The sequence below is a fragment of the Alligator mississippiensis genome, chromosome 10 (genome assembly GCF_030867095.1).
Source record: "Alligator mississippiensis isolate rAllMis1 chromosome 10, rAllMis1, whole genome shotgun sequence".
Classification (NCBI taxonomy): Eukaryota; Metazoa; Chordata; order Crocodylia; family Alligatoridae; genus Alligator; species Alligator mississippiensis.
Window position 1 is genome coordinate 53,791,734 of NC_081833.1, and position 72,089 is coordinate 53,863,822.

The 72,089-nt window shown below is 42.8% G+C and overlaps 1 protein-coding gene across 2 annotated transcripts; it reads left to right on the plus strand.

Moving 5' to 3' along the window:
- The first annotated feature begins 24,622 nt into the window (after positions 1 to 24,622).
- N4BP1 (NEDD4 binding protein 1) lies at positions 24,623 to 49,781 on the plus strand. 2 transcript variants are annotated; one of them, XM_059713803.1, is made up of 8 exons: positions 24,633 to 24,993; positions 33,234 to 35,014; positions 41,825 to 41,955; positions 42,934 to 43,030; positions 44,276 to 44,383; positions 47,563 to 47,670; positions 48,029 to 48,084; positions 49,142 to 49,223. In XM_059713803.1, exons 1-7 carry the CDS (start codon positions 24,748 to 24,750, stop codon positions 48,048 to 48,050), a joined length of 2,493 nt encoding a protein of 830 aa, XP_059569786.1. In that variant the 5' UTR covers positions 24,633 to 24,747; the 3' UTR covers positions 48,051 to 48,084; positions 49,142 to 49,223. The 2 variants fall into 2 exon arrangements, with proteins under 2 accessions (XP_006277408.1, XP_059569786.1); XM_006277346.4 differs by lacking the exon at positions 48,029 to 48,084 and having other exon boundaries at positions 24,623 to 24,993; positions 49,142 to 49,781.
- The last annotated feature ends 22,308 nt before the right edge of the window (positions 49,782 to 72,089 follow it).

Sequence of the window (72,089 nt, forward strand, 5' to 3'; positions counted from 1 at the left end):
GTGCCAATCTCCAGGCATGCTCCACTTCAAGTTTCCCCATCCCCCAGCAAAGTCAGTTTAAAGCCCTGTCTAGTAGATCAACCATCCTGGCTGAAAGCAGGGACTTAAATTGGTTCCTTCTTAAACACTCTGCTCAGCCCATCTGTGAATTCTGAAAGTCTGAATGAGGATAGCCTCAAGTCTTCTAATTACTCCTTCATTACCAAAAAAAAGTGCAGACTTACAGAAAACTTCAAGGTATAGCTGTGCAATTCAGATTTAAGCAAGAGGGTGGCAAGGAGGAGACAGCCAGGAAAGAAACTGAGGCAGAAACCTGGTTGCTCAAGGGAAAAGGAAAAGGCAGTGGAGATAAGACAGTGGGAAAGAAACAGGGGGGTTGGAGGCAGAGAGGAGCTCAGGACAGGTGTTGGAGGTGGTAGTGAGCCAGAAGCAGGAGAGGGAGAAATGAGACAGAAGTTAGAGGGGTGAGGAGCAGAGATTGGAGCAGGGCCAAACCATAGTAAAGCAAAACCCAACTTAGGGGTCCAAATAACAGTTTTATTACACAGACAACACACTACGCAGCCCCATGAAGTTACTGGTACACACACACACACACACACACACACACACACTGGCAGCAGGAGAAAGAGACTCAGTGGAAGGGCTGGAGTCCAGGTAAGGAAGACAAGCAGAGCCCAAGTCCTTGGTTCAAGATGGGGTGGTGCATGATAGTTACCTATCCAGGCTGGAAAGGGGTCCTTGTCCAGTAGATGTTGTCCAGAGGGGGGTCACCGGCAGGGCCTCTGGATGGATAGGTGGTGTGGCATGGTGCTGGTCCAAATGGAGAGGGTGTCCCACTGGGTCTGTCTTCACTGCCCCTTTTTATAGGGGCAGACCTTGTGTGACCCTAGGGACAGGAGGTATGCCCAGGCAAGGGTCAGCCCCTGGCATACTGAGCATGTGTGCTCCATGCAGGGATGTACAGTTTCGGGTGTCTGTAATGTTGGGGTACAATGGTAGAGTTGCTGGTTCTGCAGGGTCTTTTGTCATTCAAATGCTGGATTCTTGTTTGTGTTCCTGGATGAGGTCCATGGTTCCTGGATGAATCAATGCAAGGTGATGGCCCAGTCGTTACAGGCCATTCAGTAGAGGACTGCTACCATTGTATTTCAATCCTTCCCAATCACTCTCATTCATCCGGGAACCAATTTACACGGGAGGGATACGTGACTCATACAGTTGCGACACAGGGGATGCCCAGGCAGAGGACACAAGTTGGAGACTTGACATACAAAATAGAAACTTGACATTACTTTGGTTCACTTACAAACACAGGCCTAAAACATACAATATCCATATGAAACAATAAAAATCAATATGAAAATTATAATAATACAATATACAACAGTAAGAATCAATACAAACCTAATAATAATACAATATAAAACATTGGATATCCAAAACCAAAAACTTGCTACCAAAATAAAAATGTTAAAGCTTATCCTAAGTCTGAGCTCGCTTATGCTTGTCTATAGGGAATAGAGAGGGAGAGAAAGAAAAGCCAGAAATAATTGGGGAAGGAAAGGGAATGCATATCTATCATATATCTATATATATTATTAAAAAAGAAAAATTGGGGGTTTTGCTACAGACTATATAAGTTAAGGACTGCCCAGGAGGAGGGTGCAGCAGCCATGAGGAAGACTCAGAGAGAGAGAAGAGCTGGACCATCTGAAACTTGCTCTCTATCTCAAAACTCATGATCAAGAAACTGCCTGCCTCCAGAGGGAATCTCCACCTGCCTCTGGATGACACTTGTGAGTAAGCTACATGAGATCTAACTAGATATATAGCTTGCAGTAACTCAGATGCATGATCAAAGGCTACCCAGCCATGCTAGTTTGCTCTATGGGATTTCTCTGATATTGCTCTACCCTGTACCCTATTGCAACCCTACCCCTTGTAACCAATAAAGTTCTCCTTTGTACCTAGCATGGGAGACTTATTGGGAGTGGATCTAGATTATGCCTTGGGGTCCCCTTGTTTCTGCTAACTACTTGTGCTTCCAACTGAGGGAAGCATCCCAAATTCTTGAAGTGAATCAAGTACCCTTGAGGGCTACTAGGCCTGTGTTTCCCAGGGTGCATGGAGCCAGAATCAAGCCCATCCCTGGGTGGTGGCAGTGTTACCCCCAGGCTAGTGGGTGTGCTCCAGGAAGCGGGGCGGCCAGACGTGAGGTGCCCCCAGGGAGGCACTCGGAACCTGGAAGGTAGTCGAGCACAGTGAGGTGGGTGGCTCAACGCAGGAGCAACCACTACTGGCCCGCCACACCTTCAATCTGCTGGCAACGCTCCTACAAATGCAGCCCAGTATGCTATTAGCCTTCTTCACAACAAGAGTGCACTGTTAGCTTATAGTTCATCTTATTGTCCACTGTAACCCCAGGTACCTTTCTGCAAAGCTGCTTCTTAGCCAGTCAGCCCCCAGCCTGTACTGGTACATGGGATTGTTCTGTTCTAAGTGCAGGACTTTGCACTTGTCCTTACTGAATCTCATGAGATTTCTTTTGATTTAATCCTCCTATTTGTCTGAGTCTCTGAATCCAAGCCCTACCCTCCAGTGTATCTAGTACTCCCCTCAGCTTGGTGTCATCTGCAAACTTGTTGAGGGTGCTCTCCATTGATGAAGGTCGTTGATGAAGATCCTGAACAATATTGAAGACTCAAGTGCAAACAATATAACTGTAAGCATTTATTTAGTTACCTAATAAAATTATATACAAATAAGTTGCATGGCTGAGACTACCAGCAAGTTGAAAGAGGAGCTTTTAAAACTATATACTTTGGGACCTCTTTCTGAAATGACCACTTGCTGCAGGAGCATACAGCTTAATTAGGCCTGTGCAAAGCAGTTAGTATTTGCTTCAGTTTTGGATTCAGCCAATTTGGGGGACAGTGATTCGATTTGGTGATTTGAATCACTGTCCCGAATCAATTCAGCCAAATCTGATTCAGAGATTCAGCCACCGCCGAATCACTGAATCAAACAGGCCCCATCCCCTGCCCACTCTCCCAGCCCCGTCAATCGATGCCTTGCCCAGCCCTAGCATCCTGACTCTTTAAAAAGAAAAGTCCTGCACTCACTGGCTGCTGCCAGGTGAGGGGGCATTCCCCACTGCAGCACACTATGTAGGGAACTCTGCAATGAGCCACCCCCCCCATGGCTTTTTTTTTTTTTTTTAAAGAGCTGGGAGCTGGGGCCAGGCAGGGGCTAGGAGAGTGGGCGGGGGTTGGAGGGGAGCTCAGGAGGGCTGGGGGAGCAGGCAGGGGATGGGGCCCCTCTTCCCTCCTCCAGCCCCCCTCCCCGTCCCCTACTTACTAGTACTGAGTCCGGGTCCAGCTCCCTGCAACGGTGAGTGGGGATTGCCTGAATCTCCAAACCTCTCCAAATCTTTTCTGAATTGATCTGGAGAGCTTTGAGTCGATTCAGACCTTTTTTTGGTTTCCTGATTTGATTCAGATTCGGAGATTTTGCCACCGAATCGGGCTGAATCTCCTCCAAATTGAATCAGCACCTGAAGCTTCACACAGCCCTAAGTTTAATGTGCATAAAATGTTGTGCATATTTGCATGTGCTGAGTTCCTACATTTGACAGTCTCCTTTCTACAAAAGACTCGATCCCTACAAGACACTCTCACCAATATTTTCCCCTCTAATTAATTTCACTTAACATAAATGTAAGTATTTTATTATTTCTCTTTTGTTTATTCACCTCCATGTACACTTAATAAATGATGGAGAGTATTTCTATAGTATGGTTACATATTAAAGGACTCTCTAGCAGAGCTGGGCAGGAACTGGTTTCAAGATTTCAAAAAGCTTCCTACTTGAGCTCAAGACAAAGCCAAAATTCTGAAGGTTTTGTGAAAAAGAGAGAGAGAAAGCTCCAACCCCAAATTGCAAATAGCCCTGTCTTCAGAACCTTTACATGGGATGTGGGAGACAAATGTGATTTCAAATATCTTATTACAACAGTAACTTGAACCTGGATGTCTCTCATCCTACCTGAGTGCCCTACCTACTACCTCTGTCCTATGTTTCTCTCAAAGTCTTCTTTTGGAGCTTATTCATTAGACAAAAAAAACCCAAGAGAAGCTGACAACCTGTGCCTGTGGATAAGGCACTCACCAGAAATAGAGAAGCTGAGGGTTAGGTCCCTGATCTAATTCAGACAGATCAGGGAGTTGAGCCTAGGTTTAGAAACCTTTCCCAATGAAATAAAATCAGTATATTCCCATACAAAAAGTTTCAGGTTTGATGACTGGCGTATTCTAACAAAAATATATTATCAAAAAGTTTACAACCAGTGATTGGTCAACTGCATACTTTAAAGTCATTACCTCTTGTGCATACTCTCAGGAAAAGAGTACTGTATTTTCAGCCCCGAGCCCAACTTGGGCATTTTTCTGCTGTCTCAGGAATATGAGTGAAATAAAAGGAGTTTTCTTCAGCAGCACATGCTGAGTTCTGGGGTTGAATCATTGTAGGAATACCAGTCAAAAATGGTATTATTTTTCCTGGCCATAGTAACAAACCTGTTACAATTAGTTAGAAACAAATCTGTCCTTTAAGTCTACAGTAAAACTGTAAGTTCAGAGAGAATTAAATAAAAATGAACAATTTCACAGTCTTCAAAGAAAACTAGCAAACTTTAAGACAAAGAATAAATTAAAGAGATTACATAAGAAAAGACAAGTTCTCTATAAGTGAATAACAAGTTACTGTAAAAACTCATTTATTTAATGACAATTGTCTTTACATTGTTAAATTGATCTTTTAAAATGAGTTTAAAAACACTTTTTCCTGTCACAATGATATAGCCAGTAAATAACTGCAAATGCATGGCTACTTCATGTGTTATGTATTGCTTCTATTGCCAGGAAGCTGTTAAGATTACCTTTCTAAATGAAAAAATGAATACCAAATTCCAGAAACTGTTTTTACCTATTGGAAAACTATCTGAAGGACAAGATTTTCTGCATACTATAAAGAACTGTCTAACACTTCAAGTGCTATTAAAAATACAGGGCTTTTTAAATATATATGTAGACAATAAAGAATTAAATTAAGAAAATAAGTAATTTGATTTATGTTGTGCATGTACAGATCACTGGTACCAAGTGCTCACTTGTCTCAATTTATCTTAAGCAGAAGTGAGGGTAATGGCACTTACAAAAGTCTAGAAATGATAAATTGCATCTTACTGTATGAAGTCAAAGGTTGAACTTATTATTGCTCACCACAGGTCAACCTTAACCTCAGGATTAATGCCATAAACAAAAAAAGAAAATTCATTTTGCACACGTAATGCACTGGGATAACGTCTCAAATGAATTACAAAAGTGAAATGATGCCCCCTACTGTCTTCTGAAAATGTTCCTACATAAAGACCCCTTAGATCTAAGAAAGGAAAGTATCATGTAAAACCAATGAACATGTATTTTCAAACTAACTAGTATTCATTAGGATGACATATGCCAAAGATGATACATTTCCTCTCCTCCTTTTAATTAAAATATATGGATAATATTACCTTGCAGGGGAAATCCCTTAAATGTAAACAATCAGCGTGAATGTGAAAACTTTACATTCCTGAAATATATATATGGGGAAGTGGGGAGGAAAAGCATAAGAAGTTGTAAACCAAATGTTTTTTTCCTTTAAGATGTAATACACCAAGTGTCAAATCAAAGCTTTAATATGGTAATAATGCTTTTCAAATAGTACCAATAACAGCACTGATTTTTTTTCTGTCAGGAACTAGGAAGGTGATTCAGGTCACTAATAGCTAGGAGAGGGTATCTAGTGCCTTGGAGGTCTGGAGATCCACAGTTCAATTCCCAGCTCAGTTGTTTAGGTCTGGAATCACAGCTACTGTTGTAATGAGTTTCCTGATGCACAGGTAAGGGGAGAGGGTTCCTGTTTGAAATACTTTTCAACAGAAAGGGACATTTAATACTGCTTACACCAGTGTAGTTTCACTGACATCAGTCCAATTAATTTATGATTTATTCCAACGTAGCCTCATTCATATTAGCAATGCTAATGCCCAGTTTGCACTACTATAAGCAAAAGAGTCTGAGACTGGTATCTTGCTTTAGTGGGACCAGCTGGAAGCCTCTATGACCCAGTGAAGTCCACCAACAGGCGTTCTACTCCTGGCAAGGTCACCCAGGCTTAGGCTGACATAAGGAAATCCAGGACATTCATCTGGGACATCAGGATACTGCCCCTCTCCCCCACCACGCTTAGTGGGGGCGGGGCAGCAAGCCAATGGTGCCTGCCTGCCTGTCCACCTGTAGGAGCTCCACCCCATGCCCCTGCATTTCTGGGAAGCCCATTATAATTCTCAACAGCCTTCCAGGACCAGCCTCTGAAATTCAGAACTGTTCTAGTTAAACCGGGATATGTGGTCACCCTACCCATGTGGACCAAGTCAAAAACTAGTCTCCCAGCTCTCCAGATTCGAGGCTGGGCGTGAAGCCAACAACCGCACTCTGGGAAAAAAAAAAAGTATTGTAATGGAACCAGAAGAAAGAGCTTATCAATCTCAGTCTCAGTTCCTTTGATAAGTGAGTAGAGCCCAAGGGAACTGCATGACAGGTGTCAGTTAGAGCTGTGCAAAGCTTCGGTCCCTGATTTGATTCAGAGGAGATTCAGCCTGAATCTGAATTGAATCAGAGGACCCTTTAATCTCTCCAAATTGATTCAGAAACCTCCAAATTGATTCAGAGAGATTTGGACAGATTTGGTGATTTGGACATAGATACAGCTTTAAATGTTTTTTCTACATACCTCTAGGTAGCAGGGGCTCTGAACACTGCAGTGCTGGGGCAGATGCAGCATCCCACAGAAGCATGGGGGGCTCCCCTACACACTTGGCAGCAGACCCGGAAGTGGACCAGAAGCACTTCCAGGTCCACAAGGCTTGGCACCTGGTACCTCCTAGGTCTCGAGGGGCACCTGGGGTCCCCCTGCGGCTGATTGCTGGGCCGGGGGGCAGCGGGGGGGGGGGGCCCTGTGCGCTCCCCAGCAGACCCAGAAGTACTTCTGGTCCATTTCTGGGTTCACTGCCAAGCATACTGGAGAGCCCCCCATGCTGCTGTGGGACGCTCCATGCACAACAGCATCACAGTGATCATGAGCCATGCAGCAACCTCGGGGTATGCAGAAAAAACTTTTAAAGCTGTGCCTGTGTCCGAATTGCTGATTCGCCAAATCAGCATCGAATCATCAGATTCAGCCAAATTGAATCGGGGACGGTAATCTGAATCAATGAATCGAATCACTGTTCCTGATTCAAGCCAAATAGAAATCTGAATCGAATAGGGCCCATTTCGCACATGCCTAGTGTCAGTGTCTTACCAGCCTTGATAAGAAGCCACTCATTCAAAATAAGTGAAGCAACTCCATAGACGAGCAACTTGAACAAATTAAAGGAACAGGCCCCAGATAGGATTGGTTGGAAATAATTTATCTCTGCCTTATGTACTTGGCAGCACAAGAAATGTAGATTGGAAGTGAAAAAAGAGCCCAGTCCCACATCTTTAGTGACTTGGGCACAGAATTTCATAGGGAATTAGGAGCCTAAATAGGCGCATGTCTATTCTTGCAGTGGCATTACATTTCTACATATCTTTAAGGAGTAAGATTTAACACTGTTAAACAGGTTGGAATAACAGTGTGGCAAGGCACTGCTGGTGCCTGCCACTTTAAGATCAAAGCTAAGCAGCCAGCAGGTGCTTGATTAAGGCAGCCATTTTAGATCTCTGGCTGCCTATATAAAGAGTGCAGTTCCCTACTGGCTGGGAAGGCAGTAACATGGTCTGGTTGTCAGGCTTTTGTGTATCTTTCTGGAGATAAGGGAGGAGCTGTAGGGGATGGATTGGAGGCTCCTGGTCCTGAGCATGATCTAAAACTGCACTGTGCTGGGAGTGTGTGGCCTGGTGGGACTCTCAGTGTTGTGGGAGCCCCCAGAAAATGCCAAGCCAGTTACCACCCCGGTGAAAGGTGGGTTAGGGGTGCCTTAACCCTAGCTCTCACCTTTGGGTAGGTCCCCTAACACTGGAGACAGTTGGGGCCAAGCATGGCTGGGGCCACCTGCACCCTATGGGGTGCAAGACCCCAAGGAGAAGAGTAGGGGTCAGGCATGGTTGTGGTCACCTGAGCCCTGTGGGGGTGCAAGACCCTGTGAAGGAAAGCTGGGGTCAGGCATGACTATGGCCACCTGAGCCCACTGGGGAGTGAAGTCCCATGGCTCTGAGTGAAGGGGGTGGTGTGGAGCCCTGAGTGAGGGGAATAGACCCAGGTAGGTCTTTGGATGCCTGAGGCTGAATTTTGGGCCAGAGGCTGAGTAAAGGGGGCTCAGCCCAAGAGAGAGAGGGGCAAGTCCTGACCCCGGTAAGTCTTCCACTGCTGGGAGGCTGAGCATGGGTCAAAGTAGCACCATGACCTGCTGCTCTGGGGGGGGAGTGAGAGTCCCCTGTGAGACCCTGGAGCACCAGTCATAGTGTGAGGTACCTCAGCTCCCACATCCAGGAAGGTGAACCCAAGAGAGTGTGGGGCTAGTGAGGCCAGAAGTAGAGTACTCCCTTGACTGGTCCGTGCTGGGGCCGGGACCAGGAAGGTCAAAAGAGCCAGGGGCCCACCATGAGGGATGCCCCAGAGCCTAGGGCCTGGGGGTCCTGCCTGGCCTTGGAGGTGAGGCCAGGGCCTGTGTGGCCAAAGGTCCCAGGGGGGGACCATGCCCAAGAGGAGAGATGGCTATAGGGAGCTTGGCAGCCCAAATGATGGTGGAGTAGGCTGCCTGAGTGAAGGGTTCAAAAGGGGGGTCCTGATAGGAGGATTCTGGAGCCCATTGTGGGGCTGGTGTGACTAACAGCTGGATGCCATCTGCGAGGCATGGGCTGCAGTGTAGGAGAGGTTCAGAGCTGCAGATAGCGACCCCTGGCACCAGGGCATGAATGGGCAGCCTCCTGCCTCAATTAATAACTATTAATTAATTAAGAACAAGGTATACCAGATGAGTCTGGTGGGTGGTGTGCCCAAAGGCAAGTGGGGAACCTAGCACTGTGGCTAGGCAGGGAGTCGCAGCTCGCCACAAACAGTTAAAAAGATAAAACTGAAAGTTGCCCCTGCTTTGAGGAGGTAAAAAAAGTTGCAGCAGAAGGAGTCAAAATTAAAACACTATTTTTGCTTAGCTACCTGTTGCCTAGCTAACTGTTACTTGTTTGCTAAGCACGTTGAGTTGGACGTTACTTGATTGTAAGTGAACATTAACTTGAGAAAAGCCAGAGGTGCTGCAAGAATTTAAGCAGCTGAGGATCTGGCTAAATATTACTGATTTAAAAAAAATAAAAAATAAGATTAACAAAAAATATCACAGAATACTTTCAGAGCCACTAAAACACTGGTCACTGAGTGTGTAGATATTTCTCATTTTCCATATTGGAGGGCCATTCCTAAATTGTGTAATAGTCTCAAACGTTAACAGATAACTATCATTGTAGATATCACTTATGATTTTTTTGCATTTCTACATTCCATAATGATCAAAGTTTACTAACATTTTAGGAAGCTTCATATTGTATCAATTGAATAGATTTGAAATAATTGCTAGAATGAACATCCATTAGTATGAGAAAATAGATTTAAAAATGGTTGGAAGTAAAATTGCCATCTTGTGCGTAATTCATTTTATAATGTTTTACCTCTAAGTTATCCCTTTTGAATCTGATCCAAGAATACTTCAATACCAGCATACAGAATTTAGTACAAATTGTCTTTTCATTAATCCTGTTGGAAAAGATTGAAATGGGATCAAACCATCCTTACAGTATTTTCTTATCATGTTTTTTACCATTGTGAATGCAAGCACACAGAGTAAGGCATTCTACTTCTATAAATATGCTTCTCTAAATGTTAAAGGGTTAGAGCAATTTCCAGAGGTCTCTGCCTAGAAGGAGGCCTCAGCTGATATTTAATTGAACTATTTTTGCTTTGAGACTTGAAGGAAAATACACTGTAGTCAGTGCAACTGCCTCTTCAGTTTTATGTAAAAACACAAAGCTTAATTGGCTTCTTGCTAACACTAGTATTGTAACAGCGTAGCTTGAACCAGAGCCTCTGCTGTAGCAAATTACCAAAATACATTGGAGGTCAATAGAGAGATGATGATTTATACCAGCTAAGGATCTAACCCATTGACTTCAGTAGAGTTTTTCCAGACAGGGTCTTCTGTCTACTTGACTGAAAGTCTGTGAGCTTGATTTTTCCACTGCCTTGCTCCAGGTGAGGTCAAGCATGTGTGTACAAAGTAAGCATAGACCACCACTAAATCTACACTTTGTGTAGATGTAAAGGCCTGTACAAAGTAAAAGACAGTAGGAAATCAAGCCTGGAGAACTTACAGCGGTCAAAATAAAGCAAGCATCCATACCAGTTAAGGAAAACATAGGGGTCTTTAGAACATGCAACACTACCTGCCTTAAATTTAAGAAAATATCTACCTGTTTCTGAACTGGAGAATTGAAATGGAATAGAATCCCTCCCTTTTAGATGCTAAAATAAATTGCAAATTCAGAACCAGATTCCACAAAATCTTATTCACAAATGAATTTGGACCTATGCAAAAATCCAATTGGCAGCAATGGCATTTCTCATGTGAATAAGATTTTGTATATCTGGTCCTTATTTCTTTTAAACTTTTAATGTTGACCAATGATCTAATGTCATGGACTAAGAACTTCTTCATTTATTTGTGTCTCGCTTTGTTACTGTTCAGGCTTCTGCTTGAAATTACAGCAAAACCTTTTATAATTGCATCAAGCCCTTTAGGGGGCTGCTTAATTATGGGTCATAAAAATATTTTCACATACCAAAAAATACTGGGCCAAGTTCTGCCAACCTTTACTCATCCAAATTAAATTGATCCACTCATGTCAGTTCTTCTATTGAAGCCAGCAAGACCAAATGTTCAATCACCATTGTCTTGAGCTTTGCACAGTAATTTTTTTCTGGTCAAAGTTGAGTGCATATGATTAGTGTTCTGATCTGCTAACATTTACATCCATAGTGTGCTTGCTTTGGGCACATGTAAAAGATTACATGAGGTGCAAAGCAGCGGTAAATCAGGTTTAACCTTAAAAAGGGCAGAATCTTGTCATTGATTAGTCAAGGCCTTGTTGAACTTCTGTTGTTTGTGATCAGGTCAGATACTTTTTAAACTTGGGAACCATTTTGACTATTTATCATATTTACTCAAATAAAAAACAAGGGTTTTTTTGCCCCCCAGTCGGCATGGTGGGGAAAGGGGGGATCCCCTCATCTTACATTCTCATACAAGTAAACTGCATTAAATACATTGTCTATCATTAAACTGCTGCCAAAAGTAGCATGCGCTCAGTAATGGAAACCAACCATGAAGTTCATTAAATATAGGCAACACTGAGCATAGTTAGGAAGTACATAGCCCATATATGGCTAACATACTGATGAGAACTGTTTTGTGGGGGGAAGGTGAAGGGGGATTAAAAAATGGGCAGTTGTTCCCCTAGGAGAAAATGAGCACCGAGCTTGGAGGCACTTGCAATATGAGGCCAGCACTTGGAGAGGCCAGAGTAAGCTCTGACGCCCTTCCTCTCCAGTGCCAAAAATGCTGAGGGGAACCTTTTTTTTCTTTAGTGGGGCCCTTAAAAATGGTCAGTCACTCCTCCAGGAGGGAACAAGAGCTGGGCGTGGAGGTACTACAATACCAGGTTGGCATTCAAAGAGGCCAGAGCAAGCTCTGACATCCTCCCTTGGTGCCAAAAATGCTGAAGGGAATTTTTGCATGTGTACACCTCAAAAACACAGGCAAGTTCTTCCTCTGCAGAGAACTGGTACTAGGCCTGGAGACTAGAGCTGTGCGAAACAGCACAGTTCCATTTTGCCTTGAGTTTTGAGGTTTCAATGGAACAGCGTTCCATTTCGAATTTAATTCCATTCCAGTTCAAACAGCTGTTCCATTTTGCTTCATTGAAACAGTGAGGCTGTTTTGATGATATTTCGATGTTTCACAAGATCAGGCAGGGGAGCAGGGAGTCAGCTGGGCTGACTCCCTCCCCGCCCGATCTAGCGCTGGAGACGGGAACTGAGCAATCGGGCTCAGTTCCTTTCCACAGCCCGATTGCAGCACTAGGGAGGGGAACTGAGCCTGGGCTCAGTTCCCTTCCTCTGCGCTATTATTGGCTTCCCGCAGCCCAGCAGCAGGAGATGGGGAGAGAGCCAGTGCTGTGCTCCCAGCTGCTGCTGGGAGTGCAGCCCTGGTTCTCCCCTGTCTCTCATCACCTCACTGCTGGCTGCTTCAAAACTTGAGACATTTTGAAACTTTTGAAACTTTTGAAACATTTCAACTAGCCTTGTTTTGTTTCGAGGTTGTTTCAAAGCCCTTCATTTCAATTTGATTTCACTGTTTCGAGCTCAAAATGAGTCAAAATGGTGTCGAATTGAAACAGCTGGAGAAATTTTGCACAGCCCTACTGGAGATGCTCCAATAGCAGACTGGCACCAGGAGAGCCAGAACCAGCCCTGACACCTTCCTCTTGGTGCCACAATTGCTACATCTAATATGCTAAGGGATTTTTTTTTTTTTTTGCTGTGACCCTTTAAAGACCAAGCAGATTCAAAGCAAACTACAATAATTAGATTGTATACCAGGGAATTTACAGCAAATTTATAAATTTTTCATATATAGAATCTAATTATTGCAGGATTGTCTTATAATCAGAGTCATCTTATATTACAGTAAATATGGTATTTATTTATATGCCACCCTTCCCAACAAAGGCTCAAGAGCAGCTTACAGTAAAAGAATAGAGCAACTTGTAAGACAGGAGAACAAGCAAGAGAACACAACAACTTAAAAGGCAAATTGAATATCAACATAAAACAGAGACCTCCTAAGCAATACTCCAGCCTAGCTTTGTTTGTAAAATGCCTGCCCAGATAGAAAGTCCTTAATAGTACTATAGAGAGACATCCAGGATTGGGCTCTAGTGGGCCTCAAGGAAGAGGGATTTCCAGAGTTGAGGAGGGACAGCTGAGAACAACCTATGTGTCGTTGCCAAGTGGACCTGGCAAGTTGACGGTAAATGCAGGGTGTTGCTCTTGACTGACCTTAGTGATTGTAATGGCACTTCAGGGAGAAAGAGGTCCCTCTGTTTGGTGCCTAATAGGTCAAAACCAGCACCTTAGAAATCACATCTCTATTTTTAATTGGTTGAAAATGGTTGAAGTAGTATCTCAGTTCTGTCTAGACAACTGAACTTTATTTGAAGGCTTTGATTTCCTTCCCAGTTCTGCCAGAAGTTACTCACCCTTCTTTCCCCTATTGGACATTATATTTAACTCAGTTTAAAATTTTATATACTTAAATCAAATTCCAAATTGCAGTTGTGTCAACACAGTACTTCAACATAAGGATAATGAGATCCAGCTGCACTGTATACATTACCAATTAAAGGTATGAAGTAAAGCACCTCTTTACACTCTCAGACCCTGGGCCTGCCCAAATTGCTGTTCATAGCCAAAACATGCCAAAATTAGATAGTGATCACTGCAGCATGCAGTCTTCTTGACCATGGTGCCTTTCCCCTCTCAATGTCCCAATTTGTTCATATTGGAGTGGTTCACCCAGGCAGATATAACAGCAGATTCTCTCAATGGTGTAACACTAAGCAGCTACGGTACACCCAAGAATATGGCCCAAAAACTGAATCCCATAATTGATGCCTATGCTTTCCAAATAGGAATTTAACCCCTGATTTCAGCCAGGAGCAAAATGTTGATGTATAAAATCAGGGATAAAAATTCCATTTGAGTTGTGAAAATGGGAAAATCATACTGCTTAGGATTCTTAATCTAGATTTTGATAAACTATTAGCAAAATATCTTAAAGAGCCTTAAAACTGCCACATTACAACTTTGGCAAGAATATCTCCTTCATTGGCAGAGCTTCTGAAACTGCAACAAAGTGCAGCTCTTAAACTCCTTCATAGTGGAGTAATTAAGCTCATAGCATTTGCATGCAACATTTCAGCTAAACTTGGGACAGCTATTCCTAAAAGACAAGACAGCTGTATTACAGTGACAACCCAAGAAAACCACTTGTCATTCCTGCAAAGTAATTTAATAGTCTTTAACTCTCTCTCATAATGAAGATTACACTCTTCCATTATCATTTATTTTGTCAACCATTCAAGCGAAGCCAGAATATATTAAAACACAACTGCACACAGACCAAATAGTGCTGAGAACTTTAAAATGACTCATAATCATACAGCTAAATATTTACATTAAAAAACTCTCTTCTGGAACACTTCCCGGCCTCACTAATGGTCTTTGCCAGTACACCTGCAGCTTTTTGTAACTAATTAAGAAACTTGAGCAAACACATTCAAAATGCCTCAAAAACAGATGCAGACTCCATTAATTAAGAAAACTAACACCCAGCTTCAGCAATTGCTGAATTTGTAATTGCAAAATGTTTTTCTTTCTTCGCTTTCTAAAAATTAATTGTTATTTGCAAAGGGGCTTTTGATAGCTTTGGTGCAGGGAAGGAGGGTAACAAGTAAACGACCTTTGCATTTGCAACTAAAGGGACAGACTCAGTCTAGTCAAATGACCTGACCTAATTGTTAAATCTGCACTACTGGTAATTTATCTAAATCTGTACTTTTGAAATTAAAGAAGTAATGTCAATGGTTAAAACTGAGCATAGCATATACTAAGATCTCAATCCTGTAAAAAATTCCATCACGGTATCACTGTCTTATCCACGCATAGGAACATCAGCGAGCAGAAAGGTGCATTCACAATGACCCTGTTTTAGGCCTGGAGCCTTGAACAACCAAGAGCTCTTCATACATGTTTGTGGACTCACCTCAGGCCTTTTCTTCTTTATTTTGAATTGCTTTGGTTTTTAGCTTTTTTATCTTCTATAAAGAAGAGATCTTTAAACATAAGGACTTACAGCCTCCCAAGGCTCCGAGGAGGGTTTGATAAAACCCTTGGAAGTTTGAGTACCTTGGGGAGAAGCAGCAGCTATTCCAAGCTGGAGAATTTTAGAAAAGTGTCTTTTTTCCCTCCTTTCTGGACCACATAGGCTATATCTACAGTAAAATTCTAAGAAAGAATTAGACTTCAATAATATTTACTGAATAAGTGCAGATTTAAATTTAGTTTCTTCTTTTTTTCAATTACGTCAGGTAATCATGTGTGTCTTGGGCCATGATTGTGTATATTTACCTCTAAGTATGCAAGTAATCATATCAAAGTCAGTATGACTACTGACATGTAGTTATGTGTAGGGTCAGAACACTACTGTTGAATGTTGTGACTGGTTTGTTAAACTCTCACTCAGAGCTCATAAAAGGGCTTTTGGGGCTCAGTTTCCATGCTGTTTCAAGTATGCCATATAATGTAGGTGTAAGTATACTTCTGGGGGAAAAACATTTCAGGATTACAGTACAATAAAAAAGCTCAATTATTGGAACCTTTATGAAAAGCAGACAGAGATGTGAGTAGGATAGAAACCAGTTAATTTGTAAGCTGGAACAAATACGGGCTGAAAACGTCCTGTGGTATTTCTCTGGCTCTAATATAGGGGTGGGCAAACTACGGCCAGATCCAGCCCATGGAGGGGCATTGTCCGGCACATGACAGGTCCTCCAGTCCAACCTGACCCAGGCATCATCGTGCCGTGAAGCATCCTGTTGCCCCCTGGGCATGCAGCGGGGCTGGGGCAGCTCCGCAGTTGAACTGCCTTTCTAGGCAGCCCAGGCAGCGGCAGCTCTTTCTGGCTGCCACTGCCACTGGCCCCAGCCCCACAGTAATGGCAGGGACCTATGCACAGCCCCAATCGGCCCCACACCTGCTACAGATTTGCCTGCTGACACTGAACAGCTGCAGTAACAGCAACGCCGGCAGGGTAGAAGTGTGCTCAGTGTGGGGAAAAAGCAGCCCTTCCCCCTTGCCACTGCTCTGCGCTTCCTGCAGCAGCCACCCAGACCCCACACTGGGCTGCCCCATGTCTCCTCTGCACTACCCTCACTGCCCCGCTGGGCAGCCCAGAGGCGGTGGTGACAGTGATGGAGACGCAGGGCAGCCCAGTGTAGGCTTCGGGTGGCCGCTGCAGGAAGCGCCGGGCAGCGGCAAGGGGTAGGGGCTACTTTTCCCCTGTGCCAAGCACACTTCTGCCAGGTCAGTGCTGCTGCTGTTACAGCTGTTCATTGTGAGCAGGCAAGTCTGCAGTAGACACAGGGTGGGTCCGGGCTGCACGCGGGTCCCCGCCCACACTGAAGAGCTGGAGCCAGTGGCTGCTGCCACCTGGGCTGCCTAGAAAGGCAATCCAGGTATGCAGCCACCCCAAACTCGCTGCATGCCCAGGCAGCAGCAGGATATGTAGCAGGCAGGAAGGGGCGGGTTGAGGCTGTACACACGTCTGGCTGATCTGCTCCTGCCGGGGTCAGTCCGGAGCAGATGTGGGGTGTGCTGGAGCTGTGAGCTGTTGGCAGTGGCAGGGAGGTGCCGCAGGGTATGTGGGCACTAGGCTGTTGCAGGGTGGGAGTGGGTGCTGACTGGCACAGGGAAGCATGCATGGGGGGCTCCCATGCACACCCTACCATAACCACACCCTCCACCACACACAATCACACACCCCCACAAACACTGAGCCCACCCACACCTTCCACACCCCTCTCCACACCCCCCCCATACACACACATTTGCATGCCTCTGGGGGAAGCCCCACTCACTACTACCCACACAGGCATCCCCCCCACACACAGACCCCACAAGCACCCATACCCAACCACTGACATCCACGCACACCCCCACACCCTTCCGCACACCCCATATACACATCCACACACACTGCCACAGCCCCCACAAACCCCATACTCCCCACCACTCCACACCCCCACAATATACAAGAGTAAGACTTCGTTTTGAGCTTTTATGCAATCACCTCTATATACATGATGCAAACACACACAAATCAGGACAAAAATATTTTTAAAAATAAATTAAAAGAGGTTATTGTGGATGTTTGATTTTTAGTATATAATTTGGGAGGGAGGTGGGGAAAACCCCCTTCCCAAAAGAAGTACTTCTGGGGCAAAGGGAGGGACTTCTGGTGGCAAAGGTTAGGGGACAGGATTTCTGGTCCCAATGTTGGCTACAAAGGACCAACTCACAGGATCATAATACATTCTAATTTATTGTATGGGATGTGAAGTTACCAATAAAGTATTAAATGCAAACTTTGAGTTATGAGGGGTACTGGTCACCTTAGTGTGTACACACACACACACACACACACACACACACACACACTCATTCAAACCCATGTCATTTTAACCCATGTAGTATAGTGTATAGTAATTGCTGTAGTGATTGTGAGAGCACTGGTGTCAGCATATCTACCTATCCAAGGCCCTGGAGTTTGCTGTCAATGGTCAGCTTCCTTCAAGGCAATGTCTTCTCCAGAAGGAGTTGTCCTTCTGTCTCGGTAGGTCAGCTGCTAGATGAGAGGGTGCCCCGAGGGTCACGCTTCACTGCCTTTTATCCCTTTCTGGCAGACTTGTGTGATCCCCAGCATTATTTTGGCTGCCCAATCTGGAGGCCGCTGTCACATGTGGGTCTTGAGTAGTGCCTGACAGCTGTTAGTCACAGGGGTCTTGCCTATCTGGTAATGCAGTTTTGGGAGTCAGTTTGATTTTGATTAATTAACAATGGTATTGTTAAGGGTTACAGGATAGTCAGTACGGTGGAAGCAGTTCCTTGGCTTGATTAGCCTAAAATGGCTTGTAGAATAGAGTTTTGTAATGGTAAGTTCCTTTCACTAGGCTATTGTCATTTAATTACCTACTAATCACCATATACTCTCATTCACTTAAGGGGGACCAGTCCAATATATCACACCAAATGGACCCAGACCATGCTATGACAAGAAATGCGAAACCTGCCAAGACATCTCCACCACCCCCACAGTTTACTATACCCTATAACAGCCATCAGCATTCCTGGATCTTACAGCTGCACCTCCAGAAATGTAATATATTTCATCCAATGTACCAAATGCCCTGATGGAAAATATGTAGGAGAGACCAAACAACAACTACATACCAGAATGAGCGCACACCGGAAATATATCAAACACAAGAATACCCAATTACTTGTAGGGGCACATTTCTCACAAGAAAACCACTCTCTCGCTAATCTCTCAATTCTAATCCTTTAAGAAAACTTACAAAATACTTCTCAGGGATGAGCCTATGAACTTCACTTCATTAACCTCCTGGATACTAAAAATGATGGACTAAATATAGACACTGGATTTATGACACATTATAACCTGCCTGACATCTGACTCCCCAGGTACCTCTCCACTCTTCATCCCCCTTCTCTCCCCCACCCAGCCTCTTTCACCCACAGACTCTTCAATTTACATCTTCACTGACTTGCATGCAGCCCAGCCTCTCGCTTCTTTACTATTCATTCCGTCCAGGAAGAGCACACACCAAGTGCAGAGGCTTCATCAGCCTGACGAAGGGTTTCTAAACCCGAAAGCTTGCCTAAATATTTTTTTTCCAACTATTTAAGTTGGTCTAATAAAGATATCAGATTCACCCAAAGAACCTTGTCTGCCATGGTAAAGATGAGCCAGATGAAATATAAAAATGCACTGTGAAAAATATATAAACATGCAATGTGAGGTAGTGAGGATCAAAGGTTACTGGGGACAGTGAGTTAGGTTAGCACCAGGAGATATTCACAGTCTTTGAAGTGGATATTTTAGTTCTTTTGTTTTCTTTAATGACACTGAGCTTAACTGATATGTACATGTAGTTTCTAGGTTTCTCCTACAGAAAGCAGTTCAGCTTTCTGGCTTGCTCTGGGCCTCACCACACCCATGCAATGAGTGTGCTAAGTCTCTATCAATACTTAGAAGGAAAAAGAAATGCACAAAATTGGGTGTGGAGGGGAGCAGGCAAGAAGGGGCTTCTGCTATATATCAGTGTCCAGAAGGGAAATGTATAAAGGGGGCTTTCTGTTACACCAAGATGGCAACCAGGGTGCAGGGCACTTATTAAAGGCTGGGGCTACCCTTGTGGCCCTCGACAGCTCACCAAAACTTGTTAAGCGGCCCTCCAGCCAAAATAATTGTCTGCCCCTGCTTTAACATAAGTTATTAATAATGGGATATTCAGTTCCCATATATACCTGCTTTAGGATAATTCCCAAAATATCTTGGCCGTATTCTATGTGAAAATCCAGGAATAGGACTCAAGTATGGGTGATCCACTTTACTACATGTTGGCTGAAGCTGATGATCATAATAGTCCCAGTTGCCCCTTCAATAAATAAATCTGTAAATCTGTAGGATGCAGACATCAAGACAGGGAAACTATGTAAAGCTTCCCTCATGCATACAGCCCCTCCTTGTGTGCATGTCCTCTGTACTTCATTCCTTTTTTCCAATGTTCACTGTTGATAGGCAGCATGAAACAGAGGTGAGAGAACTTACTGAAATTCTGATATGGTTCAAATTTAGTTCTAGTACACTTAGAAATGGGCCTACAACAAGAAATTCAGGTCCCAATTTGGATGTCTCCAAAATACAAATAAGATCAGTTTTGAGCTGTAGTTCCAAGGGTTAGTCTGATTCTGAGTCACAATCATGTGAACAAGAAGTTTCTTTTGGTTCCATCTGAAACCATAAATTCACCCACGTTTGCTTGAGGATCAGCCTATTTTTGCAAACATCAGCAGACCTTCTGACAAACCTAGTCTTTGGCCCCGTTTGTGACAAACACCAAAACCAAATCTCAGATCTAACAGACACTTACACAATTACATAAAAACTTAACATTTGCAGGACTGGGGCCTAGCATTTTAAATAGCGCTGGTCTTTCTCACTTTCAACTTACATTTTTAGATAGAATTTTTAAAATAAATAAATAAATAAATACATGTTCTTCCATTTACTCTGTTACATTTCATGCACGATGTAATTTTAATGGGCTGGATCACCTCCCCAGAGACAAGTTTACAGTGCCTTAAGTGAGAGCACACTTAGACCACTGTATGCTACAAACCACCTTTTGTTTTTCATGTTTATTATTTTAAATGCATAATGACACCAAAACATATAGATCTGTAGTCCTGAGAAAACATGCAATAAGAAACTAAAACCATGGACATTATGATTACGAAACCAGTAAGCTTTCAGCTGTGCTGAGACCACTGTAAAAACATCACATCCTGCTCAGCTAAAACCCCAAATGTTTTATTTTAGATTTATAATCCTATTGTCTTATCTCATTGTGCTTGTAAGTGATGTTCCCTCCTCTCCATTCTGTTGATGACTTTGAGAGGCTGCGCCCGCAGCCTTTCAACAGCCGATGGCACCAATCGCTTCAAGAAGCTGACTTTGACAAACTCAGGAGGCTCATTGTCGAGGCCCTAAGGGACCATGACTCGACAGGAAGAGGAGTCCAAGAGGAGTGGTTGCTCCTGAAGGGAGTGATCCTGACAACACAAGAGTTGCCCATCCCATCTTGGAGGAAGGGTAGCAAAAGGGCACAGCAACATCCTTGGCTCAGCAGGGAACTTGAGCACCTCCTTCACCTAAGAAGGGAGACTTAAAGGATGGAAGGCTGGAGTCACCACCAAGGAGGAGTACTCAGCACTGGTCCGTGTGTGCAGGGAGCAGATCAGGATAGCCAAGGCTGCAACCAAACTCCATCTGGCTTCACATATCAAGGATAATAAAAAGTCCTTTTTCAGATGTATAGGGAGTCGGGGGAAAAAAGCAAGGGTAACATTGGACCCCTGCTGAACCAAAAGGGACAACTGATAACCGACACCCAGGAAAAAGCCAACCTGCTTAATGGGTACTTCACGTTGGTCTTTCATCAGCCCAGAGGGACGGCCCTACCTAGCATGATGCAGGACAGCCATGGTCTTTATACCCAGCATCGGTGTAGACCTTGTAAAGAAACACCTTGCGAGGCTGAACATCTTCAAGTCAGCTGGTCCTGACAGACTACACCCTAGAGTACTCAAGTAGCTGGCAGGTGTCATAGCCCAACCATTGGAAAAACATTCAAAAACTCATGGCGCTCAGGTGAAGTACCTGAAGACTAGAAGAAGGCCAATGTGGTACCCATCTTCAAGAAAGGGCGGAAAGTAGATCCCGGGAATTACAGGCCAATTAGCTTGACCTCAATCCCCAGTAAGATTCTGGAGAAAATTATCAAAGAGACCCTTCTTGATAAGCTGGCTGATGGCAACATCCTGAGGGACAGCCAGCATGGGTTTGTTGCAAGTATGTCTTGCCCGATCAATCTCATCTCCTTCTATGACTAGGTGACATATCACCTGGACAAGGGAGAATCGATTGACATCATATATCTGGACTTTTTAAAAAGCCTTTGATCTGGTGTCCCATGATCTCCTCATGGAAAAATCGGCCAACTGTGGCCTCGGCTACACCACAGTTCAGTGGCTGGGAAATTGGCTCCGAGGTCAGACCCAGAGAGTAGTAGTCTATGGAAGCGAATCATTATGGCGTTCCATGATCAGTGGTATTCCCCAAGGCTCTGTCCTTGGACTGGTTCTCTTTAATATCTTTATCAACGATGTGGACATTGGTGCCAGAAGTGCACTGGCCAAGTTCGCCGATGACACTAAACTTTGGGGCATAGCGTCCACACCTGAGGATAGACTAGTGATCCAGGCTGACTTGGATAAACTTAGTAAGTGGGCAGATATAAACCTGATGATGTTCAATACCAAAAAATGCAAGGTACTCCACTTTGGGTGGGGAAAAAAACCTGCAGCACACTTATAGGCTAGGCAGTGTTACACTCGCTAGCACCACGGCTGAAAGAGACTTGGGGGTCATGATTGACCGCAAGATGAACATGAGCCACCCATGTGATGTCGCAGCTGGTAAAGCAAATAAAACTCTGGTTTGCATCATAGATGCGTCTCATGTAAATCTCAGGATGTCATCCTCCCGCTGTACTCAGCCTTGGTGAGACCATAGCTGGAGTACTGCATCCAATTCTGGGCTCCAAAATTCAAGAAGGATGTTGAGAAGCTTGGGAGAGTCCAGAGGAGAGCCACGCGTATGATCAGAGAGCAAGAGAACAGGCCTTATGATGAGAGGCTGAGAGCCATGGAACTCTTCAGCCTGGAAAAGTGCAGGCTCAAGGGTGACCTGGTGGCTGCCTTAAGTACTTAAGAGGTGTTCATCAGGATCTGGGGGAACATCTGTTCACCACAGCACCCCAAGGAATAACAAGGACCAACAGTCATAAACTCCACCATGACCATTTTAGTCCAGACAGAAAGAAAAACTTCTTTACTGTCTGAGCCCCCAAGACCTGGAATAAACTCCCTCCAGAAGTGGTGCAGGCATGTACTCTGGACTCATTCAAGAAACGATTGGATGCTTATCTTGCTGGGATCCTTTTACCCTAGCTGACTTCCTGCCCTTGGGGCAGGGGGCTGGACTTGATGGTCTTCAAGGTCCCTTCCAGCCCTAATGTCTATGAATCTATGAATCTATAAAGTCAACCTAAGAAAGGTGGCCTTCTGTGTTTAGAGGTGACAGAATGATTCTGGGGAGTTACAAGAAAAGACATGGAGATAAATGAGGGCAAGGAGAGCCTGCTTGGAAACGGTCTGTCTTCGAAGTTTGTCTTGACCAGCAGATCATCCGTACTGGGGTCCATCTCTGCTGGAGAGCGGCCATTTTTCTCTGGATCCCACTTGAATCCAGAATCCATCCCCTGGGACAAGTGCACCAGGCCCCATCCTACTACAATGAGGGATGAGGGGATCAGGCTGGCCCCAACGCGGCCTGTAGGAAGCTTGACCTATTGGGGCGGTTGTGGCCCAGCCCTAACCCAGCCCTGCAGGGGCAAACAAGGCGTGGCCCAGCCCCAATCCTGAAGCAGGGGGAAGGGGTGTAGACTGGTCTGGCAGGGGAACGAAGTGCATGTTCTGCTTAGGGATTTGCCATGTTAGTGGCCACTGCTCCCCTGCCAACAAATCTCCAGCCCCGTGTGGAGCCTGCGGGCCAGGTGAGCTGATCCATGGGCCGAGGTTAAGCACCCCTGGAATCAAAGCAAAACAAAGGTGCTGGTCCCTAACCAGCCTCATGTTGGGCTGCCTGTGGCACTGCACTCTGCAGGCCCCAGTGAGATCCTGGGGCCCTGAGGCACCGCAGGCGACAGGATGTGAACTGTTAATAGGGTTACCATATTTCCAGTTTCAAAAACAGGGACAACAGTTGAGGAAGGGTGCGGGGGATAATATGATTGTGGAGGGGCAATGATATATCTGTGCCCTGCCCCCACCCCCCAGGCCATGCTGGTGCCCCTAATTCCTGACCTGCAGCCCCCCAACACTGCCTGTGCCCCATGCTCCTGACCCACAGTCCCTGGCCCCTCTCAGTGCCCCTCACTCCCAACCCATGGCCCCCACAGCCTTGCCAGTGACCCTCACTCCTGACCCGCAACCCCTTGCCCCCCCACCTGGCAGCACTGGACCGTGCTGCCAGCCTGGCCACACAGCTCCCTGCTTCCCCCAGAGGGTCCCCCAGCACGGTTCCTCCGCTGGAGGGGCAGGCGCCTCCCTCAGCACGCTGGCCATGTAAGTGTGCATGTGCATCTGCAGCCACGTAAGTGTGCATGGGCAGGTGCACATGATGCCCCCCGTCTCCAAACGCTCTCCCTTCACTCCCCCCAACCCTAAACAGCCCCTTATAGGGCAACCTGGGAAAAACTTCGATGCTGAGCAGAGCAAAATCCCAGACGTTTGTTAATATTTTTAAAAATCAGCTGGCCAGAGATGGGAGGGCCCAAAAAGAGGGCATGTCCAGGAAAACCCAGACTTATGGTAACCCTAAACCTGCACCTTTCTCCATCTAACGCCACGGTGGACTGAAACGGGCAGCTGGGCACAGGTGGCTCCAGCTGTTCCCCGTGGTGCCTGAGGGGTGGCAGCTAGGGGGGCCTTCATGGAGGACAGTCCAGTTATCTTCTGCCCTTTATTGATATAAAACCGGGCAACTCAGTGTCCTCTATTCAAGAGAAAAATAGAGGACGTAAAGGCGTTGGGTTTCGTATCAAGAGGACAGAGCAGCAGAAAACCAGAACGTCCTCTATGATGGCCACTCTTGTGGTAGTGCCCCCGCCCCGGTGCAGCGACAGGTCCCTGGCACACACGTGGCCGCCCCACAACCGCTGTGTCCGGCAGGTGAAGAGCTACGTTTTTCACAGTCTCAAAGCGTAGACTTGAACAAGGCCCCAAATCCCGAGAGTTGTCAGCGCTCCCCCACTTTACCAGGGCGGGCAGGCGCACTGAGAGGGGGAGGGCGGGGAAGAAATCTTTGCCCTCATCAAATATGTCGCATAGCGCAACGGGATCCGTCCGCCCACAGCAAACATGGCAACTGAGCACAGGGCGCCGGAGGCCCCAGACTAAATACGGCGGCGGCTGCGCAGACGGCGCTGACTCCTGCGTGAGGGCGCGTCGCGCGTGGATGACGCGGCGTCGCACAGTGATGAGGCCGGCGGGGTTTTCCCCCGCGTTGTTGTGGGCCCGGCCCGTAGCGATGGGAGGCGGCGGCGGCGGCCGCGGGCGGCTCTGATGGCGGCTCCCGAGGCGGGCGGCAGCGGCTCCGGGCCGGTGCTGGACGAGTTCACGGCGCCGGCGGAGAAGAGCGGCTTCCTGGAGCGGAGCCGGGGCCGCATCGCCAGCCTCTTCGGGGCGCGGCTCGCGGTGCTGGGGGCGCCGGACGGCTGGAGCCCCGCGGGCCCGTCTGGGCCCTGCCCTCGCAGCGACCGCATCTGGCTGCAGCTGGCCGGGGGCCGCCGCGCCGTGCTCAGCGCCAAGGTAACCGCCCGGGGCTGGGGGCGCCGGTGCTCCCGGGGTGAAGTGCTTCCCTCAGGCGGGAGAGCTGGGCGCTGAGTCCCGGCCAGATGCGGGTGTGTGGAGGGAGGAGGAGGAGGAAGAGACCAGGTGAACTTGCTTGCTATCTGGCTTGGCCCCGTCCGCCTGACCTGACCTGCAGGTTGCCAGCACCTCCGTCCCCTGGGTGGGAAATGAGCGTCTGGCCCCGCACGTCCTGGCTAGGTTGTAGCCTGAGGCCCACGTGAAGCCTGGTTGCAATCTGACTGTAACCGCTTGGTTTGTTTTCAGTAGCTGGGTGAATAGTTTAAAAAAAAAACAAAAAAGAAAACGCGATGGTTTAAAAAAAGAAAAATTGTTAAAGTGACTGGATTGTTTTTTCCCCGGCAGCGCTGCTTAAAAGGAGCTTCGATAATGTGCCGTGTCGCAGCAGTTCTGACCATTGTTTTCATGGCCTTTCTGTGTCCTGCGCTCCTGTTTTTGCATTTGCCTGCAACTATGTTAACATGGTTTTTCCTACCCGTGGTGTCAGTTGGGACATTAGTCCCGAAGTGTGAGCAGGCAGAGCCGAAGCTATTTGACCTGTTTGGTTCGTGGAGTAGAAAGCAGTGTCTGGCTACCTGAAAGAGTTGGGGTACAGGGAGCTAAGCCACGCAAGAGCTAACTAGTCTTGTTTCTACATCCCGATGCTTTATAGTAGTAGTGCCCAACTGTTTTGCTTCTTGAGCTGGATGGCTCGTGCGGGCTGGGTCCACGAGCTGGATCCGTTCCATGGGCCCAATCCACAAGCCCTATGGTGGTTGCAGCCCTGCATGGAATTGGTCCTGGCCCATGTGCTGGATTGGGCCCCCCTGTTACCCCAGTCCTGCTGCAAGATCTCTGGCCTCATACAGGCCTAGCTACTGCCCATGAGCACAGGATCAGGCCTTGCTGTCCACCCAAAGCCCTGCATGCTCCAGGTTGGGCCGAGCCTCCCCACATGCACAGGATAGGGACCTGCTGCCCACCATGAGTCCCACACATGTGTTGTGCTGCCCACCACCCTGCCTAGCACATGCAGGGTCAGGCCCCACTGCCTTGGTCCCATGCGTGCCTGGGGGGGGCCCCATCACCTACCCTTGTGCATGTAGGTGGGATCCCCTGTGCAGGGCCGTGTCATCTGGCTCATGGTGCTTGGAAATTTGTCAGTAAAGGAGCAGTGACAGCATTAATTGCCACCCTTTCCTGCCAGATTTCCAGACCTTGGAGGAGCCCAATAGGCTGGATCACACCGCTCCATGGTCTAGATCTGTCCCACGGGCCAGGGGTTGAGAACCCTTGTTTTATAGCACCCTAATCTACTGATTAGGGTGCTAATTTGCTGTGCTTAGGAATGGCTTAGTTACTAAAATTTCATCTATAGCTAACTTTTTTTTTTTTGAGGTGCAGTACAGTGTTGCAGTTGGCATTATTCAGTTGTTTATGACAGCAGGAGCCAATCTTTATTTTTATTTTTTTTGGCAGACATGCCATGTTTTAGCCAATTGGCATTCTGATCCCTTTTCTCTGCCCAATCTGCTGCTCTGCTTTCATCTGCATGTGCATTCGGTGTTGTGCTGCCTGTCCCTACCCTGGTCTGCAGCATGCCACACACCTAGCCATGCTACTTGTAGCAAATTTTCAATAGGTTGGTCACCCCCTGTTTATAATATGATCATGGCAATGTTGGGCCATTTGAATTTTGGGAGCATGTTAAATGAGCCTTTTACTCTGTTTTGAAACCATTTCACAACAAAAATTTCCTTAATGGGTATTTCTGGGCCTGACTTTAATTAGTTTTAGCTTTGCATTTTGCTCTGTAAAGTCTTTATGTGTGGAGATGTATAAGAACTTCTCAGTAAAATGCTGTGGATGATTTGGATTGAAAAAAGTTGAATCTCCCAAACTTAAGTTTTACGGTAGTATAGGTGTGCCCAGAGTCCCCATCTGATAAAGTTGTATAAAGAAATACAAAATCCCATTCTTCCCCAGACAGCTTAAAATGCAGTCTATTAAGAATGTCTTTTCCTAATGTCAAGGTCTGATGAAAGTAGCAAATAACTAGAAAAATTCAGAAATAACAGTGTAGACCGTACATTTTTCAGAACAGTGTAAATGAGCTGCTCAAGATACCTTTCTTGAAAGTCACTTTATTTTTTCAAAGAATTCATGAAACTTGTAAAAGGTGCAGGGCTGAAACTGCTGTTCTAATTAGTTATATGAGGAAGAACAGTACAAGACATGCAATAGGAAAGCCTAATGTGCCATCATCCTGGGTTAGAGAAATAATGTAGGTGATAAAGGAGCTTTTGCCATGCACTGACCTCTTTCCCAAGACCACCAAAGAGTGTTTTCTGTCTTGGCAGACAAGGTTCTTTGGGTGAATCTGATATTTTTTTATTAGACCAATTTAAATAGTTGGAGAACAATTTTTAAGCAAGGTTTCGGGTTCAAAAACCCTTTGTCAGGCTAAGGAAGTTTCAGCAGTTGATGACTTCTGTCTTGGGGCATTTATACACATACGTTTGTCTGCTCCAACATGCTGAATTTCCGGCACACTGGAGCAGACTTGATTTATCAAGTCTGTGGATCATGCAAGCTGACGCACCTGGTGCTGCGTTGCATTCATTTGTATAAATGGTGACATGCGTGTCAGTGCTAGGTGGTATGCTTTGAAACTAAAACACCTTTGATGTGTTTTAGTTCAAAAGTGCACCGCCACCATTTTCTCAGCACTGATGAACATTTCACCACTTATACAAATGTATGGGATGTATTGCAGCACTGGGTGCCTTTAAAAGTGCCTGACCTGGCATCACATGCATGTGTGCATGTGCTCTTAGTTTTTAGCTTGGCTGAAACAGTTGTAGGTGGGGCCCAACCTTTTAAGAAGGCCTCCCACAGATTAGCCCCATTCCTTCCCCCAGGGCCACTCCTATCCCTTTCTCTTGCCTGATCTGCTGCTCTGTTCCCTGAGCAATTACCTGCTCTGCTTTTGGCTTCCTGCCCTATTTGCTATCAGGATGGATTTGAGTTAAATGGTGATTTAAATCACTGGTCAGGAAGCCTTGATTTAACCATTGTTTTCTACAAAAAAATTATTCTTGTTGTTTGATTTTGATATCCTTTATTCATTTACCTTCTTGAAACTTTGCACTTGTAAAGAAAGGTAAGGGCTTAGCTCTGTGTACACAAACTTGCAGAGATAAGAGGCCTGATCAGGTCTGTTGTCTCTCATCTCCATATAATGCTGTTAACAAGGATGTTATCTCTGGAGAGGACAAACTCTTTTTATGCCTGAAGACCGGCATGCCCGAAAACTTGCAGAGAACAATTTTTTCAACTATTTAGTTGGTCTAATAAAAGATATCACATCTACCCGAAGAACCTAGTCTACCTATGATCTCTGACAAAAACCATAGTTTGAGAATTGAAACTAAGCATCACAGAGATGCTTAATAGGCTCTTCTAGACTGAGCACGGAGTACCATTGGGTAGAATGGTTTTCTTCAATCTTTACTAATCTATAGAGGAGCCCCTAATCTAGTCCATGGCCTGTTGTGACCTATTTATAAAACTTCTAAAACAGATTGCATGAATATATTGTCTCAAATAGTATATAATTAGAAGACATAATCCCTATTCCATGATGATATCTTTGAGCTTTAACATATCTTAAATTAAAGTAACTTTTACAAGTTTTTATTTTTTTAAGTATCTTAAAAAATAAAGATTGCATCAAAAAATCTGATATTTAAATAAAAAATCCAATTTTTTTAATAGTTGATTTTTATCCACCCTGTTTGCTATTGTGTTTCCCTGCTTCCTCGTGGATCTATCATGTGCCACACATGGAAACTGTCTGTGCCACTTGTGGTATGTGTTGAAGGTTGGCTACCCCTGCAGAAGCAGATCCAGGAACAAGGCAAGGGGTGCTCTCTTCCTCCCCACTCCCTCACAGCTTGGCTATGCCATACATGTGCAGTGAGCTCTGGGTCCTTGCTTGAGCTCTGCATGTGCAGTGAGCTGATCAGCTGATCAGGACATTGTCTGAGGAGAGCCCCTGCTGTCATGCAGTTCCAGAGCCCAGGGGGTGAACACTGTTGCTGTTCATGTTTCTCTCCCTACTAAATTCAGCAGCAAGGCGAAGTAGATGAATGGCTATAGCAGCACTCAGCCCCCTCTTTCCTTCCCTCCTTCCCCTTACACTCAGTTCTTGGGTGGGATCTCCAGCCAGGCCTTGCACCAAAAACTAACGTGGCATAGTCAAGGGGTAGTGAGACCAGGCACCGCATCCCTTCTGGATCCACTCCAGACTGAGACATCAGTTTGTCAGTATTTTAATTTTGATGAGCAGGGTTAGAGGATATGATGGTTAAAGCACTTAGCACTATTACAGACCAGCTAATGTGACCAGTAGAGTTTCTTTGTTAATAGCATAGCATCTTTGCTGCAAGAGACCTAGGGGGTATGATGTTGTAAATACAGAGGCATGGTAGAAATTTCCACTTACTGTGCAATAGAAGGAAGAAAATAAATTTAGTTGATATTATCTCATTAGGAAAATGCTGCTGTTTCTTTGTTTGTTTAAAAAAATAAACTAGAGAACTAAATAAAACCAAAACTAGAGAACTTGCTCCCTATGACCAGCTCTTATTGGAGTGGGTATCTGGAATGTGCACATTAGGAACTATATAACTGATCAACTTGTTGCTGGATTTTTTTAGGTGCAATAATAGCAATGTCCCTAATGAAAGAAAGCTGAGCTGCCATGGAATCCAGAAAGCATCTTGCTCAATTCTGAGAAGCTGATTCATTACCAAAAAATAACAGAGGAAGGACTCTTTCAAACAAATGATGAATTTACCCACTGAACACGAAATTTATAAGCTGGACACCTGTACCTGAAGTGCAAATATAAAAATTTTATGCAGACTCTTTATCTAGATTAGTGATGGACTTTAGCTTTTAGGACTTGCCTTAACTGCTTAAAGTACATTTTATTCTAGGGTAACTAATATATGTATGTTATCCAAAGGCAAAAATTCAGTGAAAGCCAGTCACTGTAGATTATAAAAAAAGATAAACTTGTTGCTTTTTGCTGAAAGTGAAGTGCATACTGGTTGGTTGGTTGGTTGGTTTGTTTGTTTGTTTGTGTGTGTGGGTTTTTTAATAGCTCATAACTGTTAATTACTTTTCCATTAGCTGTTTACAAAGTAAGTCCATGAGCACTCTCACTATAGGCAATATGTTTATAGGTTCAGGTTATGATAAGTAAAGGAACAAAATATTACCAATTCCCACAAGGTAAATAATCTATGACAACTTGAATAATTGCCCCAAGTGTTCAATAAAGTAGCTCAGTGAAAGAAAACACAGACAACAAATTAAAGTATTACTAATAATTCACAAACCTTGTGTAAAGAGGAGAGCTAACATTTTTGCCTATCAACATCCTCTACAATATCCTTAAAATAACTTATCTGGAAACTGCTATTTGTCTTTTGGAAGACCTAAAAGACAGGAAATGGACACTAGAACCTTTCATTTTTAAGTCACTAATTTAGATCCAGTCCAGAGGGGTAACAAAGTTTATTGCTGATGACCTGCATGGCATTTAATATTTGACAGCACTGTTGGCTGTCACAGTAGGGAGTCCAAGCATTTGAATGCCTGATATAATAGGGATGGAAGCCTGTGCTGGTCATGGCTTGTAGAATATTCACTAACCATTGCCATTGACTTAGTCTGCAAGTCCTGTAATGGAGAACTTCAGGTTTCTCATTCACAAGCAATAAACTTGTATCAGAAATCTTTTGTGGTGGTTGATAAAAGAAAGTTCCCACATTCTGAATATTTGTTTCCCATGTTCTTGCTGTTCTTGTAGAACCTTATTTTCATGCCCCAGAAAAGAGTGATTTCAGATATTGTTACTGTACTGGTTCATACTCTTGCAATAGCCAATCCTTAAAGCTACATTGATGTAAATCAAATATGGTATCAGGTCTTGTTGCATTGTCTATTCATAACATTTAATTTTAGTTCAGTTTAAAAAAGAAACATATATATAATCCAAGCAGAGCAGCAAAAAGAGCACATTTAGTTGAATATTTACTTCATTTAGAACATTTCAGATCGAAATTACAAAATATTTTGTAAAATTATCAGTACTGGTAAAGCTGCAGAATGCTAATCCAATACTTTTGGGAACAGCCAAGTGATCTAACCTGGAAGTTTTGATGTTGGTGCAGGTAATGTCTAGAAATGTAACAACAGAAATGCATTTAGAGAAATAAATATATTTTCCGTGTTTACCCTGTTTTGACATGGAGGGAAAAGGTTGGTTCTGGAGTTTTGTTGATCAGTTTAATTTCCTGCTAATGCCCATGTCTTCAGAATCATATTTCTGCAGAATTTGTTTTCAGTGGGCACTATTGGGGCCAAGGTTCCCTCTAAGGTACACGCATGCATGGCTGAGCACAGCTAAAAGTGTGGCTGTGCACAGCCTTTTTCAAGGCCGCGCACCAAGAGAGGCTGGGGCGGGGGGCTGGTGCGGGCTCCGCCGGCTCTGGGGAAGTACTCCACTGCCTTCCCCAAGTGAGGCTCTGCTGGCTCTGGGACACTGCTCTGCTCCCCTGTATGGCCTCGGGGGGCGTGTCCTGCAGTGTTCTGGAGCCAGCGGAGCCTCACTTGGGGAAGGCAGCAGCTCCTCCTCGATGTGCGGCAAGGCAGGGATGGAAGCTGGGGCGGGGGGCTGGTGTGGGCTCCAGGGAAGTGCTCCACTCCCCGGCCTTGATGCAGGAGAGCGGAGCACTTCCCTGGAGCTGGCGGAGCCCCCAGCTCCAGCCTCTGGCCCTCAGCCTCTTGGCCCGAGTCCAGCCTCTGGCCCCCAGCTTCCAGCCTCTCAGCTCCAGCCCCCGGCCTCCAGCCCCCTTTGATAAGCGTCCCACATGGACCAAGGCAGCGTGCTCACAGACCAAGGTGGCACGCTAACGGACTACTACTACTCGGAGAAAACATTGGTTGGGGCACAGTTATATTAGACCAGTGCAACACTATGTTTCCCAGAAGTACCTAATTTGGTATTAAGAATTATATGTAGTATTAGAATGATGTTATAGCCATGATGGTCCAGGGATTATACAAGGTTTTCTTAGAGTGTTATCTTTCACAGTATTGGACCAACTGCATAGTTGGGATAGGCAAGTTCTCGAATTCAAGACATACAGAGCTAACCTTATTAAAAATAGCCTGCATTTGAAGGTTTGTCTAACTATCCCAATTAAGCAGTTGCTCCAGTAAAAGGTATCCTAAGAAATTCTTGCCAAGCACTATAGGGAAATTGCCTTCATGAATTTGACAACTTCTTTATGCAAACTAGTTTATACAACATTACCTTATGACACCGTGAATTCATTAGCAGGGCATGGCTTCTCTAACCAGAATATAAGACTAGTAACATTTTTCCTACTTGTATTTATGGTAATGCCTCTTTAAGGCTAGTAAACACTGCCAACTTTAACAATACTGAAAACATAAGAAATAGCTGTACCGCAGCAAAGCATAATAAAAACAAAGGTGTTTCTAGTCCAGGAGATCAGGTTCTCTTTCAAACCTGATCCAAATGGATGTTTTCTGTATCCCAAGAGAAAATGACTTAATTACATTTTTAGATTCATATATACATTTTTAGCATGGTGTAGATTTCAGGGTCTGACCCTAAAGACTTGGGGATTTTGACCCTACAGAAATTATGAAACTGTCCTGAGGCAGGTCTAGAAACCTTCATATCCGTACCTTACATCTGTGTAACTGTAAAAGCTTGCTTTGCCATCCAGTATGGTATTCCACTTTTATGAAATGCAAAATAAATTACAACTTTTGCTGTTGGAGCAAAACTACCTTTGACTTTAAAACTAGGCTATTGCCTTCAAATGTAAACAAAATTCTTTGAAACTCTCTTTATACTTTTAGGCTATTTTCCTGTGAAATCATTAATGGCTATTTGAAATGTATCTTGATTATGGTATCTAGAATATTGTTAAAGTTTACATCTTCATATGTTTTTCACTGTAAACTGAGTTTTTCTGTTGTTGAACACATTTATCATAGTTTCAAACAAGAACAAATATATTCACATTGTATATACACTTGATTTGTAGCAAGTTCATTATATTATCTTCCTTTCTCTTTCTCTCTCATCATAGGAGTATATTAAGGGACTCTGTGAACCTGAACTAGAAGAAAAGGAACATTATCCAAAGGACATGCATTGTATTTTTGTTGGTGCACATAGCCTGTTTCTTAACTATCTTATTCAGGATACCTGTGCTGATATAACAGTGCTGGAAATAGGATTACTTAGTGTTAAGGGTAGTGCAGAAGCTGTTGTTATGGCTAGAAGTCACGTTCAGCAATTTGTGAAGCTTTTTGAAACCAACGAAAGCTTATTAAATGACAGAGAATCGGAGATAAAAAAGCAATTTAAACAATTTGTGGAAGCACATGCAGATAAGTATACGATTGACTTGTTAATCTTGCCTAGCTCATTAAAAAGAGATCTTTTGAGTCTTACACAAAGCAAACATTGTGAAGAGGGCAATATGATAGACCTTACAGATTCTGAAACCACAGAAGAGGTTTTACAGAACAAAGCCCCTAAAATAACTGTAAAAAGTAGAGATGGAAAAACAGTTCAGGAGGAAGCAAGAAATAATGCTGGAACACCGGTAACAGAGCTGACGAAGCAAATGGACACAGTGCTTTCTGATGCACAAGGAAGGTGTTTTGTTCCTATAAATGGTGTGACTGCGTTGGAGACATCTGTTTCCAAAGAGAGACAGTCATGTAAGAGGAGGTCTTCAGATGCTGAGGAAAGGCTTCCTAAGAAACAGTTTTCATTAGAAAGTAATCAGGAGGGCAAGCCTATACCATGCAGTGATCCTCCTGATGAGGATGTAGTTATTGATCTGATTTCTGATAGCTGCACTGAATCAGATGATCCAAGCTGCAAAGAAGGTGATGAGGAAATGGAATATAAGATTCTTGTAAACTTTTTCAAAACCATGGGCTATTCCCAAAAAATTGTAGAGCGAGTTATTGATGAACTGGGACAATTAACGGAACCATTAATACTCCTCCAAGAAATTGAAAAGGAAAATGAAAAGTTTCAGAAGGAAATGGAAAAGTCACCTCAAATATCAAGATGCACAAGTGTGCGCCTAGGAGCTAGTACAAATCGTTTACACACTGCGAAAGAGGGAGCAATTTCCAGCAGTAAAAATCGTCTTAAACCCAGTCATATTTTGAAGGAGCCAAAAAATGTACAGCAGAAAGTAGCGGACTTGCCACATGTACAGGTCAATGCAGAAGCCAAATGGTGCATGTCAGACTGTAAAAACAAAACTGCAGTTCCTTCCAGTAAAACTTCAACAGAATGTTGTAAACAGAAGGGGTTTAATTCTGATCAGCGTCATGGCTCAAGGACAAGTGATATAGAAACTGATGGTTTACTACCTTTGAACACTGTAGCGTCTAACACTGTAGAGTTGATGAAAGATGGGGTGCTAAAAGATGGTGACTTCATAGCAAGAGGGAGCTCAAGCCAGCAGCAGACACCAATGCAGACTGAATTTGCAGGTTGTCAGCAAAAATCTGTAGGGTCTGCACAGAATAATCAACCTGTTCTTGAAAATCAGCCAGCACCTTACAGCACTTCTCAGTTCACACTCATTAACCAACACCCTTCTCAAAACCCAAGGCTGCTTGAACTTCCTCACCCAACTTCTGGTTGTCCACCCCAAGTACATCATCCAATTCCAGACTGGAAGGCAGTGGGAGCATGTAGTCGTCACACTGATCCCTCAGTTACTGGGGTTCAAAGATTTTTGGAGTCTCTAAAAAAGCCATATAGACTGGAGCTGAAAAATGAACCTGGAAGACCATATTTAAAACACATCATTATAGATGGAAGCAACGTTGCAATTTCGTAAGTATAGCTAGTTTGCACTTTTTCCCTTTATAAAAACTTGGTAATTTTTTTTTTAAAGAGAAATGGGGAAGAGGAGAACGCTAACTTGCATCATTCTTTTTCTTATTTTCAATTGTATTTATAAGCTTTTGTTAACTAGCCGTCAGGTAACCAGGAGTAGGGGTGCACTGATATATCAGTTGGCTATCGGATCATTACCGATTAAAAGGAGAAACGACATTATCGGCTATTGGCTTTTTTTGGTCATTGTAGCTGATAGCTATTGCTGCATGCCTGGGGCACCTTGACAAATGTAATCTGGTCCCCATGCCGTGCCGGTGGCCCAAGCCCACGGCAGACTACAGGTCCCAGCGAGGCAGCGGAGAGCGTGCTGGGTCACGGGGCACTGTGCTCCGCAACAAAGGAACTGTTACCAGCTCCTCCTCCTGCTGCTGCCATAGCAACACTGCATATGCAGCAGGGGCCTGAGCGCCAGGGCTGTCGCGGCGATGTTGGGCTGCTTGTGGGCAGGGCAAGGTCCCCTGCAAGGGACGTTCCGCTTTGCCAGGCACCAGGCTCCTTTGCAAAAGTGGCTTCTCCCTGTTGCCATGGGAGCTCGGCTGCGCGGAGCCCACTGGCACTGAGTCAGCAGCATGTTCTAGGGCTCCAAACGTTCCCAGCGCCGCTGTCCACATGAGGGTCCACGCCATCCATCCGAGATGGCAGCACAGGGAGCAGGGCTGCAGGTAAGAGCCATGGCAAAGGGGGCTACCAGCTTGGGAATAAGACGGTCACCGCCTTCCTCATTATCAGTGCACCCTTATTATCTACTATTCCCACAGCTTTCTAGCAAGTCTTCTTGTAGGTGGATTATTTTGATCAAGGGATAAAGAGGTCTGTCACTTGGAAGTTAGGTGGCTATTTACTATCTATTTTCCATGGTCTGCCTTATGTTTTGGTTTTGACTTCTTTAAAATATGCTGTTCCACTTACAGTTCACAAGGTGGTTTGTGCTATAAAAGTTCTCTTCAGGACCCTAAATATTGTGCTGATTTGGGTAGCGTAAGGATCCATACAGGATAAAATAGTAGCTTTTCTTATGATTGTAGCAGTTTACAGAAGATACGCATATGTTTTATAAGTTACTTCATCTGCTAAATAATTCTCTCTTGTATGTGGTGGTGACACTTTTTTTTAGGAATTTGATTAAAATAGGTATTCTAGTTACTTACTTTTGTAAGTCAAAAACTCTTTATCTAGTTATTTTTGATAAGTTTTAAATGCTGTTCTGTGATTATTTTTAATTTGGATTTTATACCCTACAGAAAAGTGGGTCTTGAGTCTTGCATGTATTCAGCAGATTGGCTTTGAATTTCTCCAATTTTAGATACATTTATAGAAACATTAATAAAAGCAACTGTAAATGACCAGAGAAATAGTTCACTTCATATTTTCATAAGAATATATCTCCTTTTAAGAAAAAAAATATGACTTTTCATAGTGTATAAAACAAAAACTTTTTTAGGGTGTTGGGAAATGTAAAATTCTTTATGAAGATAAGGTGCAAAGTTAAAATGGAATTTAAGTCCTACAACAACATCTTTATCAAGTAGCTTTAAAAAATGAAGTCTGGCTAAGCTCGGGCAATGTCTCATATCCCCAAAATTCAGAAACGGAACCCTGCAATCATCATGTATCATAGCCTGGTTTTATACCTTAATAAAACTGCATGCTTGAAATTACAAAGAAGTTATGGCAGGCAGCTAATGAACATGTTCTATGGAGACTGCATTATCTACTATTTTATTTTAATGCCTGAACTATGAAAATATTTTTATAAAGTACCTTTGTAGTTAAAGATCACCCGCAACTGTAGAATAAAATGTTCAGTTTCTTACACCTGCTCTTAAGTTGCCAGGCCAATATTTATGCTTCCTAGGTCATACTATCATATATTAAAAAAAGAAATAAAATAAAAATGGGGGTATAATCAGTTTGCCTGGAGCCCTGTTAGTCTAGGCAAATGCAGACCTACAATACGTCTCCCCTTTCTGGTTGTTCTTCAAAAGAAGACACAAAGATAAGTGAAAGTAGCAAAACTTGAAGTGCACAAAATGTACAAAAAAGTTTTTCCTTTATTCTAGTTAACATTAGGTTTTTCTGTTTTTACGCATTCTTATGGATAAAGCTGAATTTGGGCTTTTGACACCTGCTTTAATTACATGACTTCATATTGCATGGGCTGATATTAGAACATGTATGAAAGTAAGAGCCAAATTCTGTTAGTTAAATGGACAGGCTAAAAAACGTGTTTTATTGACTTTAGTTTAGTTTACTGCTCAAGTTAAAATGTCTCTTCCCTTTGTTTCCCATTGGAACTCATAAGGCCCCAACAAAGTTCTAACGTCTGTGGCTTTTTGTAGCAAAAACAATTGACCCAGGCTTCCAAGAAATATTCTATACTTAAAAGGCAAAAAGTAACCACTTCACTTCGTTTTCTGCAGCTTTACTTCTAATCATCAAAACTCTGAATTGATAGCTGTGGGTGATCAAGCCAAGGGAATATCTGTTTTACTTGCAAACTCAACAGCTGAAAGGAAAATGTGTTAGAGGTAGAGGGGTTATTTGTTTTGGAGTTGTTTACAACCTTGGAATATGAAAATGTGATCCTGCAAGAGCAATAGCAAACTGACAACTTTAAAAAAAACCCCAATCTTTATCTGTGTAATACAGTCTCCCAGGAGTAGATTAGTTGATCTTCCTGCTGCTCTGCTTGCTGATACTAAGAACAGTGGGAATAACATATCAGGGCTGCTACCAAGAATTTTATTTTCTGCAGTGCTTGTAAAGTTTCTTTGCAGTGACAGTAAAGAAACCTCTTAATATTGTTAAACTTCAGAGTAGGCTTTTGGGAATAACTTACACCCAGTGGCTTTGGCAGGAGTAAGTCCTGCCTCAAGTCCTCTAAAACCAGACCAGGCATTTTTTAAATGCTGCCTGAATTCAAAAGCAGGAAGTATTGTCTGAAATGAAATCGAGTCTAATTGCCTTTATGTGGCAATTTAGACAGTTTCACGAATGTCTCATTCAAACAAGTAGTATTACAATATCAACAAGTAATGCATCTGTAGGATAAGCCAGGGATGTCAAACATGGTCCTCAAGCCAGGTCCAGCCTGTGGGTGTCTGGACCAGCCCCATGTGGTAGTCCTGGCCCCACATACTGCATGTGACGTATGAGCTGGACCCGGTGCCATGCTGCCTGTACAAAGCTTAGGTGCTCGGTTCGGGCATGCACAGTGGCTCTGGGACTAGTCTGGACCAGGCTATGCCATATCCAATGTCCTGGCCTAGGCCAGCATGGTGCCACATGGAGCGTACACCCTGTGCTGTATGCAGCATGCACAGCCAGTCCACTCTGTCCAGGTGCCACCAGAACCTTTCTGCAGTGCTTGCAAAGTTTCTTTGCAGTGACAGGAGATGAACAGATAAGTGCAAGTTCAGGCTTGACACCCTGCCTTGGCAAATCCCTCACCCCTACTGCCCAATTCCTCTGCAGAGAAATTAGCACTATAAGTCATCAATGAGGGTGCCACTCAGTTCACAAAAGTTAAGGAAGGATGCCTCAAGTCCAAAAGAGGTTGAGAGCCACACCTCTAAGCTAAAGTTTTAATCTTTTCCTCCATCTACTTGATTGATTCTCACCTCCCCTCCCCCCCGCCCTGTGTATTGGCTGATGTCTCAACCGACATGGAAGTGATTGCAATTTTGACTGCCATTTTCATATTTCATCTGCTGTTACATTACCAGATCAAAAGACACTCTGCTTTCAGAGTTATTTCTAAAAAAGCTGCTTCCTCAGTATAATTCAGCTTTATATAGGCACTTGTAGCCTGTATCTATTTCACTGGGAGCCTTTAACTTACTTTTTGCAGATAATGATGCTGGAAGTGCCTGTGTGCTTCTTTGGGCAGAACAACCTTTTCTTCTGGTGGCTGTTTGAAAGCAAAGATTTAATAATACTCTCATGAAATTGCTTGAAGCAATGGAGGCTGAGCCCAAAACCAGCTTGAATGGCCTCAAATAAATAAATATCCCAGGAAATCAGTTTTTCTTTGTTTATTGAGTATTCCCAAGTGGCTCATGAATTGTCAATAAAATGCCATGCTCATTTGATTTATGACCTTCTCTTTTATAAAAATAGTCTAAGAATCCTTCAGATATTTTGTATAACCGTCTCTCAGGGGTGACTATTATTAAGTAAAAATGAAAATTTGTTGACCATTGTTCTAACTTTCTGAGGGTTGAAAACTTTAGTCCTGTACTTCTGAAGCATGAATTTAGGTGCTAAGCTTTGCATTTCAGGATTGAAGTACTCCTGTCATTTGACTGTTGTGATCCTGGTTGTTTTTTATGGGGCAAACCTTAAATGATCCATAACTGTGACAGTACTTGACTAAAAATACAGTGCTGCTTTGTTACAGTAAATAGTTTTTAAAATGAACTTATTTCGGATTGTGTTGTTTAAAAATAGTGATGTAAAAATGCATGTCACAATTATGAGTCATAATTTATTCTGAGCTTTTTCAACTGATTTCCCAAACTTGTATAAAGGGAAAAGAAATGCAAATTGCTGGGGTTATGTAGAAACTAACAAATGCACCACATCCTCTTTACTACTAACTTTTTTTTATTAATATAGAAGTTGTAGACGGAAGAGAATGGACTTTTACACAATTGAGCTCAATTCTGTCCAAATACATTGCATTGCAGCAGGCATAAATATATTGAACACTTCAGGGGGGAAAAAAAGCTGTGTACACTGTGCTGGGTTTAAAAACTTTGAAAAAACACTCAAAACAGATTGGTAAAATATTTCCTCATTTATACAATCTGAGAAATTAGGTAAAATTTTACTTCCATATAGCACCATAACCTTGGTATGTTCTCCGCATGCTTGTTCAGTGATACTTGCCGTCTCCTGTTCAGTCAGCTGCAAACTCTTGTTTACAAAAAAGAGAAAATTGTAATTGAAAATAACTTTCTGACCAAGATACTTTAAATATGTTACTAAGCCAGCATGTAACCTTTTTCCAAGGGTGTGCCCTCATTTTTACTGCAATTTCATCTTATGAGAGATTTTATATATTGGAAATGTGGTTTTTAGAGGCACACCCACCTCTGCTCCCTTCTTTTTGCTTGTATTTCCAACAACCCTTTCCCATCCCCATCCTGATCCCCACTCCATTTCTTCACCCCTCGTGTTCCTCTGGCTCCTACCCTCATTTACAGTGTGCTGAGAAAACACCCAGTCCTTGCTTAGGCTCTTGACTTGCCTTGTGCCATCTTTAACCCTCCTAGGAGAGTGAGGGTCTCTGCTTTTTGGACATGTCTACTTTAGAGAGAAGATGTAATATTTAACACACTAATCATACTGTAGGCCAATCAGTTATACTTCTAAAATGCGAATTCCAGAATATCTCAAACATACCTTCTTTACTATTTCTGAAAAGCAAGCCTTTAAGTTTGCACTGAATTAAATATTTGTGCAGTGCTCACTCCCATTATTACAGGATTGAGTAAATATGATTAATTCCATATGTAAATATGGACTTAATCACAAGGTATTATTTCATCTGGTATTTAGCTTAGTTTGTATCTGCTTCTCTCCCTCTTCTGCAGAAGGGCACATTGTGCCTGAAAACCTGTTTAACATCTCTCTCAACCATACGATTGGTCGCATAAAAGTTACCATCAGAAAAACCTTACATCTTGCAACTTTTTTCTCATTTTTTATCAGGAAATGTGCTGCGCAAACACATTCTTTTTCTATACTAGCTAAATGTTTGTCTTTTTTCTGTAAATCTGGTTTTTAATATATAGAAATGCATTTGAAATAATGAATTATTTTTTAATTAACACCAGCTATAGTCCTCCTTAATCAACTTTTTAAGATTTTATTTTAGGTAGAAAAGTGTCAGACTTTCCCCCTCCCCCACTTTCTTCCCCAAAGTCTCTTTTGCCCTGTCTTGTGACATTTGGTTTTTGGCATCTGGGTACAGTGTTTACTACAGCACAGCAAAACTTCAGTCTTTGGTATGTCTAACACAGGCTACAAATGAATTAGTTCCTGACTGTCTTGATTTGTTTTCATTTTTATTAATGCCATTTGGCTAAATCACAAAATTAAGAAGTTAACATTTTTATTCTATGTTTTGAGAAGATGGCCTAGATTCAGAGGCATTACGCTATCCAGCTACTTCCCAGAAAGTATTGGCCCCAAGACTATGGTGAGAGAAGCGATTGGGGACCATGTCCCAAACTTGGTACCCTCACTTTCAGTACCCTGCAATGCACCCTACCAAGACAACTGATTTTTGTACCAATTGGCGAGAAGGGACTGTTTCCTTACAGCACAAAACTTCAAAATTCATTATAGTTGAATCTTTAATTGCTCATTTTAACCTGCATTTAATAAGTTGTGTTTCAACTTGAGAAGTTTTTATGGTGGACTCTTTAGAAGGAGAAAAAGTCCCTATTTCCAAGTAACAGGTAGTTCTGCCTACAGAACTTCATGCAGGCTAGGTAGGCACTGTTCACCTGCCTTGCTGGGGAGAGGGGAAGGTAGCAATATATCTACTTTCTACTAAAATACTGGTTATGGAATGCATCCTGTGCAACTAGAGCAATAAGCATCTACTCCTTTTGGTGTAATATGTGAAATGAAGTTGCTGTATCTTATACCTTGGTACTGTAAATCACTTCTGTGTCCTTATTTGCCCTACTGTACTTGAACCCATTTCAACTTCTTTTTTTTATTTTTTAATAGTCATGGTCTAAATAAATTCTTCTCCTGTCGAGGAATTGCTATTGCTGTTGATTACTTTTGGAAACGTGGTCACCGAAGCATTACTGTGTTTGTTCCACAGTGGAGAACAAGACGTGATCCTTCTGTTACAGGTGAGGCAAAGTCTCCTATTTTCTTGCCTTTTGACTTCAGTTTAATGAACCACTTCCAAGTTCAGCTCTAAATATCTGGGACCTTGGTAATGAAAGTTATATTGGTAAATAAATAGCTTTGAAATAACTATTTTTACATTTCTCTGAATTCAATCAAATTGCTTGACAAAGTCTAATTGGACATTACAGGAAAAGGCAGCTAAGTATCATTTTGGATTGGAATAATTCATCATGACTACTCACCTTACAGAAAAGTTTGGGTGTCCTTTCATTTTAAGAAACTCCTCTAGGTTTGAACACTGTTTAAAGATCCACTGTTTAAAGACCTGATATTTAAGATGCATCTTCCATAAGAAAAATATTTTTAACTTGAATGAGTTAGTCAAGGGGGAGAAAATCCTTGTAAGTGCAAGGCACTTTCTAGTTCGTTTTTTGTTTTTTGTTTTTTTTTTTTCCCCCATGTGATGTAGCAAGTCAGTTAGACTACTGGGATACCTTGTGTTTCCAGCATGATCTGTAAACTCGTGGGAAAACTAAAATATGCCATGTCTTCCCTAGGATTTTACCCTGTTAACTCCCATTTAAGGCAAGGCCTTAAATATTTTAGGTCTTCTAAACAATTGCTTTTTCTCTTCTACTATTTTCCAACCTCTCAAACCTTTTTTAATTGTTTCCTTTCCATAGTTTTAAACTTAATTTTTTTCTGTTGGGCTGAGCTCAGTTGTCCTGTTAACCAATCTTGCAGTTCAAAATGGGTAAGAGGAGGGTGGGCACTAGGATGCCAGTGCACATCTCTGTACCCATCGCTGAAGCCCTCCTGTCAGCTGAAGCCTCACATCCACAAGCTAGATCCAAAGGTTACCCACTTCTGCCCTAGAAGATAAGCAATATTCTCACTTTACGGTTGAGGAAATGGAAACAGTAAAATTAAGAGAATCTTGTCTTTTAAAACTAAATGTTCATTTAATTTTTTAACAGAGCAGCATTTCTTAACTGAGCTTCAGGATATTGGAATATTGTCTTTAACTCCTGCAAGGGTGGTATTGGGAGCAAGAATTGCTGCTCACGATGACAGGTATGGAAGATACAGGTTAAAAGTCTAACAGTGAATATTGCTAGGTCAAATATCATGAATCTTATTATGAGGTAAATTTTAACTTGCCTAGAGAGAGCCAGGCACCCACTTAATAGATATTGGATGTGCTCCATATTTGTAGAAATTGGATGCTAAAAATGTGCATCTGATATCAGAGATTCTCATTTGTACAGCTGTCTCTGTCATTTCCTTATGTAGTCTGCTTTCAGACTGTCAGGAAAATGAAAGGTTTTTGTTGTATACCTTTTTTGGTAACCTTCTAATATAGTATAATTTAAGTCATTGTTCATCCTTGTGTAGACATGGTTGGTTTGTTTTATGTTCGTAACTTTTTTATAACATGGACATAGTCAGTTTTCAGAAGGATCTCTCTAAACCGTAAAAATAATATTTGCTTAAATCACATACTGTTACCTTACTAACTTAACTCATTGAGTCATAGAGCTTTGATGCATATGTCTAGAGCTTTGCTGATAGCTCTGTTCATTTTTATATTAATAAAAACAGCATAGTTATTTCAAGTACAAATCTCCAGTTGTAACACTTGAGAATAACTTTCAAGTGTTTTCCCCGTTGCAAGCAGGGAGTATACTATATTTAAAAGAATAGTATATATTATTGCTGAATTCTCCCAGTCTTAAATTTCCCAGTGAAAAAAGCATGCTAGAAAAAGTGCTTTTAGGAGGGCAGCTATTGCTAAATTTGGCAAAGGTAAAGCAGCTGCCACTCTGAAGTTGTTATTTACCAGCTGGCTGCTATTTGCATCCCTCTCCCTTTAAACTAGTAAGCATTCCCATTCTTGGGAGAAAAGAGATGTTCTTGCACTTAATGTGCCTTACTTTTTTGATTGATTATTAGTTGATACAGCCATATGTCCAACTAGAAGTAAACGTGTGAACGTGAGAATGCATTACATTTTTAGTTTTTTCTTTAAACCCCGAATCTCTCTATTTAAGAATGCTAGGGCAGAAGATATTAGAGTTCTGTAGACTGGAGATTGAATTGTTTCCATGGTGGTTCTTGGGTACTGCTTGAATAAGCAGTGCAGTTGCAAAATGCATATGGTATTTGAGTATCACTTTTAGTCGGGGGTAGTCAGCTGGCTTCTCTGAGTATCCTTGCTAATGGAGTTCTTCTTAAGGCTGTAGTGCTGGTTTTCTAGGTGATGTAAATGTCTTCAACTGAGGCAAAAGATTTTAACTGTCTTTGAAACAAATGTTGTAGATTTTTGCTGCATCTTGCTGATAAAACTGGAGGGATTATTGTTACTAATGATAACTTCAGAGAATTTGTGACGGAATCACTTTCCTGGAGAGAGATTATTCAAAGAAGGTAATTACTTGGATTTGCACACATATAGCAAAGATGCCTATCCATCCATACATGCCAAGTGCCACTAGCATAATGTTGAAGCATTTTTTTTTTTTTAAAGAGAACTTTTGACCCTTCTGACATACTTCCTGGGTGTAGACTATTAGGTAGCCCTTCCTGGAAATAGGGCCTTGTAGCCCAGTTGCCTTAGACTCTGAACCCAGTGCTGTAACTCTGGGCCTCCAAGTAGATTAAGCACAATGGCTATCAGAGATGAGATCTTTTGGTACTCTGAAAAGGTCAACCATAAACTCAGGGGCACATGACAGCTGAAGGAAATCTATAGCAGCTTTGTAATGGTACCAAAACTATTATCACTTTTAATAATTATTGCTTTACCTAGCATGACAAATACGTCGCTTCACAAATTTTAATTAATGATTGTATTTTCTTGACTTTTTTCCCTTACTGCTTTTGAATATTCTCTTAGGTTTAGGGTAGAAATGGTTAAGAGTGAAGAAATCCTCTCCCACCTACACATGACTATTTCCCAACCCCCTTCCACTCCCTCCGTTTCCCAAATTACAGCATCTGTCTATACCATGCAGCCTGTTTCTCTTTTTCAGGACTCTTAAATTGGATCTGTCTCTGATGAAATTGTACTTCTTTGCTCTTCTCCCTTGCCAAGCTTCCTTGTAGTCCCTCAAGGGTTTTCTGTTTGTTTGTTTGTTTTCTGCTCCCTCTGGATATGACTGAATGTCATAGACACATCTGAGCCTGCTTTAAACTAGTGAGGGGCATGCTGAGGGCAGTATATTTGTGGCAGCATGGATGATTAGACCATGTTGGGCTCCAAAGAGTTAGTTACCCAGTTTATTCAGTAGATCTTGTAGTCTGCACAGACCTTCATGCTCCTATTGCCACTTTGCTCTCAGTAGCCAAACAAAGTAATTTAAAGCTAGCTTAAGTATATGTGTATGAGTTGCAGTTCCTATGTTAGAGGTGTCCTGAATCTTATAGCTTCTAGTCTTTGGAATTTCCATTCAAGCAAAATACCATGCCAAAAACCATCTTTGGAGATGAGCTTGCCTTGTGCCGTCCATTGCGTCAAGGAGCTCCTGCTTGAATAGGACAGAACAATTTAATGATACAGCAATTCCGTCAGATGAACCAGAATTAATAAGCTGTGGAGATTCCCCAAATCATCAGTGTGGCAGTGCCATATAGTGTAACCCCCTCACCTATTGTACAAAGAGCCCTGAATATTATGCTGACTTGGTTGGAAATGATAAGGGTGCAAATTATAAAGCTGCATAGACCATCCCACCAGTAGACCACTCTTACTGAAGCCTTAATAAGTATATGACTCAAATATTTCTATTAATCTCGGCTTCATGGCACAGAGTGAAGTAGTCTGTCTGGTAGATAACTAGATCCTTTGCTACTTTGAGGCTTTAGAAAGCAACAAGTTTTGAATTCCATACAGAGACAAGCAGCAAGGGTCCCAGAGCCCTGATCTTATGCTTGCTGTAAGAAACTTAGGGCCCTTCTAGATATTCAGGTAAAGGCATAATAAGATCTGATGTTCAATCCATACAATCATGCCTCCTGCCATGTCACACGTGCGTGGCAGGAGGCATGATTGTGGGTTCGAGTATCAGATCCACTTGTGCCATATTGCCAGTGCAAGGGGAGCCTGGGATTTGTGATGCTGGTCTCCCCTTTCACCAGCTCCCGCTGCTGCGAGCTCTGCAGCTGATGAGGCTCACAGTGGGGACAGTGTATGGAACCCAGGCCCTGCTATGAGCCCCATCAGCTGTAGGGCTTGTAGGGAAGCACCTGGCCAATGGTGTGATAAGAAAAAAACACAAAGTTATTCTACAAAAAATATGGACTAACTTTGTGGCTTATTGCTTGCTTTTATCATGCCATTAACATGTGTGTCTGGGTCACAACTTAAAGCGTGATTAACTGGTTAATCACACCTTAAGTGTAACGTGTAGGTGGGACCTTACTTCCCAAGCAAGCAGCCACTGCCACAGTAACCTTGGTTTATGGATATTTGAGACATAGTCCTTAGAATCCACTGTAGCTGTCTAATCTTATAGTGACAAAAACTTATTGTAAATAACCATTTTAGTAGTTTCAGTTACCTGACTCCGTTTTCATAAAGAAAAATAGAGAAAGCTAGATGATCACGTATTAAGTCCAACATTTTAATGCACAGTGTTTTCTCAGGCTTTACAGTAGTATGCTCTTTGAATATGTAATGTGGTTGTCGGGTGTTTTTTCTATTTAACTGGCTGAATTGTTCCAATTACTAATACGTATACAAGAGGGAAAATGCACTATTATGGGTGCAGTATACTTCCACATTTTATATGAAGAAACAATGTTTACCTAACTTCAGAAACAAAATTTTAAAATTTCAGTATTTAAAATCGGATGGCTTGCTTTTAACTTAAAGTAAAAAAGCAGTTCCTTTCCTTTTGCTTAGGGTCTGATCTCAAGCCCACAGAAGTTAATGGAAAGACCACAGCTGGCTTCCAATACAGTTTGAACCACCCCTATATCATCTTCAAAGAACAAAAGACTGAAATAATTACAGCATATAAATAATGGAGATGCTTCTGTTGCTGCTGCAGTAGTTGTTTCTTCCATGACTGTGTTTTCCAGGCTTGTGTGAATGGGTAGACAAATGTATTCATGCAGCAGAAGCTACTGCCTCTCTTTGATGTGCAAATTTACCATAGATTCAAATCATGGGGTTTGTCAGTACTTTGTGTGTCCTTGTGGTGCTGCTCTGATCACAACTGGTTATGTAGCCAATTGCAATATACAGGTCTTGGACCAACTCTTCTGTGGAGGAAATTTTCTGAACAAACATTTCCTTACACTTTTCTTATCCTTTCTCACCAGCCCCATTGCACTTCCTCTGTTTTCAGAACCTTGTTTTACAGTGGCCCAAACCTCATAGTTCAAGGAATTCAGTATCCCCGAGTACAGTGGAAATGTCCTGTCTCTATAGTTAGCCATTAACAGTTTGACAGTGAGTACTGCTTATAGCTACAACAGATGTTCTCAACAACACAGTTTTGAGTACTGCTAAAAAATTAAGTATAGTTCATTCTACATACTGGTGACAGGAAAAAGACTTAATTGTATTGATAGTTTTTTTTCATAACTGCTTAATGTTGCAGATTGCTCCAGTACACTTTTGTTGGGGACATATTCATGGTTCCTGATGATCCTTTGGGAAGAAATGGACCCAGATTAGATGACTTCCTTCAGAATCAAGGCAGTGTTAGGTATAGTGCTTGCGCATGCCCACTCTCATTCTCTTTCTGTTTTGCTTTACGAGCTGTGACTTCAGAGAAAATACTGTTCCACTGTTTATTACAGTACAAGAGTGATGTTGTAGCCATGATGATCCATAAATTATGCAAAAGGCAAGGATTTCTTAGGGTGATGTCTTTTATTGAACCAAGAATATACAAAGTTGGTCCAATGAATTATATCACTCTAAGAAATCCTTTCCCCTGCTTTATTTAAAGTATTTACTTAAATCAAAAAGTAAGTGTATACATTATTCAAAATGTCAAGAACACTGGTTCTAAAGAGTCTTGTGGGGGGGAAAAACAGGTTTTGTTTTTGTTTTTACTTTAGTCTGTTCAGAAATCGGTGGTGACATTATGTGCAGCTAACCAAGATCTTACTCATCGGTAAAATAAGTCAGACAAGTAACTCAGTAACTTCCTCTGAGGTTTGGTTGTGGGGGTGTTCACATAAATGCGATGAACTTTATGGTGTTTTGATATTTCGCAGAAGTACTGATTTATAAAACCAAGAGTTCATCTAAATACCTTAATTGACCACACTGATTCTCTCCACGTGGGTACTGTGGACGTCACTGCGCACAAAGTATAGAGATGCGCACACACTGCATGTTGCATGGGCACAGCTTTTTCTTTTTTTGTTTTCACCTTTACATTGTTGTTATATTATGCCAATTAAAATATCTTGCCACGATTTCTTGAACTAAATGAGAGGGTTGTGATGGTGTTTAAGAAGATGCCTCTTGTTTTACTTCTTTCATTTTAAATTTCAAAAGAGAAAACAAAAACCCAAAAACCTATGAACAAGATTTAAAAATAGCTGCTATTGTTTGGTTTACCTTCCAAGGTTTTTTTAAGTTGGAAGCTTTTCCTAGCTCAGTCTCTAAATCACTGAAAGGAGCATAGCTTCTTGAACAGATAGGTCAGTGGCAGTTTTGTATAGGAACAGTTGCTGTAGATATACAGGCCTTATTTTTTAGGGTTTGTTTTAGAATTAAAAAAGAAACCACCAATCTTAGTATTTAACTTAGACACTCAAACCTGTCTGATTTTTATCTATATTAATGAAAATAGTTAATATGTCTGACACAACTAGTTGGCTTAATGGCTAATCAGTAATACTGAAGTTAGAGCCTTGCATTTAAAAAAAAAAAAATGAAAATAGTAACTGTTTTTGCTGTGTAGTCTACTTGTCACCTACATAAAACATCAGAGCCAAACGCATCTAATATAAATTCAAGGCTTTTGGGCTCTTGGGTTTCAGATTTGAAGTCTTTTGGATGAAATTTGATCCTTTATTATTTTTGTATTGCATTTTTAGTCCGTAACAACCTTACAAGTAACGTAAAGATTTTGGAACACCTTTTTGCTTTTCATTTTTTGTTGTTCTTAGAAGAATCTCCACATCTCTTCCTTAGTTTGAGATTTCATTTTTGTTCCATAGAAATTTTCCACCAACACAAACAGCATTATCAAGTGCTGGGTTGCATTCTTCTGAGACATCGGTCTTCATGCCAGTACCCAAGTTGGCCAATAGTAGTAGACAATCTATGAACAGAGCACATCCTGGTCCTTCATCTCCCTGGCTTCCACTGCAACCAGATATTCCAGATACACAGACTTGTCTAACAGTTCCACCACAAAGATCTGTTACCGAAACAAAACAGCTGAGAGACGCACTGGTAAAAATATTTCCCGATTCTGAGCAAAGACAGAAGATTGATCAAATACTTGCAAACCATCCATTCATGAGAGACCTTAATGCATTGTCTGCCATGGTGCTTGACTGAATGTAATATTGGGTTCTTTGTATTTACAACTAATTGAATTTAAACTTTGGATGCCAATATGAACAACATGTTGCACCAAGTTACACTGTGTATATTCAAAACTTTAATTTTATTTGTATAAACAAAGATAAGAACTATTTTTTTGTGTATATTCTTGTGGCTTTCAGACACCAACTTTTTGGTAAATTAAATTGTGCTGCTATTACAGATTTGTGTTAACATTTTCTGTGAAAAGAAACTCATCTTGACTTCTGCCTCATTGGAATTTCTTATTAAAACAGTTCACTTCCTGTATTTTAATATTTGGTTTTTAACTATGCCTTCTGAAAAGGGAAAATCATGTCTGTCAAATACCTGAATTAAACCTTTTTAAACTGAAAAATTATTCCTTTTAGAGAAACATAATATCATGAGATATACTTATCAGACTTTGCACTTTCAGTGGGGGCAGGCACATGGGTGAAAGCTTAGAGGTCACAAGTTCAAGGCCATAGTAGAAACAATCATGGGATGGCCTTGTCAGATTCCAGTGAATCTGTGAAGGAAACGAAGGTACTTTCAGCAGTTGATTTTGGCTTATAGATAGGAACTGCTTATACTTTTGCACTGCACTTTTCTTGTTTGGTGAAGAATGAAGAAATGCCACTAGATGGCATCTTGTATCTTTTGGTTTTTACAGATCAAGAGAGATTTCTAGCTTTACTCAGAAATGCCAGTTCTCATAATTTGAATTTTATTATTGTGACTTGAATTTTCTTTCATCTTGGTAATAGTGCTATATAGTAGTACCACTTACAGAATAAATAGTGGAAGGGCTATTAGACATAACTAAAAACAGCTGAGGCATGTAACCGTTTTTTCACATAATATGCTATAGGCAAGCATTGTTATTGCAGCAGGCTAAGAAACTGTATGTCTACATATGCATTTGAGGTTTTAGTACTTATATAGTTATAAGTAGTCAGTGTTGAACCAAAAAAGTCAGTTTGATTGCTCATGCAAGAAAAGAAGGATCATTAAAACAGTGTACATTTGTAAGCCCCTATAACCAGAAAATTCCTAATGCTTTTGAAAGGTTGTCAGTGGTTCTCAACCTTTTTAGGTTCAAGGCCTTGTCCATAACTTTTTTTGTTTTAAGTTGGAAGCACTCTGGTGGAGAACCACTTTTTTGCTGCCTCAGCTTACCTGTCTGGTTCTCAACTGAGGTGCTGCTGCTACCAGGTAAAAATGCCCCATGCACCTCATGCACAGCCATGCTGGGAAGGCCTGTGTGCTCCTGCCTGGATTAGTTATCTGATAAGCCTAAACCAGGCAGGAAAGCATACGTATAGCTGACTAGTTCATAAGGTTTTTTTAAATTACTGTTAAACAGAATATGGTGTGGCATAAAAACCCCATGTTAGCTAGGAAAGGGGGTTATCACCGCACTTTCTAAGTTTGCCCTTGCTAGTCCTGTGCTAAGTATTGGGTCTGAAAAGGGAAATTTAAAGAGGGAACACAGATCTGTGTGGCAAACCAGGAAGGAGTGTGGGCTGGCAACACCCCTGTTGAACCAGGAACCTGACTGTGGCTGGGAACCGACAGAAAGCTGCCATCTGCTTCCGCTTCCCTGAAGACAAGCCCCAGGTTTTTCACCAACTGCATTTCTGAGTGAAAGACTAGTGTGACCAGTCAAGTGAATCATTGGGTTGGTACTGTTCCTGCTGGGAGAAGCCTATTCCCCTTCTAAGTACTGATCAGGCTAGCTCAAAGCCTTCAGTAAAATAATAATTTTTCTATCTTAAGCTAGAAGCCTGGCAGCACTGGGCATGTCTACAGGTGCACTTTAATGCGTATTAGTGTGTTTTAATGCTTATTAAAGCATCATTAAAAAAATGCACTTTTGCTAATATACATTAAAATAGGCTAATGCTCACTAAAGTGTCACTAAAAACAATACTCTTCAGTTAATGCGCATTAAGATGTGCATTTTCCTAGTACCTCACAATGGAAGGGTATTTATACACATACTTTTTTGTCCCGTGATGTGCCGGAGATCTGCTGCTTCGGAGCAGGCTCAGTTAATCGAGTCTGTTCTGCACGCAGTATGATGCAAACTGCGCTGTGCCACGTGCAGTTGTATAAGCAGCGAAATGCACATCAGTGCACAGAAAATAGCAGTGGTGTGCTTTTCAACTAAAGTACCTTCTATGTGTTTTAGTTCAAAAGCGCGCTGCTGCCACTTCCTCAGTGCTGATGCACTTTTTGCCACTTGTACAACTGCAAGTGTTGCAGCACCCAGTTCTTTTCAAGGCTCCCGGTGCTGTGGCTCTTACATGTGTAAAAAAAAGCCCGGAGGTACTAGATTTAATGTGCATTAATTAAAGCGCATTAATGCAATGTAGACACGCACACACAGTTTCCAAATAGAATGATCTTCAGGAGGAGCCCAACTGAATGTAATGGCCTGCTGACTGGGGAACCTGACTACTGGCCAGTTACGACTGAAAACAAGTTTCATTGAAATAATGGTTGACCATGTTGTCCCAAAACAGCTTCCATAGGACCTACTTGATGTGAACTTCATGTTCTGCATCAGCTGGCTTCATCTGATGTTTGTAAGAGGCCTTATGCTACCACTTACCTGGAAAGAAGGGAGTTGCATGGTGGGACTGATTGAGAATTGCCTCTCAAAGGTAAGAAGGTGAAGGCCAACGGAGCTCACTGGGAGAAAAAGCTATAGAACTTCCAAGTTCTCAGCCACTGGAGTCTGGGAAGAATTTCTTGGGGGCAGTCGGGGAAGCACAGTTATGTCTGCTAATAGGATGGGATTTCTTGGGCTGTAACAACCAGGTATATGGAGTATGTGGGCCTTAACCATAAGGTTAAATATGATGTACATAGAACCCTTCAAAGTGGAGAAAATAGGAGGGCCTGATGGGTTCAGGGTTTGGACTCCTATCAGCTGCAGTAAATTAAAAAAAAACTGGTACATATCCTGTGTGTGGACAGAGAAAAAATGAACACAACTAACAGCTGAAATTCCACAAGAAATTTGATGAAGTATGTTGACCCCATGCAAGCCAAGAAGAACTTAGCAAGCTGCAGTGACCCCAGTCAGCAACTTCCCTGCTATTCCTTTGGTAGGCATAAAGTCTGAAGCTTAAGGAGCACAGCTCAGTTGGACTTGACCAGGAAGAGGGGATCAGGCTAGTAACTACTGCTCCCAACAAGAAGTCTAACAAGAGCCAAGTCAAAACTGAGACTACCGTCTGCCAGTGCCCCCTGACATGAGGGTAGACTCATTAACAGGAACCTATTGAAATAAAGTAAAGGAGCCATACTGGTGTCCAGCTGAAAGGAGACGAGGGTAGGAGGTAGCTGAAGGTTCTTTTGTTTTGTTTGGGGAGTCCGCTCTAAAAAGGGTTGAACTCTTTGATGATTAGCTGAAGGGTTAGGGCACCATAACCAAAACACTGAAGATGAGTGCTGTGCTGTGCTGTGCCCTGCTGCAGGATGTGTAGGATTGGTTTCATTTTCAGTGTGGTAGATGCGCTGTGTTCTTTTGGTCTGTATATAATTGTCAACCATTTTACTTTGCTTGCGAGTTCTCTTACAAAGCATGTAATTTTCTGGTTATTAGTGACCAGACCGTGCCACTGCTAGGAGCACATCTGTTCATGAAATCTTGAGCCTCAGACTAGAAAGCTGACTTGGATTGTTCTGCTGTTTCCAGAGAAACTGCAATAGAGCTAGAGGGTCACAACATGGTGTCATAGTAGCAGCACAAATTGCCTCAAATCCCCCTTGGAACCAGTAGCACTAATCACTCAGAGCATGTTTGGTTTAAGCCAAAAAAGAGGTTTGTTTACATATTTTTTTTTCAAGGATTTTTGGGGGGGGGGTTTAATCACACGAGTCTTCTAGCTTAATGACTTAATGAAATATTTCAGTACATCATTCCATTTCATTTGTCCTGAATGATACAGTGATTCCTAAGTAATTCTAAGCATAAGTCCTCTGCCAGCAGGCACTCTTATTCCAGGATAATTGAACACATATGGCAATAATCAAGAATAGCAATTGCACTTTAAATTCACTCTATTCATTAATTCAAAACAACTTTTAAGCATAGACAAGTCCTAAGTTGTCTGGTGATTTTTGTTTTTAATGTTTTTATCCGTTCTAGTTCATTTGGTATCAAAGCCAAAATCTTTCCCTAATTGGTAACATTCATTCTTTAATGAGTGCTAGCTAATACTATCACTGAACAGGTATGCATGTCTCATCAAGTCTGCTGCAGAATTTGTCTTTGGTCCCATTACCTATACACACCTGTCTTTGTTCATGTGCATAATTAGCTTAATGAACTTTGGCACCCCAGAGATGAATGTGAATAAGCAAGCTGCTTTATGTACTCATATTGTGGTCTTTGTCCTTTTGTTTTAAAGCAGTTTGCATCTATCAACACTTGAAAGCTGGAAAAATACATGTGCTTCAGCCCCGTTAGTGTATGTTTACTTAAGATGGCTTTTTTGGAGGCAGAGGCTAAAGTTCTAGGTTGTTCAGGGAAGGAGTAAAGGCTTTAAGACACTTCTATGCCTTTCCATTTCGATTTATGCAATATCCAGAGAGGGGATGGAGAGGAGAGGGAAAAGGGGCAGAAGGGAGTCACATTTTGGCTGTCTGTGAGCAAATCATATAATGCTAGAAGGAAGCGTTGGTTCTGTTGTTTATTTCTATTGCAGGTTTGTCTGCCCATCACTGGGTGCATCTACACATGCAATTAACGTGACTGGATATACTGTGGCTCAATTTGAACTGGAGTAAATTAATCCCAAAGTCATTGTTTACACCTACATTTAAGCATAGTAGTGCGCTGCTAGATGCTGTTTGTATCTGATGGGACTATCCAGTGGCACAGTAAATTAGTCTACTTCGTTCTAATTGTCGTACATGGTGATGCTTTACTGCGCAGCAAATTAGTCTGCTGTACAGTAAAGTGTCTCATGCAGATGCACCCACTGAGTGCCTTATTTTGGTTTCTAACATCTCTCCAGTTTATTTTTTGAAAAAAAACCTCTCCTACTCCTTGTTGCAGTAACAGAGTGAATATCTGACAACCCCTGTATGCAAGGAAGTGCACTGACTTGTACAAGGCCTATCTGTGACTCCTGTGCTGTCTCCATCTGGTTCACAAGCTCATGAGCTATATTTTACTTTGAATGCCTCTCTTGCTAATACAGTTCTGCATCATATTGTTTCCAGGTTCAGACCTGATTTATGTTCTGAATGGTTCTCCCTTGATGGGAGCTCATAGTTCCCTCTGCCACAATGTATGTATATGACATTTTCTGTTAATAAGAATGCAGTTTAAAAAGCCTACCTTACAGATTTGAAGACCACCTAATGTTCGCTCAGTTGGGTAAGTTGTCATGGTCTGTTGCTAGATGAGTTCTGATATTACAAGCATACTTAGAAAGCAAAGTATGTATCTAGTATGCTCAGCCTCTGTCTTCTGCTAGCAGGTATAAACTCAGCATTCCTGTACCTATACAGCAGATCTTTCAAGAATGTCTGATCTGTTTTTCAGTGCAGCATTAATCTGACAATGTCTGTCTGTACACAATTCTGTGCGTATGCACTTTAGTGTCCTAAAATGTTTGTACACAATAGAAAGTTTACAATATCTGGTTCACATAATAAACTCTTCGTAGTTAAATGGGGTCTTGTACATGCACATTTTCTGCTGTCTGCATGTACATTAACATTCAAAACATGTTGTCTGTGATGTCTGAAACCCTGCAGTTGTGTAAGTCATAGAGACAGATCCTGGATTTGACAAAGGAGGAGCCAAAGAAGGAGCAGCCACCTGTGCTGCAGGGGTGCCTGTATCCCTGTTCTCAGCCTCCTCCCTCCACCCACCAGTGCAGGAAAACTGCTGCCAGTGCCTTTGGGGACTTTTAAGTCCCCAAAACATGTAGGAATCTCGCCCAACTTCCCCTCCATGCTCAAAAAAACGTTCTTTCCCCTCCCTTTCTGCCTTTCCCCTGCCTGCTGCTGTTGTCTCCTTGGAGTCCTGGGGGGAAGGGAATTTTCAAAGCTGCTCCTTCTGCTCTAGCCAGGCTGCATAGGGGCTGGGCTGAGCTGGGAACAGTGACAGAGATGGGTTGGGGGTTCTTCCTCCCTGCACTTGCTCTCAGGAGACTGGGCAGGGTGGGGGAACACATTTGTTGCCACTTTGGCCGCTGTCCCTAGGGGCTCCAGCAGCACAGTCCAGTCCAAAAGGGGAGTGCAACTGTACCATTGCACCCCATCTTGATCCGCCTCTGGTCCTAGTAATCTCAGGGGGATGGAGGAGAATGCACAATTTTACTAACCCCATTACACCAAAGTGATTTTAATAAGATGTCATTACATCTAAAATGATTGAATCCTCACTGCAGAAATGACACTGTCCCCATTAAGAAAAAAATGCATTCCCCAAGAAATGAGGAATAATCTGCATAAAATTCTGACAGTCTAATCTTGAAAACTACTGCTAGTTCCCTGAGAATTGCAACAGTTTTAAAATACCAACTGTGCAACAGTTTAAAAATACCAATTTTTAGACAGCATTTTCAGAGGAATTTTTTTTTACAATCTGTAAGTTCTCAGTCTGAAACTTTAGGTATATATGATATACTTTAGGTTGGTCTAATAAAAGATATCAGATTCACCCAAGGAACCTTGTCTGTCTAGGTATATATAAAGTGTTTTTGTTTTTACAGCTCCTCAGGAGAAAATCTTTCACATTTGAAAGTTAGTAAATACTTCTGTGGTAGTCAACATTTGGAAACATCTAATAAAGGTTTCAGTGGAGACGTGTTGCTTTACCCCTGTTAAGTGTCTGGCCCCATTTTGTCATACTCTCTCTCAAATAATAAAATGGGAACCAATCATTTGATGATCAGGCCAGTAGATATATTGCTAAATCATGAAAAGAAGTATGTTAAGGTGCTGGGTCTGGTATTTTTCTGATAGTTGTGATTTTAATCTTGTAATGAAATGTACTATATAAGAGAATAATGTCTAGCTAATGTACCCCCAAGAAAATACAAGGAGGATGCAATATGATTAAAGTCCAAAGCAGACTTCCAGGTATATTGGTAGCACACTGTTATAATTGAAAACCAGGTGGCAGACGCATTCCCTCCACATAAAAATTGGGGGGAGGGGAAGGGAGGGATATTGCTGAAATGAGCAAGTGTAAGAGCTAGCCATAGTCTTCAAAACATCGCCTCGTAGGAAATCCATTTGTTGACGACACTAAAGAAACTGCAGAGGGAGCCAGTTGCTCATTCTTCCAGAAAGTGATGAGAATTAAGTTTTCCAGCCTTTGAGAAATGGGAACGGGGATGCATGACTGTCAAATGTTTGATCACACAGTTATTTAGGCTTAATGCAGAAGTTTGTTTCATTGTTTCCTTGTGCTCTCTCATTAATCTTTGTATCTTATGCTGGGACTGTAAACTGTTTTGGCAATAACTGTCTTTGTATGCTGTCTAGCACAATTGGGTTATAGTCTATATCTGGTGAGTCTAGTTCTACCACAAATAATAAGTTGGAGGTTGATGCTTATCCCATGACCCACTATAAAGACAGAATAATGGCTCTGTTTAGTGGAAACAGAAGTGTGTCTATAGAACAAATGTAATCCCTGCTGTTTTTTCCCCACAAGCTAAATCATCAGGATTGATGTTGCTTAAGAAACTGAGGAAAGAAACCTGGATGAGCAATGTTGGTAAGAACTCTGGTTTAGAAAGAATTGCTAATCTGATCCAGGGCCAAACTGTCTACTTTGTCATGCTCAGATACAGAAAAGCAGAGAAGGCCCTGTAGCTGTAACAGAAATGCAAAAAGGGGCCTGTCCCCTGACTGAGCAGATGAGACTTACGCATACAATAAACTGGTTTGGAAACTTATTGAGCAGCTCAAATCCAAATGAGTAGAAACCCATCTGAAACTGCAAAGATTAAAAAAAAACCCTGGAAGGTCTGAAAGAAAAAGTATGAAGGTCTGGCAGGATATACTGAGGGGAACAGGGAACTGATATGCTGTGGTTTATAAATAGCTTTCTACAGGAAATGTTTCCACTGGCCACCTTAAATTAGACAGAGCACATTGCAGCATTTTGCCAAAACAATACCAGGAGTGATGACAATGACATTCTTGAAAATCCAAAATGGGGAGACAGATTTAAAATGAGCTAGAAAAGTAACTTCATTTTGTAGGAAATAGTCTTTTCTAAAGCCCTTGCTGCCACTTAAATTTCTTTTACACTAAAGAAATGGAGTTTACAAAGCATTTTAACTTCTTGGTACACTTGTAATCCTCAACGTACATATATAAACGAGCTCCCATGGGCTTGCAAGGATGATAACACCTGTGCTACATAGAATAGCATTTTCCACAGCTAAATGAAGCTTAGTCTGAACCATTTCAGCAGCAGTGAGAACAATGTCTAACCATATGCTTCAATTAGTCCCATTTTCTCCTCCCCTTCTCAAAATGTAACAGTTGCTTTGCACAGTCTTCCAGAGTGTCCTGCTGTTGGGATCTAAGCCAGGAACTAATTTTGGAATGGATAGCCAGACCACTCTGCAAATAAAGTGATTTAAGACTATCTTAGTGTGGACACATGGTGAGGTGAACATACCATGATGCTTACAGTGATTTGCCATAGCTAGTGTGTACACACCTAATCACTATTGTGTACATCACTTGTATTGAAACAGTTTTAATTACAAATAGTCTTCTATGATAGAGGCAAACTCTCAGAGTGGGTTCAAAGACAAATGCTGTTCTGTCTTCTGTTATGGTATCCTAAAAGCTTCAACTTTATATGCAGAAAGCAAATTGCATTCTTAAATAGTGTAGGAGCAGTTCATCAAACAAGCCACTTAGGCTTAACGCATAGCTGAGATCTGCTGAGATTATAAGAGAGATAAGAATTACAAAAGTTCTACGTAGTATGTGCTATGTCAAAAAAGGGCTGTTTGAAAGAAAATATAGCACTGCTACAGAAAAGCTACAGGTTTCCCTCGCTTTATGTGGGTTCTGTATATGCAAATTCACTCTTATGTAATGACCCTTTTTATACCAAAAATTCATTATATACAAGGTAAATTCACTCTTATGCAATCAGTGTGGTGGAAGTCCGCAGTCAGCTGCTTTGTGCGGTGCATTGTGGGAGTGACGTGTACCAAAATATAGTCTCCTGTGTGGATCTGTGCTCCTCACTTGTTGTCTGTGACATGTTTCTGTAGTTGCCATCCCCATTATGGTAACAGTGTGGTACTGTCTGCTGTTGGTGAATACCAAAATTGTCCTGTAAAAGTGGTAAAAATGGGCCTGGGGGTCAGTACAGTCAAGGTCTTGGAACGTATTTGTTACGTTGTAAAAAGGGTTCCCTCTCTGCAAATTCAAGTTATGTGCTGTTTTCCAGAAATATATGTACAGCATAAAGCAAGGGAAACCTGTATTGTATACAAATGTGCAAGCTTATAACCGCAGTATTTCTTGGTTTGTTTGAAATAAATGGTAGTGGGAACATCAGTCTTCCTTTATTAATGTCTCTGCTAATTATCCTATACTGGATCAATAATAAACCAATTGCTAGTTGAAACGCGTATCTACAAGGCCTTTCAGGTGAGAGGAAGGTATAAATATTACCTGAGCAGCTAAATAAAAAGAGAAAATTGTCTTGTTTCAGTGTGGGTCTGAGTGATAGTTTCTTTTGTTTTGTTTTTAAATGTATAGGATTATGTACAACAAACAGAGTTTTAGAAATGTCTGTAGTGCAGTTTTGAAATGTTATAGGTCTTATTTTCTCTTTCCACTGACAGCTTGAGTGCTGCGTTCTGATAGTGCTAAAAGCCTGCAACTGATATTATGACTCCATTTAGGGTTTGTGTATGAACATTTATAGTAAGTGACAGGTTTTTACCTCAAAATGCCTAGAGTCAAAGTTCTTGAACCAAAGAGGAGGAGGGAAGATAAGAACAGAGAAGTGACATGCCCTTGGTGTCATAGATTCATAGATGTTAGGGTTGGAAGGGACCGCAATAGATTATCGAGTCCGACCCCCTGCATAGGCAGGAAAGAGTGCTGGATTCAGATGACCCCAGCTAGATGCCTATCTAACCTTCTCTTTGTGCGGGCCAGGGGCGAGCCGGGCCCGTCTTTGCGCACGGGGGCTGTGGCCAGCAGCCCGGGCACGCGGGGTCGGAGAAGACCGGTGGCGAGCTAGAATTAGTCACGGATGCGTAGTGGTTGATTTACAGATTGTTTACTTACACCAAAGATGGTCGTGGTATAGGCTGGACAGTTTCCAGGTTCAGCTCCGCTTAAATCCTCGTTAGAGGACTACGACAATTCGTTCTTTTCCCCGGAGTTGTTGAAGCTCCGCGGGTTCGGTAGTTTCTCGTACAGGAAGGGATACGTCTAGGAATTTATCGGCGACGGAGAGAGGCCAGAGGCTGTTCAGGCCTCTATTGCCTTCTTAAGAAATGCGTTGGGTCCATAAGGATCCGCAGCGCTTAGAGATCTTCACGCTCTCCCTCTCTCTCGAACTCCAATTGCTCTCTCTCCAACTGATTTCTCTCCAACTTGGGCGGAAACCACCCAAGCTCTTTATACGGCTAGCAAGCCAATCGCTAGCCGTCACGTGTGCATATATTAGAATCGGCCAATAATGTGGCACGAATCTTCATACAAATGGCGGGAACTCCTTGCACCGTGCATTTCTTAGATGCAAAAGAAATGCACCATGCAAAGAAAGCTTCAAATTGGCGGGAAATTCTCCGTTGCACCGGGGTTCTCTTCTGCAGCAGAAAACTCCACCGTGTAAAGAAGCTGCAATTTAGCGGGAAAAATAATTTAGCAGTGCTGAAGCGCACACAAACAAAAAATCACAACTTTGGGTTGTGACACGCTTGAAGACCCCCAGGGTAGGGGAGAGCACCACCTCCCTTGGGAGCCCATTCCAGACTTTGGCCACTTTAACTGTGAAGAAGTTCTTCCTAAAGTCTAGTCTAACTCTCCTCTCTGCTAGCTTATGGCCATTATTTCTTGTAACCCCCGGGGGCGCCTTGGTGAGTAAAGCCTCATCAGTTCCCTTCTGTGCCCCCATGATGAACTTATAGGCAGCCACAAGGTTGCCTCTCAACCTTCTCTTGCGGAGGCTGAAGAGGTCCAGGTGCCCTAGTCTCTCCTCATAGGGCTTGGTCTGCAAGCCCTTAACCATACGAGTGGCCCTTCTCTGGACCCTCTCCAGGTTATCCGCATCCCTCTTGAAGTGCAGTGCCCAAAACTGCATGCAGTACTCCAACTGTGGTCTGACCAGCGCCCGATAGAGGGGAAGTATCACCTCCTTGGATCTGTTCATCGTGCATCTGCTGATGCACGATAAAGTGCCATTAGCTTTTCTGATGACTTCGTCACACTGACGACTCATGTTCATCTTGGAGTCCACCAGAACTCCAAAATCCCTTTCCACTTCCGTTCCACCAAGCAGGTCATTTCCCAGGCAGTAGGTATGCTGGACATTTTTCCTCACTAGGTGCAGCACTTTGCATTTCTCCTTGTTGAATTGCATTCTGTTGTTTTCTGCCCATATGTCTAACCTGTCCAGGTCTGCTTGTAGTTGTTCCCTGCCCTCCGGCATGTCCACTTCTCCCCACAGTTTTGTGTCATCCACAGACTTGGGCAGAGTACACTTCACTCCCTCGTCCAAGTCGCTGATGAAGACGTTGAAGAGTATCGATCCAAGGACCGAGCGCTGCAGGACCCCACTGCCCACACCCTTCCAGGTCGATACCGACCCATGCACTATGACTCTGGGTGCGACCCTCTAGCCAATTCGCCACCCACCGGACCGTGCAGTCATCCAAGTCGCAGCCTCTTAACTTGTTCACCTGTATGGTGTGGGATACAGTATCGAAGGCCTTCCTGAAGTCTTTTGCCAAAGCAAATAGTATTTGCCAAAGCAAATAGTAGAATCCAGGTATCTTGATTTCCAATCCAAATGACTCCTCTTGGCCACCTGGATTACTCTTCGACTATATAGGCTATGAATCAAATTCTAGTACCAGCCACCTAATTTGCCTACTCTTACAAAATGGGGATCATGAGTACTTAATACTCCCCTAAAATGTTAATAGACTTGATAACCTGTTAAGGAAAAAGATGTTCAGTCTTGGCCCTCTACCTTGTGATGTTGTTGAGGCAGAAGAAACTCATTTTACAGGCATCAGTTAAATAAAACAGTGGTGGGATTGAAGAGGCTTACTCTGTATTCTACTGAAGGAAAAACCAAGGAGGAAAAAACCAAGGAGGGGTGCTATTTTAACTAAAAAAACAAAACCCAAAAAACCTGTTCCATTCCAAATGAATGCTGCCCTTGTATGACAAAAATAATAGATACTTGTATCTGAAACTATAAAAAAAAAAATGAAAAAACATCATAAATTTTTATGCTCCTGATGAAACAAGCAAGTTGTTTATTACAAAGACTGTTTTAGCTCTTACTCCACCTGTAAAGGTCATCTTATTGATCTTTAGGGAATTCAGAGTTGGAGTAGAAAGCCTAAGAAAGCATTAATATGTGCAAAAGGGAGAAATATGAAAAGTGATCTCCAAAAGGAATCCCTAAAACACAACTAGTGGTTATATAATGAAAATTGCATTCTGGAAGAAAAGACTATATTTTATTTTAATTGTTAATGTTCATGTTTCACAGAAGGTTTTGTTTTTCAATTATAGCCCATATATAGTAAGTCCGTAAAACTGACATTAGACAATACTGTTCCAGATCATGCTTCATTATGGGTTACCCTATGAACTGCAAATATGGGAAAAGAAAGCAAGTGCTGGGTACATTACTGCAGAGTACAATAGTAGTTTCACAGATCTAAAATGCTGAAATGCATAATATTCAATGATACAGTAGTTACCAGCAGTAATAATAGTAACTTTGAGGGGACCTGTTCAGAATAACTAGCGATTTTAAAAGGATAAATCAAGGAAAAATATTACCTTCCTTGAAAAAAAACAAACAAAAGCTATAGGCTCTGCAAAAGAGTATAACTATCAAAAGCAGAATGGAATACAAACCAATGTAAAGGGACAACTCTATATGTTGCTTAATGGAAAAAACAATCAAATGAAAACCAGTTTCATGAATGAATGAAAAAAAAGCAGAAATGATTTAGATCAACATGCACTAAATGGTTCACAATGAATCCAGATCATGGATGACTGGTGCCCCCCAGCGATTGGGGTGGGGAGGGTCCCCCAGGGCCAGTCTCATCAACGGGGGGTCCCTCCGTGGCCAATCTCACCAACTGGGGGCAAAATGCCAGCAGCGCTCTCGGAAGTGCCAGCAGTGCTTCATCTGGCGCCCCCACTCCCTGACCAGCGCTCCCGCCTGCCCGTTGCCTAAGTGGGGAGCTCTGCCTGTCAGGGGGTGCACCAGCGCTCTCAGGGGGTGCACGTGCACCCCTGTGCACCTCTTAAATGTCGCTACTGATCCAGATGGAGAAAGAGCTGGCTCAGTCTAAAGTTCTACAAGATTTATCAATGTTTAACCTTATTGCAAAAAGCATCCTTCCTTTATAACGACACTAGATAACTGCACATGAAATAACATGGGATTGAAAACCGTATTTTTCTCATACAGCATGTATTTTTTTCCACGAAAATTTAGCAGCTGAAAATTAGGCCATGTGTTATAATTGAGGACATGGGGTAATAGCAATTTCTGCCCTCTAAGCCTCTCCCAGGGGAAAGTGAAGCTAAAGCTGGAAGTGCTACATGCAGGGCTACATAGCTGCTAGCTGGGGACACTTTCTTTTCCCTTCTTCCCCCACGCTTTGCCTCCAAGTTCTCAAGGCAAGATCTTTTTTTCTTCATTCTGCTTTTTAAAAATAAGGCACATATTTTATTTGAGCATATGTTGTACGTGAGAAAATATGGTAGCAACAGAGAATGGAATTTAAAACAACGCTGTTGTATCCCAATACAAGGATATTGGTAGAAAACAGTGACTATTGCAAGAATACTATTGGAATGTAAAGTATGGAGGTCTTCCTGCTGCAGGAAAGTATAATACAGACATAGCAAATGCTAAAATGAAGACGTACATACAAGACTTTTGACAGAGAAACGTGCTGGAGGTTAGACCCTCCAAATTCTCACAGAGAAAAGACAGATTCATTATAAAAACACATGAAGAAATGTAAAGATGTGTTGTCTGTTTTTCAGACCCTGAAGTTATGTGACAGAATCCCCTTTGTCCCTTATTTTGTAAGGGCTTGAGGCAAGGTGACAATTTCAAATGAAATTGAACTGATTCAGTTAATCCTTTGTGAAGTGTCAGAGGTTTTCCAGGCACACTCTGTCACTAGAGTATCACTGTACAACTCTTATGCTATGTAGGGTTGCTGAAATGTATGCTCTGCTCCTGCAGCCCAGGCTAGGTAATAAGTGCCCTGTGCTCATCGTGCACAGCCAGACTAGGAAGGGCTGCAGCACGCATACATGCTGCCTCCATTAGAGTTATCTCATAAACCTAAAATAGGGAGGAGTGCCTACTCTTGCCTCAGCCCTTCCTTGTCCACCCCTGTATGGCATCTCCCAGAAATAGGCACATGGGGCTGGCAGAACTGTCCCCCATGTCTGTTTCCAGGAGGACCTGAGGGGGTTGTGTTGGAGGGGATGGTGGTGGGGGGTGGGAAATTACCCCACTTGAGAGCACTGAGATAAGCTGAGGCAGCACAATAGTGGCCAGGCAAGAGCCAGAGGTAGCACGTGGCATGTGCTCCGTGCTCTGAGCCATAGCTGCCATGGACGGGGGACGGGGGGGGGGGGGGCAGGTGTTGGGGACCAGGCAGCGGGGGGGGCAAGGTAACAGGGGAAAGATGGGCAACCAGAGCCAGGGTTGACGAACACTTTACTTCCTTGCTGCCTGCTCCCCCCCCCCCCCACCTGCCCCACTGCAGTGGTGGGGAGGGAGGATGCATTTAAGATGATTCCGCAAAACATACTACACATGGAAAATTATGACAAATTTATAAATTTGTAAATTGTTCCTGTCTAGTTATTAGGGCAGTCATCTTATGTTCAAAGTTGTTGTGGATGTGGGTAAATACAGTATTTATTATTTATTAAAGGCTTGTTTTTTCCTTTAAGTTTTATGATGCTTAGTGTATAAGTGCTGTATTTAGCTCTATCTAATAAAGGAAAATGAATATGTGATTATGCTATGAAGTTTTGTATCTGATTCTGACACTGTTTAAGATTTTGATATAAAGCTGCACCAAAAATCAGAACCTTTAATTCTAACAGAACAAGGATAAAAGCATCAGGACACCTATGGTGTTCATAATATGATGTTCTTTTGAGGCCAGACAGCAAGGTACAAAATTTTGGTAGGATTTTATTGAGGATTTAATATATAGTTGTAAATGCTGGGGACAGGGGTTAGCAGAATAAGTGTTAGGTTCTGCTGCTATAATTCCTCATGTGAACACATTATTCTGAAATAAAAGTAATTTCAACAGGGGTTAAACACTTGGGTGTTTAAAATCCAACTAGACACTTATCCACACCCTTACGTACTTCTGTACTTTTTAAAAGTCTGGCCCTTTGACACATCCTAAATCTTTTTCCTCTAGTCTGGATCTCCCTTATGCGTAGATTTGGGCCTGATATAACTGGTCAGTTTACATGAATGCAGTTTTGCCTGTTTATACCAAGCCTGAATATGATGCAAAGACTTCATTCATAAATATGTCTTGCTAACTGTTTCCATTCTGCCTTACGGGTGCTCTTCAATCTATATATGGTGCTTGGGGCACCATAATGAGGAGTTATTGCTAACATATACTAATTGTTACATGGTTAGGCACTCTGGTGAACAATCGTTCCCTCAGATCCTGATGAACATCCCTTAAAAACTTATAGGTGGCCATCAGATCACCCCTGAGCCTGCGCCTTTCCAGGCCAAAAAGCCCCATAGCTCTCAGCCTGTCATTATAAGGTCTGTTTTCCTGACCTCTGATCATGTGCATGGGTCTTCTCTGGACTCTCTCAAGCTTCTCCACATCTTTTTTCAATTGTAGAGCCCAAAACTGGACACAATACTCCAGCTGTGGTCTCACCAAGGCCGAGTACAATGGGAGAATGACATCCCGGGATTTACTTGAGAAGCATCTATGGATGCAAGCCAGCGTTTTGCTCTCTTTACTAGCCGCAGCATCACATTGAAGGCTTATGTTCATCTTGTGGTCAATCATGACCCCCAAGTCCTTTTCATCCATAGTGCTAACCAGCATGGCGCTGCTGAGCCTATAAGGATGCTGCAGGTTTTTCCTCCCAAGGTGGAGAACCTTGCATATTTCAGTGTTAAATGCAAGGTTTAACATCAGGTTCTCATCCGCCCATTTGCTGAGCCTGTCAAGGTCAGCCTGGATTGTCCTCCTGTCCTCAAGTGTGGATGCTTTACCCCAGAGTTTGGTATCATCGACGAACTTGGCCAGTCTGCTTCTGACTCCAATGTCCACATCATTAATGAAGATGTTGAACAAAATAGGTCCAAGAACAGAGCCTTGGGGGACCCCACTGGTCACAGGGCACCATGACGATTGACTTCCATCAACCACCACCCTCTGGGTCCAACCACGGAGCCAATTCCCCACCCAGTGGATCGTGGTGGACCCGAGGCCACAGTTGGCCAGTTTTCCCAAGAGGTGATCATGGGATACCAGAGCAGAGGCCAGAGGCTTCTTTAAAGTCAAGATATATGACATCAATCTCCTCTCCCTTGTCTAGGTGATAGGTCACCTGGTCGTAGAAGGAAATGAGATTGGTCGAGCAAGACCTACCCATAACAAACCCATGCTGGGTATCCCTTAGGATATTGCCGTCAGCTAGTCTGTTAAGGATAGCCTCTTTGATAATCTTTTCCAAGACCTTCCCTAGGATAGAGGTCAGGCTGATGGGCCTGTAGTTTGCCGGATCCACTTTCCTCTCTTTCTTGAAGATAGGCACCACATTGGCCTTCTTCCAGTCTTCAGGCACTTCACCAGAGTGCCAGGAGCTCCTGAAGATCCGTGCCAGGGGCTGGGCTATGATGCTCACCAGCTCCTTGAGTACCCTGGGGTGTAGATTGTCAGGGCCAGCTGACTTGAAGGTATCCAGTGTCTGAAGGTGTTCCTTCACGAGGTCAGCATTGATGGAGGGCAGGGAATCTCCCTCACCTGGGCCTCCCTGTCTCATAATGAGCATGGGTGTCCCTTGGGACTGATCAAAGACTGAAGCAAATAGGTTGGCTTTTTCCTGGGTGTTGGTTGTCAGTTGTCCCATCTGGTTTAGCAGGGGTCCAATGTTGCCCTTGCTTTTCCTCCAGCTCCCCACATATCTGAAAAAGGACTTTTTATTGTCCTTGATACTTGTAGCTAGCTGGAGTTTCATCGCAGCCTTGGCTTTCCTGGTTCGCTCCCTGCAGGACCGGACCAGTGCAGAATATTTCTCCTTGGAGGTGGATCCCGTCCTTCATCCTTTGTAGGCCTTTCTTTTTAGCTGCAGGAGGTCCGCTAGTTCCCTGGAGAGCCAGGGGGCTGCTGTACCCTTTTGCTGCCTTTCCTCCGAGACAGGATAGCCTGAGCCTGTGCATCAAGGATTGCTCCCTTGAGGAACAACCACTCTTCCTGAACTCCCCTCCCCTTAGGGTCATGTTCCCTTAGGGCCTCACCAACAAGCCTCCTGAGCTTGTCAAAGTCAGCTTTCCTAAAGTCAAGGACTTCTGTATTGCTGACTGACTTGCCAGCTTTATGGCAGATGGTGAAGCTGGTCAGCTCGTGGTCGCTGTCTCCCAGCTTCCCATCGATCGTTAGATCGCTGATTAGGTCGTCCCCGGTTGCCAGGTCGAGCAGCGCTTTACCTCTCATTGGCCCGTAGACTTCTTGAGTCAGATAGAGGTCATCCATGCATGAGAGGAAGCTTTGCGACCGCTTGGATTTGAAGAAATGAGAACAGGGAGACATAAATATCTTATCCCCCTCTGTTCCTTCATATTCACCTAGTATGCACCTAGCCCTCTAATTTTGCTTTTTGTCTAAAAGTTTGAGATCTATATAGCACACCTTGCCAAGTCAGCCTATTGTAATGGATGTCACTTCTGTAAAATAACTAACCCATCATACTAATTACGCCCTTCAAAGCTCCATGTCCCTTATACTGCCATAATAATACAGTAAAAGCTCTGTTATCCAGCATCACCCGGGAATAGGCCCCTGCTTCTCCCACCGCATCTGGGGCATCACTGCCCCTCCTGCGGAATCGCCAACCTGCCTGTGGGGCCTGCAGGGAGGCGGGCCCCGCACAGCCTGTTATGCCCCCGGGCCATGGGGACTCAGCAGCGCAGGCTGCTTTGCCCCGAGCCATGGGGGCTCAGAGAAACCAGAAGTGCCACAGTGTGCACTTCCAGTTTCACTTTACCTTACAAGCCAGCACGTATGTATATCAGTAGAATTACCTTTCATCTCAAAGGATACATATGTGCATTTTGAGAGATGGCAGTACATTTTTCAAAAGTGCCTAAAAGCCAGGTTTTTAAAGTTTTGGGATTTATTTTGATAACATAATTGGCTCACTAATTTTACCAAGCCAAATATTTCTGCATGATTACTGGAAGAGACTCCACAGGACTATGGAAGTTTGAAAAAGCACTCAGGTACTCTAATAGTATTCCCAATATATTGTATTTTTTGTTTGTTTATAGAGGCTGTGCTAATAAACACTAAGGCAGCTGGTAAGACTCTCTCTGGTTAAACAGCCCAGTCACCTTCTATCATTAATTAAGAAGAGAGGAATTCCTAAGGAGACAAACCATTCTGTACCACAGTGCATTCATGGAAGGGACGAGATTTATTGTGCAAGATATTAAAGTAAACATTGTGTTTAGTGATAAAGCTGTAGGCTAGTAAACCTATATTTGTCTAAATCCCATTCTTGTGATCACTGATCTAACCTTCACCTCTAAGGTCTTCATTACATTGTGGGTTCTCCACTTTCCATTAACAGCTAAAATGGAATTGTGCTTATGTGAATGTCCATGTTGACAATGCAGTATCAGTTTCAGTGATTTGGCAAAAAATGCTTGTTAGCTACAAATTAATAAGAAGGATCCTGAAAACTGAATCTCTTGGGAAGGGCATTACATTTTTATTACTGAATTTTCAGTCTTGTTCATTAAGTGTGCTTTACTTGCCTTGGCTTCTTTCACACTTGCTTGTCTTTTTCCCCACTCTAAAAGTCAAACCATTTCCAGCATTTTTCTCTTAATGCTAATACCAATCTACTACTTATTTTGAAAAGGGCCACATTATATGTATGACTGAAGACAGCATGGCTGAACTTCAGGGACAGAGCCCCCCTGAATGGGATATGAACCCAGGAACTGGAACTGCACAAGTAGATGGAGAACACATCTCCATTTGGGGGTATGTAACATAAGCTAGCTGTGCAATGCCAAGGTGCATGAGCCTGATGCAAAATGTGGCATGTCCAGGGAATTTGTTTCGGTGTTTTACTGCAGAGATTAAATCTAGTGGATTTGCATAGAAGCTTCAATGTATTGCTGCTTGTCTAAATCTAGCACATTATAGTGCTTCTCCAAAGGACTGAATTTTCCCTGAAACACAATTTCCAGTGCAAGACACAGCATAGGGGTGTTCTGAGTGCCTCTATACCAGCTAGGCTGAATTTGGCCCATTGGATCAAAGCAGCAGCGTATCTTATGTTGTTATGAAATCACTGCCTCTGGGGCCGAAAGAGTTCCTATCATACTCCTAAAACGCTTTGTGGTTTTTAATTCCACAGGCCCTTAGACTGTCTGCTGCCAGTAACTCCCTTATAAATGCCGTTGCAGGAATGTTTACTTGAAACTTCTGCACACAAGCTAATTCCCTCCTCCCCTCTCCCCCAAGAAAAACCCTGTTTGCAGCTTTAAAAACACATGCACAGCAGGCAGGGAAAGGCTTCATAAAAATGAATAACTACTATAGCATTTCTAGTATAACTGATATGCCATTAATCTATGTAAACTGACAGTTGTGATGCAAGCCTCTTACAAGTGTTTGTCTCCTTAGGAATTCCTCTCTTCTTTACTAACGATAGAGGGTGACTGGGGTGTTTAACCAAAGAGATTCTTACCAGCTGCCTTAGTGTTTATTAGCATAGCTTCCATCAAACAAAAAAATTACAGTGTAGTGGCAACACTATTAGAGTGTATGAAAGCTTTTTCAAAATGTCATTGTCCTGTGAAGTGTCTCACATAAAGTGATCATGCAGAAATGTTTGGCTTGGTAAAGTTAGTGAGCCAATTAAGCTGCTACAGCTGACAAACTTGCAAACAAAAGAAAGAACACATCAGTTCTTATCATTATTCACAATTTATTTGTGAATAACAACAACCAAATAGATACAGACAATGTGCAATTTAGTATAATGCCCCTATGAACTTCAAAGGTGTTACAGGTCTGATATATCAGATTTTGCAAGATTAATATATCAAGGTTAGGGACTTTTTCCTACTTAGCTCAGCAGTTTTTACTTGGTTTAATTTGGAGGTGTCCTTAACTGGGTGTTTATATTGTTTTAAAAATCATTAGTCTTTGGGATCTGTCCCACACATTCCTCCTATGTATAGATTTTCTACTGCATCTGGCAAAAAAAAGTCAAGTTTTGACAGTATTGTAAAAAGGAGTGGAAAATTTCTTAGATATATTTTCCTTTGCTGGCTGGCTGGCAGAGTCTAGGTTGTATGTTTTTTAATATTAAAGGTTCATTTTGTTATTCCCTCGGTCTGCAGAGATGGTCTGTGCTGGGACTTGGAGTCATGCAAACTGAATTAATCCTGGACTGTCATAAAGAAGGGAATATGGTGTAAGGCAAAGCATGTGGACTACAGCAAGGCATTCACTACATTGCTGCTTAGCCCTCCCCTCTATCTTATCTACTAAGTAAAACTAGGAGTTCACTGGAGAAGACAGCATGTCTGCCCAGTGGATCAGAAGGGCTAGGGACAGAAGTTGCACAGAAACTGGTTAAGTGATCAGAAACTGGTTTAAACCTGTAACAGAATATGAATTCAGTGCACATAAACCAGTTCCAAAATGGCTGAAACTGGTTTAAGATAAACCCGGTTGAATGTAGTATCACACTTAACTGATTTGGGTCAAACCAGTTTGTGGAACTTCTGTCCCAGACCCCTTCCTGGTTTAAGTTAAATCAGAGTCCCCCAGAATCCCGGCATATTTTGCAGTCCTGGGCTGGGCTGGGCTGGGCTGGGCTGGACTGGGCTGGGCTGTCCGCTCCAGACAGCAGGTCTGGCCCTGCCTCTCTCCTCCCTAGCTGGAGCGCTATCACTGCTAGCTGAAGAGGAGTTGGAGATTGTGGGCACAGCAGTGTCTACCTGGCTTCCCCCTGCCCCACCCTCCCCTCACTGCTCAAGCAGAGATTTTCCCCCCCTCACCCCCTCCCACTCCTCTCTCCCCCAGCATGGACCCTAGCCAGTATGTGGTCATGTTCATGTCATCCCTATGCTAGCTAATGCTGAGAGGTGTCTGTGTGTCTCCAATTTCACTGGGAAAAAGGCGGACTGAACAGGGCTTTTTTGGAGCTAATCAAGGTCAGCTGGTAACATCCCTCATTCCTTCCTTGAATAAAGCTGTTTAAGAAAATCTTGAACTAATGAGAGAGACTTTTGTTTTCTACATGGGCTGGTAAACTGTGATCAGCCCCCTGCTGGCTCCCTTCCCTGTCAGGTTTGCTGCAAACAGTATGAAGAAGCAGGGAGTGCCTCAGAGTGCTAGCCACGGCCTGGGGTCTGGCAACACTCCCACCCATTGAGCAGCAAACCTGGGAAAAGCCTGGGGCCATGCAGGCAGGGTGGGGGTTTACACCCCTCCCTAATCAGAGCATCCTACTTGGGCCTGCTCCCCCCTCTCCCCAGCTCAGAGCTGGTAGGGAAGAGAGGGCCCATTTCAGCGCTCCAGGCTTCTAGCCTCAGCCACTGCAGGCATATGCCTGCATTTCTTGATTTAAAAGTGAATGTCTATCCACTTCCAAATCGGTTCAAGCTCTGCAGGCTAGACTAACCTGCAAAGATTAAATCAATTCAGGCTCAAGCTTTTTGAATGTCTGTCCCTAACCTATAAGGTTTTAGATTTAGATTAAAGGTTTTGGATTTAGACTAAAATCTTACCAGAAATCAACAAAACTAAAACTCTGGGGGGCATAGCTCTATGGGTTTGAGAAGATATTATAATAGATATATTTGTCCTGATTTTTCAGTGGCAAATGTTTTATAAATTAGAGAACAAGTTTAAAGGCAGGTAAATGTGAAGCTTAAATTATGTTTTCATTTGCTTTAAAACTAGAAACCCTAAACATCCAAATGATAATTAATGCCCTGTCCTGGGTTGAGGCTGCCTGAATGGAGGTTAGTCGGGACTGGGCCTCTGACAAATGATTTTTTTACATGCATTTACAACATAGTTCTATTCTGAAAAATACCTG

What these genes read in the sequence shown, in the direction of transcription:
- N4BP1 (XM_006277346.4), top strand. Translation starts at nt 24,748, where the DNA reads ATGGCGGCTCCCGAGGCGGGCGGCAGCGGCTCCGGGCCGGTGCTGGAC. An exon ending in GCGCCGTGCTCAGCGCCAAG is followed by an intron (nt 24,994 to 33,233) that starts GTAACCGCCCGG and finishes CTCTCATCATAG; the next exon opens with GAGTATATTAAGGGACTCTG. An exon ending in ACGTGATCCTTCTGTTACAG is followed by an intron (nt 41,956 to 42,933) that starts GTGAGGCAAAGT and finishes ATTTTTTAACAG; the next exon opens with AGCAGCATTTCTTAACTGAG.